Source organism: Haemorhous mexicanus, chromosome Z (assembly GCF_027477595.1).
Source record: "Haemorhous mexicanus isolate bHaeMex1 chromosome Z, bHaeMex1.pri, whole genome shotgun sequence".
In the NCBI taxonomy this organism is placed as follows: Eukaryota; Metazoa; Chordata; class Aves; order Passeriformes; family Fringillidae; genus Haemorhous; species Haemorhous mexicanus.
Genome location: NC_082381.1, coordinates 87,244,094 through 87,295,365, shown reverse-complemented (window position 1 = coordinate 87,295,365; position 51,272 = coordinate 87,244,094). Strand labels below are relative to the sequence as shown.

At 42.0% G+C, this 51,272-nt stretch overlaps 1 protein-coding gene across 3 annotated transcripts; it reads right to left on the bottom strand.

Annotated features, from left to right (window-relative positions):
- Positions 1 to 234: 234 nt before the first annotated feature.
- On the bottom strand, positions 235 to 45,004 carry ARK2N (arkadia (RNF111) N-terminal like PKA signaling regulator 2N). 3 transcript variants are annotated; one of them, XM_059873217.1, is made up of 5 exons: positions 44,872 to 45,004; positions 29,490 to 30,303; positions 10,999 to 11,181; positions 6,792 to 6,918; positions 235 to 3,193 (listed from the first exon to the last, which is right to left on the bottom strand). In XM_059873217.1, exons 2-5 carry the CDS (start codon positions 30,211 to 30,213, stop codon positions 3,010 to 3,012), a joined length of 1,218 nt encoding a protein of 405 aa, XP_059729200.1. In that variant the 5' UTR covers positions 30,214 to 30,303; positions 44,872 to 45,004; the 3' UTR covers positions 235 to 3,009. The 3 variants fall into 3 exon arrangements, with proteins under 3 accessions (XP_059729200.1, XP_059729203.1, XP_059729201.1); XM_059873220.1 differs by lacking the exon at positions 44,872 to 45,004 and adding an exon at positions 44,628 to 44,778; XM_059873218.1 differs by lacking the exons at positions 235 to 3,193; positions 6,792 to 6,918; positions 10,999 to 11,181 and adding an exon at positions 22,788 to 23,339.
- Between the last annotated feature and the right edge of the window lie 6,268 nt (positions 45,005 to 51,272).

Below are 51,272 nucleotides of genomic sequence, written 5' to 3'. Positions count from 1 at the left end.
CTGGCACCAAGGCTACAGGGAGAAGCGTCGGTCCTGCCCTGGTCAGGGATAAAAGGAAGGTTTTGCAGCCAGGAAATCATTTCAGCATTCTGGATGTGCAAAACTAAATGTGTTACAGCAAGAAACAGCGCTGAATTTCAGCAACTGTAACCCAGAATTTAAAGATTTAATTTGTAGATGTGACAAACAGCAGCATATTTGATGGAAATTGAAAGAAAAAACCCAACAAATCAATATTGTTTAAATAATACACTCTATTTTATTTTATCTTAAAATAGTTTAACCTTTATGCTACAGACTTGTTTCAAAAAACAGAAGGTCTCATCTTGCACCAAAAATATATATATTTTTATATATATATATATATATATAACACTCTGTTTTATTATTATTTCTCTCCAAAGACCATTAAATACTAGATGGAAAATGAGAACTAAATAGTGAGTGTCGAGAAGAATCAAATTTTATTTTTAACTAGAGCCGCACATTTAAAACATTTATATTCTGAGCAATGATTTGTCTTCACTACAGAAGATTCCAAGTTCACACTCCAGCAATTCAGGAAAACTGCTAAACCCTGAAGGGCTCGAGCCAATGCACACTGAGGTCGATGGGCAGCCCCACACCGACCCCAGTGGGTTCTGGTCCAGGCCCCAAGTGCATTGGTTCACAGCCATACAATGGCTAACTTTTCTCTTTCCTGCTGAGAAGAGCAAAAACCACCCAGGCACATTTTTGCTCTTTTTAAAAAAAAAACCCAGAAGTTTAAAAAAAAAAAAAAAAAAAAAACCAAACTATTTCCTACCTATATCCAGTGATTGCTTTTTTCAGATCACTAGCCTTGAAATTTGTTAAGAGAAAATACATAGTGTTTTAAATAAAAGAAAACCTGCATCAGACTACCATACATGAGCTGTTTAAACAAACACAGTGCACAATTGGAGGAAGTTTGGTTAGGTGGCAGTTGTTTTTATGTACACGTGGAAGTCACATCATATACAAACTGGAAAACAAGGAGAGATAGTTTGCATTTTTTCACGGAAGTACTGCAAAAAGGGTCTCTGCAGCTCAGCTTTCTTCACAACCACTCTTCAGGAGACTGTGAAATGGGAAGAAGCAGCCACAGGAGGTGGCTGTTCCAAAGTTACCTTTACAGCAGGAGTGTGAGCCCACAGCTGATGGAAAGATGAGGAGAAAGGATGGGCAGAGCAGCACGGGGCCTTTCCCTGCTGCAGGGCCAACAAGATCCATCCATGCTCCCCTCCCTCCCACAGAAAGGAATTGGTCACTAAAAACACCACAGCTATTTTTCTGGCCATGCAAGACACTTATGTTCAATGGTCTAGGAAGCTGGAAATGGGAATATCAATCCTTACCTAGGAGTTCTGTGAAGTGCAGCATGAGCTGTTCTGCTTATGGAAGAAACAGATGTTTGTCACTAAAGATACCCCCCTGCTGGGCTGTTTTGCCTTTATATGACAACACAGGTAACTCTATTTTAATTTTTTATTTTGCCAACAGATAAAATTAAGGGAAGCCAAATAAATTTTGAAAACCAGCCGACAAGAAAGGAAAGCAGAACTTCCCATGTCCTGACCACCATTGTTCATCTTTAAATAGTGAAAAATCTAATGGCAGAGCAGTACAAAATTCCCAATAGAAACATCTGGAATATGAAGGAATGTTTCAATTGCACAGTAGGCATTTAAAGTGAACTATATCATCTTGTTAAAGTCTAATCTTTGGTTTTTGCCTTGGGAAAGGCTCAAAAAGACAGATGTGGGGCAGGAATTTCCATGTGCACCACAGAAACTGCAGCCCGCTAAAGTGAGTCGTTCCACTGATTTTGGTAAATATTCTGGTAGAAAGTGTTCCCTAAATCTTGGCATTTCCAAAACTAGCATGAGAGGCATGATTGAAAGCCAGGAAAGTGGTGCAGACTACTAATTTAAGAAAAAACAATTTAAAACCACAACCTTCGTTTCTGATCCTGATCCTGCAACATCTTTCAGGACAGAGTTTTAAGCACTTGAGTGGCCCCACAAATTCCTGGAACAGGTCCCAGCTGAACACCCCTTTGCCAGGCTGGAGCTTTGGAATTTGCTTGGGATTTGTTTTTTGTTTTCTGAGGTGGTGAATGACGCAAACAAGAAGCAGTAGAGATGGGGACTGTGAGTAAAACATTTAATTCCTCTTCTTCATCTACTCCAGGCAAAACTCAGATAGAGGTAATAATAATAAACTATAATTAAAAAGGAGAGGGATGCTGGGCCTTTTTATTACTTTTTCCTGTGCTTTTGCAATGTTCAGCTGTTCCTAAGTCACTACTATTACTATTTTAGCCATTCCAAGCTGTGGGAATTGGCCAGTGAAACACAGTAGTCAAGTGGACAGAAGACAGCACTGAAGAGTATAAACTATAAATTACATTGAAAATAAAAAATGTTTTAATTAAAAGCTGTTCAGTGCATTTGTTATGGGCCATTTGCATTAAAGACAATCCCTCCTGCTGGTAACATAACCAAATCAGTTTGGGTAAAAATACTCCTGGCCCAAATTTTGGAAGTGTTGAATACCCCCCAGTTCCACTGAAATCAGTGAGGACACAGCATTTCTCAAAATCACTGATGCTCACACAGCAACACACTAACTTCTACTAACAAACTCAAGATACTGATAAATTGAAAAAGTCCTGGAGTTGGGAGGTGGGGAGCGTGGGGGTCGTAAGTTTGCACGCAGTTATTTCGTTAGATTTACACGCACACGTTAGTAACTGCAGATGTGTTCTAAATTTGGTGCTGTTAATTCTGGGCAGGAATCCTCCTCGGAGAAGGCAAAACCATTTGAAGTGACACTGAAATCAGACTACATTCCTGTTGAGGTGCAGAAACGCCGTGGGTTTGGGTTTCTTGGTGCCAAGGACGGGGCCTCTGGAGGTGATGGTTTCACCACGGAACCTCTGTGCCAGGGAGGGCGGGAGGGGAGGGGGCAGAGCACAGTGACACGGCCTTACAGGAGGTATTTGCGCCTGGTGTCCTCGTCCAGAGTGAGATCCACCACTTCTGGGGGCGAGGACCAGTTCTGCTGGGGAGCCACTGCTGTCCATGGCTGCGTGGGCTGGGCGCTCCCGAAGGGAGAGCCGCGCTTCCAGGAGGCCACGCTCTGGATCACCCCTCCCCTGGGATGCACACACCTGCAGCGAGAAGAGGGACACACACAGCATCAGGGACACTGTTCAGCTCAGCCACCACACCCCCTCCTCCAGTGTTTTATCATTATCTGGTTAGGACTTCCTCCTCCAAACTGGATTCTCCACTTGTAGAGTCCGTGGCATTTCAAATGCCCAGTGAACAAAGCTGTTTGGGGTTTTGGTGATTAAATAATTCCAAAGGAATAAATTTAGGGATTAAATTATTCCAAAGGAATGCTAGTGAGGGTAATATGATCCTCCTTAAAAAATGTGTGCATGGATCCCAAGGATCTTGAGGAAGCCTGCCCCACCATGTGTAGTACCATGCACAGTTTCCTGATGCAGCTTTACCCATTGGACTTTTTTCTAAAAAGAGAAGAATCTGAAGTGAGGCTGCCTAAGAAAAAATGAAAAGCTATACTGCAATATTAAATCAAAGCCATATTAAAACAAGGAGGTAATGATACTTTCATTACAATAATTGCAAAAGAGATCTTGCTAATTATGTTATTACAGTTGTTATGTCTGACTTTTTTTCTTTTGGTCTTTCTAACTGAAAATTACAAACACACTGGGAAATGCTCACTGACAACAGTTCAGCCCCACTTTAGCAAAACATTTAAGCTTTAAGTGGCTGCAGCCAACAAGACTAAAAGGTGTATTTGAAGATAAGGCTCCAGTGCCCTGCTGAAGCACGATACACAGGTACCTTTCACACAGCAGTTTTACCTATTATATCCATAGTAGATACGTGACAAATGAATCTTGGGTTAAGAGCAATTAGAAAAAAATAAATGCAAAATGAAAGGTAGAATAATTTTGTGTATGATGAAGTGATGACAGGAATTTATTAGAGGCTTTAGGATGATCACTCAATTTCCAGCTGTAAATCCTGCACAGGCACTAATAAAAATTGCTACCTAGTGCTCCAAAAATTGTTTTGTTCTTGTAAGCTACTGGTAGTGGCTTCAGCTCCTCCTGGCCACGTGGATAAACACGAGGTGCTCTGGCTGCTGGGGTAACCTTTTCCCATTTCTTTGTGAAGGCATGTGTATTTCAGGAACTCCAATTTCCTGCACTGATCAAATATCCCTGACATTTACATTTTATTTATTCCAATTTAAGTCTGTGCTATTTATTTTCTCCAAAACCGCTCAGCTCTGTTGGTTCTGGTTGGAGTTTCATGAAATAGAATGAAAAATCTCATTCTCTGAGCTGTAACTTCTCTGAATATAAATGTCTCATTGCCTTCTCAGATACACTGCTTAGGTTTAGATGTGATGTTCAGAATGGCTCTTTTATTACTTCTTCTGTCATAAAAACACATACTTAAAGTATATATCTACAAGGAATTAGCAATAAGAACCTGGAAGTCTAAAGAATGTATGGGATTTCTTTCTTTTAAAGCTTTATTTTAAAGAGAAGTATTTTTAAGCTTAACTGGCAAGAAAAGCTTGCAGGCAGAGCAAATTAAATATGATGTTTGGTCTCAGAGATGGTGGTGCACCATTCTGAGAACAGTTCTTAAGTGTTTGGGCAAAGCTAAGACTAACTTTTCTTCCTGAAGATTATGAAAACAAGCCATAAATTATCTCACAAAAAAAAAAGATACCTCTGAAAAATAAAAGTGTTTATCCCCACACTAGTCACACAAGCAGCCAACAGCAAAACGTTCAGTCAAACATGAGCTCAGAACATTCTTCCAATCTACAGCAAAGGGAAGATACCAAGTGAAGGCAATAAAAAACCCCAAAAACCTCCTAGGAAAAACTAGAGGAAAACTGGTTTATATGCATGCATGATTTTAAAAAATTCTAGTGGTGAAAAATTTAACAAACTGAAAAATATGACTCGGTGTCCTAAGCAGATGCCAAGGAATATCCCAATGATGAGAAACAGCACCAATTCACTCAGAATCTGAAGAACTACAAACAATGGACAAACTCCAGGGTGTCACAACTCACACCAGACATGGAATAGGGAGCATGATAAAAACCAGGATCCAAACACCACACTAACTAAGGATGCAGAAATTACTGATCAAAAACCTAACCCTTGTCCAAATGACAGCCCTGCCAGAAGCCCATCAATACTTCATAACTGCAAGCCTAGACCTGCAAGAGAAATAAAACTCAAAATAGGATTCAAACAAGTGAAATGTGTGAGTGAGTATTCCAGGGAGGCAGTAAACACAGGTCTGCAGGAGACAGGTACAGGAGCAAAAGAAAGCACAGGAGAGTGCTTTTAGACTGATTTGCTGAAATTATTTCAGTTCTTATCTACTAGAACTCATTTTAAACAGCAACTCTGCATTTAGCTGGTGTTTCCATTCCCACAGAGAGTGAGTATTATTGAGGCAGCAGCATGGAAAGCTTTCAAAGAGGGGACAGAAGCACAAGGGTCCTGTGTGCAGTGCTGCAGAGATTTACAGCAGCCAGTGCTGGAGGTGAATCCACACCCCTCACCATCAGCACAAAGACCCTCCAAGCCCTGGGCTCTGCTGCAAAAACAGCCAGGAGAGCTGCTTCCTAAGGAATTACCATCCTCCAAAAGAGCTGGCCATGCAAGGACTTTCTCACTGTTCCAAAAGCTAAGATTAAATCCCCTTTCTGGACCTGAAAATTTCCTTTTTTTTCACATCCAACAGCGCTGTGCCCACATAATCCATGAAGCCTCCTGCCTGGGAAATTGGGTCCTGAACTCTTTCTTTTCTTCCTTCTTTAAGAAAGATGCAATGAAGGGACAAGGAACTCTCTTCCATGTTTCTCACACCCTTTTCTGCCTCCAAGCACCCACTAGGCAGCAGAAAATTTTGGAAGCAGCTTGTCTATGTACTGCTTTAACTCGGTTTTATTCCACCAAATTCACACTCCACACTATTAGAAAATGTCAGTTTTGTTTAAATGTTTCATAATATTTTAAGCCAAGGAAAGACCATAGACTAAAAATTAAGAGTAACATAAAAAAAATACCTACCAGGAAGAACAGCTGCACAGGTTTCTGAGTGAGAGAGAAACCTCTGGCACCCTTACCCTCATCTACTTTGACCTCTCTTGAATCTTGACATAAACCCAAGATTCAAAATTATCTGATTTTTAACCTAAAGGGGATATCTTATGACATTAGCCATTGAAAAAATGATAGTATTTTTACCCCTAATGACTAATTAAATAAAGTGGAAGCTGTTAAAAAAACTTAGTATTTTGAAAGGAAGTAAGAACCTACATAAAGATTTTCACTTAGCTATTTGTATATTCATGTATTTCCTTAAAATCTGAATTTCTAATGTATGTACACTTAGTAGCTCAATATTTGGTATTTTTATACTGCATATCTTTAGCCAGTTAATATTTGATATTAAAACACAACTGTAATCTGAATAACTATCAAGTTGGTCACTTTCTAAAGAAAAACACATTCCAAAATCACCATGCCAGCAAAACAGAAAAAGAAAAGTGTAACATTTGCTGCCTTTTGGGCATCACTCAGGGATGGGCAACTAGAGAAATAAAGGTCAGCAGTTCTTTCTTTATTGATTTTGGTATCACAGACATTCTGATAAAATTAAATTCTTATTAGAGCAAGAAAAAATAATTCATACCTGGCATGTTCCTGAACTCCAACAATCTCTACTTCACTATCAGAAGAGGCAATGTTAATTTCTTCATTGGCCTGGGCATTGCCACAAGAGGTTTTGTCACCTGCAAGGAAGCCTGGATCCAAACGACCTAGAGAGGGGGAAAATGGGAATACAGACAGTGTTTAACAACTTACATGACCCAGAAACCAGCTAGAAAATTCATCACCTGGTACAGGAAAACCACTGGATTTAGCCAGTGTCAGCAGCTCCGGTGATGGTGCTGTCACACAAATGTGAACAAAGCCTGACTGTTGCACCAAGAACAACCAGAATTTCCAGTTGAAATGTTATGACAGTTAGAAAGACTCTTATAAGAGTCAGACTGTCTCTAAACCTCCTTGACATTAAGAAACAAAACAATCTAAGCGAACACAATGATATTATAGCAAAAAAAAAAAAAAAAAAAAAAACCAAAAAAAACAAACAATAGGCTGGACAGAAACATCCCACTCATCAAGGAAAATGGATTTAATTTCTTTAAATAAAAAACTAGGGGAAACTAGCCAGTGAAAAAACACAGCAAACCCATCAGTTTCTGGCAGTGCTGCTTCACACATCTGCTCTAACATTATCACAAATACTTGAAAAGAAAAAGTGGTTTACTTAAGTCCCATATGCAGCAGGGCTGTTTTTTCATTACAGTTCCTCAATGACATCCAGTTTGTCAGACAGTCAAACCACAAGCCCTCTCTAAATACTCACAGCAAGTGTGGCACATTTTTGCATTTTCTGCCAAGTGCTGCTAAGAAGGTTCTTCACCCCAATTAGTGAATGTGTTGAGTCATACAGGATAATACTTACATGGGAAATACAAAGCAGCTGAAATTATTATTTCTCCCACAGAAAAGAGATTCCTTGAAAAATCAGTTAATTAAAAGATATAACTTCTACTCTTTTTATTTTTTCCCCGGGAAAAAGAGAAAATTATTAATTCCACTGTCTTTCTTTATCATTAGCCTGAGGGATGCTGGGCAGCCTTGAAGTAGCTGATACTGCCTAGTACTGAAAACCTCTCGGTCAGCTGTACTACACAGGGGCAGAGTCATTTGTTGAGCAGGAAATTTGAGAGTAGGTAAATATTTTATGTGTATCTAGTTTGAGTGGACACCTCCTCAAAGATGAGAGGAGGAGGAGAAGCAATAACGATCCACAGGATTTCAAAGGTGTGTGAACAAGCAGAACTGATTACACCCCCAGGAACATTAAAAGGAAACAGAAAAAATTAAACTTGAAACAAGTGCTGGGGAAACTTTCTAATGACTGCTTTAAGCACTTGGGAAAGATGCAAGCAAATGGAATCACAGAATGGTTTGAGCTGAAAGGGGCCTTAACGCTCATCCAGTGCCACCCCCTGCCATGGGCAGGGACAGCTTCCACTGTCCCAGGCTGCTCCAAGCCCTGCCCAGCCTGGCCTTGGGCACTGCCAGGGATCCAGGGACAGCCCCAGCTGCTCTGGGCACCCTGGGCCAGGGCCTGCCCACCCTCCCAGCCAGCAATTCCTCATTCCCAATATCCCATCTGTGCCTGCCCTCTGGCCCTGGGAAGCCATTCCCTGGCTGCTGTCCCTCCATGCCCTGTGCCCAGCCCCTCTGAAGCTCTTGTGTAGGAGCAGAGACCATGCTGTAAGTGCCATTTTTGGACTGGATCAGTGTTAGTACGGAAGGAAACACATGTGCTACTAGATACCTGAAGGAGGAATTTCCACCTCACAAGACAAAAAAATATTGGTCAGCTGAACTTAAATTAATAGCCCAGACAGTCTCTTCCCAGCATTGCAGTTGAGCTGAACATTTATTGGCAAACATCACTGACTACCAGAAAGCCCAAAAATGGGTCATGGCTATTTCTTTACGTGGCTAGGCAGACTGTGAAACATGAAATGAAAGTGCTCAGAGGCTTTAATTCACTTGCCAGGGGCTTCACATTGCCAGAGGGCAGGTTTGGATTGGACGTTGGGGAGAAATTCCTCCCCACGAGGGTGGGGAGGCTGTGGCACAAGTTACCCAGAGCAGCTGTGGCTGCCCCTGGATCCCTGGAAGTGTCCAAGGCCAGGCAGGATGGAGCTTGGAGCAACCTGGGATAGTGGAAGGTGTCCCTGCCCATGGCAGAGGGTGGAATGGGATGGCCATAATATTATGTAATACTTAAAATACCTATTAATATAATATCTATTGTTTAACTGCCTAACCACCCTTCATTGTCTTGTCAGGGTAATGTCTGGCAAAGGAGCAAAGCAGACCAGCTCCTAAACTCCTAAACAGTCCCAAAAAGTATCCCCAGAGGTATAAACTGGAGTCCTAAAAGATCTTCCACATATTACCATAGTTTTAAATTCAGACAACAAAAAGACAATTAGCAGTAGCAAAACCATGATTAGCAGAGTAAATACTGCAAGAGTAGCTGAGTGTTAATCAGGATTATAGCACAGACAGACAGATTTACAGCCTCTGGCCATACAAATTTCATGCCTAATAACATGCCCACGCTGTTAATTTCTTCACACAAACATTAGGATGACGCCCAAAGTGATGTTTCATTTGCCCTACACCACCAGGGCTTGCAAAAGAGCCCCAAATATTTGCCCATGCACAAAGATGTGATAGTGTAGTAAGATTTTTCACTTTGATAGAGCTGCTGATGTGGCTCTTTTCCCATGGGAACACATTCTTTTAAGTCTGCTAAACAAGATGCTGGCTGAAGATTACGCTTGCGAACCAGATGAAAGATTTGAAAATTCTGCTTTCCCAATGTGCAATCCTAGACCTGGTAGGAAAAGGCCAGCACTGGCAAAGGTGCAGTCAGATGTGTACTGAGGCTGCAGGGTAAGGTGTATGCATGAGCAAACAGAGATTCATCCTTTCAGCTGCTGACATAGCCATAGAACTAGGACCAAATCCATGTGAACATTCCCAGGGATGAAGAAGTCTCTTGATGTTTCCAGTTTTCTTTTACCTGCAAGTCCCCTTGGATCTACGTAGAAGAAGGAAAAAAAAATTCCTACCTGAACTGCAGCATTTTAAGAAAAAAGTGGAAGAAAGCTTGGTAAGAAACATTACTTTTTATTTCCTTACATTCATTTGGTCCACTAGTGCTATGTAATACAGGTGATTTCAGCTATTCTAATTGTTTAATAAATCCCTTAATAAAGGACTGGGATTGCTAGGGGTCAAATAGCTATCAGTCAGCTGCTGTCCTGCAAAAAATAGCAGTGAGCTTGGAAAACAAAGGCAAGCTTCAAAAAGGCTGGAACAACATCCAGCCATGGACCACAGTGAAAATAATGCACAAAGATTCTCATACTCAATCTGTGGACTTGTAGACTCCATGGTAATGGAGCATCTCTTTACCAAGCACCACCTAATAGTGTTTCTTTAAGCCTTAGAGACAGTGAAAAGCAGCTCAGAGCCTCCACAACACTCCCCCATGTGGGTGCCCTGTGGCAGGAGACCTTAGGCAAACAGCATGAAACACAAACCTGTTGTGCTCCACCAGGCAAGACTTATGTGTGTAACGCAGCCTGAAATCCTAACATGGGAGTTAAGAAAAGGAGTGGAAGTAAAACATTGGCATAAAAAGCTGTGGGATGAAGCTGATAGAAGATGACCCCTGCTAACATCCAAAACACTGTCCAATTTCCTAAGGGGTATTGGAAATGCAGACAGAATATGGGAAGAATAAATGATTTTATTTATAGAGACAAAGAGACAAACCAAAACCCCCTCCACAAAAAAAGAACCAAAAAAAAACCAAAAAAACCCACAACCCATACACAGGCAATCCCAATCCTGAAAATGAGATTAGGACCAGTTGACTAGTTGGTGGCATGGGTTGTCATAATCAATCATTCAGTAACAAGATTAGGTCACTTTCATTTAAGAAAACCCACCACCAAAACCCCAGATCTAAGTTCCCTGTAGTAATTAGAAGGAAAAGAAGAAAAGTAGTTAAGAAAATTAGTGTAAAAAATATATTGCTGGAATATTTGTCAATTTTTGTTACTTGTATTTTGGAGTAAATGTCAGACATTTTAATAAGCACCTGTCCTCTTCTCTCACAAAATCCACATAGGGAGCTTTCACAGCTGTATAAACTATAAAAACACTGGAAGCAAGAAAGGGATACCCACCAACTGCAATGCAGGCACAAATGTCAGAGAATTTAAACAAACCTGTATCAGCACTCATTTCATTCAGCAGCCCTCTGGTTCTCCAGGCAGATCCTGAGTCTTGATTTCCTAAAGAATTATTGTGCTCTTGAACTACTGCAGCCGCCAACAGATTGTCCACATTTACCACTTCTGGGTCTGAGTTTGTGTCTGATATATCATAGTGAGCCACAACAGGAGGTCCATCTGCAGGGGAGAAAAGCAACATGGGTTAGAAACCAGCACAGACTGAAAGACACCTCAAAGAGTACAAATAATTTGTTTAAGGATTAATGCAACATCCTACATGAAGCTCTTGAAGTTACATAGTGGTAAATTGCATGAATTATTAAACTTCAGTTAATGAACACAGCCTGAGATTGCAGACACATTTTGACCATTGCATACACAGAAAACACAAGTGTCAGAAACACACATTTATCAGAGTATCAGTTATTTGTGTACTGTCTTTTACATTAACACATAAACATCTCCATATCTGACAAGGTTACATTTACAATCTTTAAAGGATAAAACCTCCAGTTTAAAATTAAAAAAAAAAAAAATTAATCACAGGACATTAAGTTGGGCAGACAAGATATTTATCTAGAGGATTTTACAGAAGTCAAGTGACAGCTTACATTATTATAGGGTTGATTGAATAAAACTAACTTTTTCATAAAACTGATCCGGTGACAATGAATTTAACATTAGGCAACTTTCTTTTCATAACATTCACCTGTCAAGAGTAGGGGGATTTTTCAAAATTGCAATGTTTTTTGATGGTGTTTGTTGGGGTTTTTTATAAGATCAAGAATAACAAGAAACAAAATTATATTTTGCAGTGATAAATATGCTTTTCATTCAACATGATTCTCATATGATTTTTTGGCCACCATAATGAAGGAGAAAGAGGGCGATAAAACTGCTTACATGATTCTGAAATCTGTCCTTGAGGAACAACAAAAATCTATTTTTGATCTGTTTTGTTAGGACCAACTAAATTCTTTGTGAGGAATGAAAATAACTTTTAACTGGAAAGCATGCTAGGAACAGAAGAGGCTCAGGGAAAAAACAGGCAAATTCAAGACAAAGATTGATGTGGAAGCAGAGAGAATGGGTAAATAATGCAATTGTGAGGATGTGACTGTTTTAGCTCAAATGCCTTGCCCCATCTGCAGCTCACTGACTCAGCATGGATTAAAGTGGTTGGAGGTCCCCCTCCCCAGATGAGAGGATCAAAACTTTCTTTGGACCAAGGCTTCATCCACACAAATGAGACACAAACACAGGCTGGGCCAAAGCTCAGCATCTTTGCAATTCTTAATCCCAAGGAGGTTCTTGGAGTTCTGCAGCTGGGCAGCTGCAGGACCTTTTGTTATGGGTGTGATACATGGAGGGTACAACTTGTATGGAATAATATAAAATAATCATAAACTAAGAATGTGTTCAGGAAGACAGGACTTTCAGAGTTACAAATTGACTAATGAAATATTTTAAAGTGATAAAGAATAAATGAAAAGCCTTAGGAAAAATGGGTTTCTTTTCAGAGTTTTGAGTAGCTGTTGAAGACAGAAAGAACATGATGAATGAGAAGTTTCAAATTTACTTCTCTGAAAAGTTGTTCTTCTGAGGTTTTTAGAATGGAATTTGGTTTTATGGGCTTTTTTGGAGGGGGTGCCTTTTAGTAACTTGGTGCCTGAAATAAAATTCAACTGACTATTTTCAGAAACCCCTACTTTGTGATTAGCAACACAGTTCATCAGAGAGTGACATTTTGCTTAAGTCGTACTAAAGATCAGTTTTGCAACAAGGTATGAAGAAATTCACAAAATATTTCAGCTCAGACCTGCCTCCAAAACAACAATTCCATGAAACAATGTTACATTACAAACTTAAAACAGACCCAACAAAAATAAATGAGTAGTTAAATGCCAATGTATTAAAGACCAAACTGTGCGCAACATGAAACACTGATGATTATGACTGGAACAGAATTCCTGATAATTAACTGGAAAGCAATCTTTGTCTTTTTAAAAGGCAATTACAAAATAATGGAATACCGAGTTCAGAATTAAGCTGGCTGATGTTCAGTTAATTATTTGTGACAGCTGATGATTAAATTACATGCAGAAGTTAGGGCTGGACTGAATCATGGGAGGCATGTTTTCTTTCAGTCTTATCATCAGAGTTCAGCGTGAACATATATAATGTGAGCTGTAAAAATAAACAGTCGAGTGCAGAAGATACGAGGGTCAAGTACAATATTGACTATTTGACCATTTTTTCAACAGGTTATCTAAGATTTCAGGAGCTTGGGACTGTTCCTTCAGGCCTTTGTTTCTCTCGCTTCTGACTCAGAGCTCCAAAAGCAGAAGCGAAATTTGATTTTTGGATAGACATGTCTACACGAGTAAAATTGTATTTGGACAAAAGGCACCAATAGTCTCAAGTCAAAATTGTACCACTCCTACATGTATAATCATGCAAAAATGTATTATAAATGTATATACATGCAGAGTGATATTCTCATCACCTACCCATAGAAATAACTTGTGTGAAAGTCTTCATCAGTAGGAAATACAAGCATAAACTTGTTATCTGTAGCTCCACTCTTGTATCTTCCACACTTCCAAAGAGCACACCTTATAACTTAGCTTAAATTCAGTATACATCAAACAGACAAAAATATTTTCAATATAATTTACATACTGTAATTATATTTGTCAGGGTAATAGCCACCAATTTAACAATCTGGAAAAAAGAACCCCAAACAAGATGCCTATTTACAAAGCAAGCACAGCAGAGATCTATTTTTGCATTTCTCAGCCTTGCCTTTCAGGATCAGATCTGGAAATTTGGAAAGGCCCCCAACACCAGGTTTATCCACACCTATCACCAGTAAATGACTGACAAAGCCAAGATAATGGCCACCAAACTGCAGCAAATCCTCAGATTCCCCAAATTTACAGAAAAAAATAAATAAGCATATATGCTCATGTGTTAAAAAAAAGTCAACAAAAACCACACAGAACCAAACAATGAAGAAGTTGCAGGCAACAACAACCAACCAGAAGTTGCAGTGAAGGCATATTAAAAAAATCTTATAAAAATCCTCTGTTCCCAAAAGCTGTTTCCTTTTCAGGGCTGCATGGAAGGGACAGAAGTGGTTAAATCTGGAAACAAATAATGCTTCCCTACCCAAGTACGTGATCATGCAGTGATGTGATGCAAAGTGAATGAATGGTACCAAGAAATAATGACAATTGGCTTCAGCTAGGAAATAAAGTGAAAAAAGGTTTTCAGGTTGAAAAGGTAAAAAGGGTTAACTATAACCATAGGTTGTAATTCATCATCTTTTCTTTATAATAGAGACACTACATGTAATTACTGACCCTAACAGGATTTCAAAAGATTAAAAAACAGACATCAAGACAAACCACGCCAGAACCAAACTTAATGTAGAAGAGTCAGGAGGTTCCTTGGTCAGTAATTTAAACGATCTACTTTAGAAAAATTACATCTTTTGAGAACCCGAGGTAGCTGGAAGAAGTACATTTCCCTGGTGACAAGCATTAATTCATTTCTAAAGCAATAAATGCTTGAAAAAGGCAAGGCTGAAAGTTAATAAGTACCAGCAGCAAAATACAGCTGTTGACATTTAATGCTATAAGGGGGGAGGGAAAGACTGCTTTCTTTTTCTCTTCCCCAAAGAATTCAGAGGCAGAGGTCATCATGGGGACAGCATTTCCAAGTGTCCAGCTCTCCCTTAATTTACACAGCTCATCACAATTAATTCCACTCTGAACAACTGAATCAGAAGTCACATGCACAAAAATCCAGGTCTACACATACCAATTCTCATTTTAAACTTGCAACACAGAAAATTAAATCACTTCTTATCTGCTACCTGCTCCCTTGCTTTTCTTAGAGCCACATCTCAACACTCAGCAGCCTAGCCCATGCTGTAAGATCCACACTCCTATCATCCATTACTTCATTATAACGGCAGCACACACAAAATGGGGAACTCAAGCGTAAAATTTCAGCTGTAGGTTAAAAGCAGCTTTTCCATAAGAAGCACTGTCCCTTTGCACTGCACGGGCTGTTTATCATTGCAAAGGAAACACAAGATATTAGCTGGCAGAACCTGAGTGGGGAAATAAGTCCTTGAAATTTGTGGAGACAGGCTGAGAGCTGCGAGTGTTCGGACTCCAGGGAGAGTTCAGAGCCCTGCCAGGGCCTCAAGGGGCTCCAGGAGAGCTGCACAGGCACTGGGCACAAGGCATGGAGGGACAGCAGCCAGGGAATGGCTTCCCAGGGCCAGAGGGCAGGCACAGATGGGCTATTGGGAATGAGGAATTGCTGGCTGGGAGGGTGGGCAGGCCCTGGCCCAGGGTGCCCAGAGCAGCTGTGGCTGTCCCTGGATCCCTGGGAGTGCCCAAGAACACGGCTTGGGGCCACCTGGGACAGTGGAGGGGATGGAGTGGGATGAGCCTTAAGGTCTCTTTCCACCCAAACCATTCTATGATTACAAGTCATTATTTCTCTTCACCTTTCTTACATTTAGGCATGCTGAGCAGAGCTCATCACCCAAACTCTTTCCCACTTCAGCCAGGGAGAGGAAGTTCAAATAACCTCAGCCTGGAAATTGCAGCTTGGAGCATCAAGGGCACCATCTCCCCTCCTCCCCCAGCAAACAGAAAAAGCTGAGACACCACCTTAGCCCAAGCACCTCAATTTAACAGTGCTCAAGTTCCACAAGACGAATTCCAGCCTCAGGGATAGGATTTAAAATTTGCAATGTTTCCTCTATAAGTAGAGGAAAAAAGACTGAAATCTCCAGAGGACTATCCCAATTAAAATAAATCCAAAATTAAACCCCTAATTTTGGTGGTCTGAGCTGCCCATCAGTGTCCCTGCAAGACAGAGACACGGAGCCATACTTAGGTATGAATATCACCCCAAGTTTTAAGACACACAGACCAGTACAGTAATAAAAGCAACAATAATCACAGCACTTTGTTCTTACAAAAGCTCTCCACTGGTGTATCCTGGAGAACTCCGAGGTGGTTATTAGCCTCCTTTGTCCACGAAGGAAACTGAGGCAGGCAGCAGCCTGCAGCTTGCTCAAGGCTAACAAGCAGAGGAGCTCAGCCTGGCTGAAAACAACATTCCCCTCCAATTACTGGGCTATTTTTAACTGCTGAATGTTTGAGGAGTTTAGAAGCAGTGCTTAGGAATGCTTTTGGGAAAGGTGCAAATGCAAAAAAGGCTACACACAGAGCCCTGGGAGACTCAGCCTCTGCCAGCCTCACCTCCATCTCTGGGCTGTGAATGTGGGCACTGATGGTCTCAGCCTCACTACTCAAATTGAATTTATTTCTATGGAACAAATGAGAATACTGAGATGTTTTAAAGTAATTAAAGACCTAAGAATGCCCTAATTCACACTGGATGCTTAGATTTAACAGGTAACTCCCATTTACTTCCAGATTAGACAAAACATAAAATGAACTTTATTACCTATACAAATTTTAAGATCAGATGACTACAATCAAAATAATATACTGATACAAAAACTACAGGGTTAAGTGACAGCTTTTTTGTTTCAGATAAGCAATAGAAATCTGATATTAATTAAAACATGACCCAGACCTGCCATTTCAAAAGTATGCGCAGCTCAAATGGCACAAACTACCCGAACCCTCAAACAATTCTCAAAGGGGAGTGCAGGCTGGAGATTTGTACTTTTCTGTGTTGTTTAGCAACATGAAACACTTCATTGCTATTTAGGCTTATTTATTTATTCCAGGTTACAGTAGTTACATTTCAAAATTTACAGGGTTAAGCAAATAATACATTGTAAATACAATAAAAAACAGTAGCAGTGTAGCAACATTCTCTCTAAAATCATAAAGTGAACTTTATCAGTGAATCCACTTTCCTGACATTTTCCTTTGTTTCACACAGTAAAGCTTTTCTGTTTGGTGTTTCTTTTAACCATAATAATAAAATAAAATCAAAACAACATGATCAAATTATTATCTGTTCTCAGACTGGACATTTTTTAATATAGCACAAGAAAAGAAATTCCTAAAAATTCAAGTCTTGCTGAATAACATTCATACTTTCAGGCTTTTTGATGACTGGATGGAAAATATCTTGGATTTAATTTAGCAAATTATGAATGAAGATAACAAAGCGTTTTGCTCTGTGCGTTAAGCAAAGGCACATGGAATATGGCTATGGATTGAAAATACTGGGAAGTGGAATTCACTTTGTATCTCATTACAGGAGTTATTTTCTGTGGTGCTGCCTGACAATGCAATAATTATGGTAGCAGGTATATCAACCAGATCTCTTTCCCAGTTTTACTTGGAGAAGTGTCTCAGGAGGGTTTTGGAAACTGTCACATCCTTACACAGCCATGATAGCCAAAGAAAGTAAATAATTCCCTGTGTTAACACAACTTCCATTAGGAAAAGGCAGAAAACATGCACCCCTGCAGAAAATATCACATTCTCCCCAGCACAAACTGCACCTTTCCATGGAAGGACTGATACACCCTCTGATGGTCCAGACTAATCCCCTGCTCCATTGCTCTGCACTTGAAATCCCTGCTAACTTAATAAGCCTATTTTTCCATGTGCCTTCATTTTGCTGACCTAACACCAAGAGACTAATGAAATTTGTGAAAAATACCAACTTCTGGCTTCGTCTTTTGCAAGGTACTGTCCATCTCTATCAATCAGCCTGATTATTTTGGCTTCTACAGTACAAATCACACAGTGCATTTGTTCTAACACATGTAACTGCAGTGGTCACAGTGCAGACCCCCATTATTTCATAAACATCTACTCAACAGGCCTGAATTACACACCCCCATCAGGCAAAGGCTCCCCTCAAGGTCAGCTGGAGGATTCTCTGGACAAAAAACTGCAGAATAAGTTCCATTTTTAATGAGATTAAATACCAGCCCCACTAAAACCAGTAAAAAAAATTTACTACTATCAATGGGACTAAAGTTTAATTTCTTAATGCCCCTGAAATATTATTTATAAATTTATCCACACACAGTATGTGGATACAGAAAGAGACAAAATACGTTAAAAAAGAAAACAGTGATAATAAATATGTTCCAATTTGTAATACAACTGCCAAATATAATCCCCTTTCATTGAAGTTAAGATTGGTTTTTCAGTCTTTACCCAAGCACCTCAGATAAAATAACCCAACAATCCTGCACAAACACTAAAAGACACTGAGCTTAAAAAAATAAATGTGTATTTCTGCCTGAATTATTTTGTCCTAGTACTATTAAAAATGACACTGAAAGTTTTAGATTTTGACTTTTTTTTTCCCTGCACTGTTATTTTTGCAATAGAAAATCTGAAAAAAGTTTCATTGCCTTGAGTTTGTTTTATGTTTTATGTTAATTTTTTTTCCTAAATAAAACCTCACCATTCAGATATTTATCTCTAAAGACCCTCTTCAGTAAACCCCACCGAAAGGAGCATGAATGCCTTGGGAAGAACCTACAGGCAAGCCTGCAAAAACACGGCACACTGAAGCCCCTGGACTTCCAGGAACTCCTAAAAAGGAACTGCTCCTAGAAGGAAGTCCTTTTACTGCAATGTCAGTTTGACATTTAGTGAACAGAGCCTTTATATAAAGGCTTACTTCTTGTGCACTTGCACAAAAAACATGAAACCAAAACCACTGTGTTTCACCTGCTGCTAAATTCCAACTCCGGGGTTGTACAGGTGCTCCACTGTTCCCAGGCTGGAACAGCTGCCATATTAAAAACACATAATTCGACATTTAAAGTGGTAATATAGGAGCTGAACCAGAGCAGCTGTGGCTGCCCCTGGATCCCTGGGAGTGTCCAAGGCCAGGCTGCATGGGGCTTGGAGCAGCCTGGGACAGTGGAAGGTGTCCCCGCCCATGGCAAGAGTGTGGGGCTGGATGAGCTTTAAGGTCCCTTCCAACCCAAACCATTCCATGATTCTGTGAACAGGCCAGTTAAGATTTAAACTGGCACAACCATCCCTGGAATTACACCAGTCTACACCAGCTCACCTGACTCGATGCATCTGACCTTTTCAAACCATAAGTAAAATTCCTTAAAGGAACTAAAATGTTTCTTCACACCATTCCGAAGTATAAATCCTGGGGCAATTAGAGAAACTCTAAATTAACTGTGGTTTTCCATGTCTGTGCAAAACTCCTATTGATTCCTCCCCTACTTGTTAGATGTGGTGGTTTTGAAGTAGTTTGATGAGATGTGAGCATAAACACACATTCAAAATGTAACTCAGGGTTGAAAAGTAGATGAGCTTTCTTCCAATACTCCTAAAGCAGTCTTAGATAAGTCAGACTGTTTCCATGAAATACAGAATGGGTAAGATAAAAATTTATGTTAAAATTTCATCTGAAGAAATTTTAACTCCCTGAGGGTTTCTAGTCGAAGCCCTTTGAAAATAAGAGCTTATAATGAAAATCATAACAAACTCAACTGCAGCCATGTCATAAAAATATAGTGAAAATATTCCCAGAAGGCAAAAAATATAAAATCTGAATCTATGTGTTGGGAACCTGTTTTCTCAAAGAGATGTCAAAGACTGTCACACACAGTTAAAACACAGACTCATCACTAGTACTGGTATCTGGAGGTTGGTACCTCCTGGATTCAGAATACAGAGCAAGAAGAGAAATGCTCCTGTTTATGGGCAACTTCTTCATCAGGCAGGCTATGGTACACCTGAACAACAGAAAGGTGGGGTTCCCCTCTCAGTTTCAGGCCAAACACACTTCCCCACGTGGAAAACCAGCTCATGGAGCAGTATCCAGCTGTGCACATCAGCACACACTTTTCTTTCAAAAGGAGGTTTGTGACAAAGCTGAAGATTTGGCTCTGGTTTTGAGCCATGTAGAAAGAGTGAGGAAAGGAAATATTATTTACCATTTCCAAATCAATTTACAGCCACTGATCTTGCACAAGTGTTTTTAGCATTCAACTAGGTAGCTTTTGTGGGGAAATTAAGTTAAAGTTATATCTAATAGGAACTATCCCCCCAGTCTTCTGAAAGCCTTGAGATAATTTTATCCTAGAAAGAGTACAGCTTTAAAGTTTATATGTTCAATTTCTGTCATCCTCTGCTTGTTCTTTTATGTTCACAGCTATTTGCATTGAAAATAACAGCAGCGATGGAAAAATTAAAATGTTTAAATTTTTGCCTCCAGTAACCAAACACAAATTTTTATCTATTCATACCCTGAATTATATCAATATTTTTTCCTTTTTTTTTCTTTATTAAGGACTACCTGACTAATACTTTGAAAATTTGCAGAAATTTCACTGGCTACATATGTAATTAAGTTATTATCCATTTATGAGATACATATGTAAAGGTGTTTCAGTCCGAGACATAAATAAGTTCAACTGAACTCCTCACACAATTTTTTCTGAAATACCTAATTGTTCCATTTATACTATTTTACAAAAAACACTACGGGCATGCTTACAGACATACACGTTAAAATAAACCAGTCACTGCAAAAAGCTGCTTCTGCATGCACGGGAAGATTTGTAAAGTTGTCATGCTTTAGAATATTCTGCTCTTATTATCATCATAAAGAGATTTTTATATATATATTATATTATATTGTATTTATATATATATATATATATATATATATATATATATATATATGTATGTATATATGTATATATATATATATATAATCTATGAACACCAGATGGATCCACTTTGGTGGGGGTTGCTTTATCCACAAATACTCTTCCCTGAAAGGTCTTTTTAAACAGATGAGGATAAGCTTTTAAATTGCAATCAAACATAGAACAACTCGTTTAACTTTTACCTGAAATGCACACAATTTCAGACAAGGGAGTTTTCTAACAAGTTCGTATCAAAATCTTTGTATCAAAATTATGCATGAAGGTGATCTGAAAAGATTTTATCCCAGTACTTAAAAATTATCTCCTGCATAGTCTTTCAAACAGATATTCTGAAAATAACACAGGTCTCTAACTTAATTTTTTTTTTTAATGAAGGCATCATATACTTTAAAAAAAAGTCAGTCTAGGGTAAGAATAATGTTAAAATACCAGTGTAGATGTTATACTGATAACAAAAAGTATTTCTTCAGTTCCTGTTACAGGTTTGATCCAAACTGTCACATAAATTGATGGAAAAACTCCCATTGACTTCAGGGAGGGTAAAAAAAGCCTGACCTACAGAAGATACTGTGGTTACTCCCAACAGGAGGAAAAGAAAGTAAACTAAAATAATTAGGGAAAAAGTGACTCTGGTTTAAAAAGCAGAGTAACTGAGCTAAAGGAGACCTAAGTGTTTTCTTTACTTAAACTGCGGGCTTTCATTTTCCATTGTAAAAATGTTTATTTCATTTGCATTAGAAACTTCTATCAAGTTCTACCTGATTAAAAATATACATTTTTTTGGTAGCTACAGAGAAGTTACTTCACATGAAGGAAGGCCTTATTGGAGAGGTGACCCAAAAATCCCTGTGTGTAGCAATAATAGTAAGAATTAAATATTTCTAATATATAGTTTAAATTAAACCTACTTTAAACATCACAGTTTCAAGCCTGCCTATTCAGGATAACTATTAGTACAAAAAAGGACTCACAAAACAGTAAATTCTTGCCTCACTTAAATGAACCTGATGCTGTGGCATTCCCCATCACAAGTAAAGAATGATTTCAGTGGTGTTCACACGTGGTCCAGTCTGACCCAGGCCAGCAGCTATCAGACCACCACCAGTGTTCACTTATCAAGCTTTCCTTTAAATTCCTGTGCCAAGGCTCAACCCATCCCCTGATGGCTGCTTATCTGAGGGCAGACAGGATTGTTTTTATTCCAGCATGAAGGATGTGGCTAGGCTGCATTTACAGGAGGAAGCAGCAGCATCTGTGTGCACAGGTTGGGGTGACTCATCTCACCCTGAAGTTATCTCTTAGGGACTGCTGATAAGCCAGGGTAGGGACAACTCATGGGAGAGAAAGACACTGCCCGGAGGCATCCTTGGTGAGGCTTATCTCTTCCCACTGAGATCCAGGGAAGAGCAGAGCAGGCACCTGGAATTGGTGGAGATGACCTGCACCCAAACCAAGCACACAGAGATGTGTGTGCGTGTGCCTGTGTGTGCACACAGGGTAAGGCAGCCACCTCCATAAATACACCATGTTCAACACATCAGTAACACTGATAAAAACCCTGGACAGAGACTGAGCTGCTGAATGGGAGACAGAAAGGAATTAAATCTGCTGTGCATGCTTGTTGTAGCCAGATAAATTTTTAGGGTAAGCTTATTTATTAGTTCTGCCTAAAAATGAAGAAGCTTATGTGTGGCATGGTCAAGCTGCAAAACTTGAGAGTAAACAGAGAATTAAGGAAATTTCATGGGTCTGTATCTAGTCTGGATCTCTAGGGTGCTTTATCTCTTTAAATATAAAACTTATTTCCTTATACAAATGTTTTAACATGCAAAAACAGCATCTGGATGAATACCCTGAATGCTTCTATTGTAGCAAACACAGCCCTACTGCTTTTGGGGTATCTGGACATTATATTGTCCCGAGTTTGGTGATGAAAGCTTAGGGCAGCTCCCCCCATACACCTTTAAAGGTGTTTGTTTATATGTGTGTAGTGGCACATGCAGGTGAGTATACTGTGATTTTTTTTTTAACTACATATATTCACTATAAATTAAGAAAAACAAACAATATCATGGTAATAAAACCCAAAAGAGAAAACAAAACAAACACATACAAAGAGAAAAGCAAACCTTGTTTTTAGCAGAATCCAAAATAACATCAAGATTGCAAAATCAGATTTATTTTCTTTTTAATTTTTTTTTTTAAGTTTATGATTTATTCAGATCAGGCTCTGCCATATTCCCATTCTCTGGAAAGACTGGTGTAAAATTGTTATTAAAAGTCACTGGAAACTCCAGCGCGGCATCGGCATTTTGATAGCCCACGTACGAATTAAAGGGCTGCTGAGGAAGCACTTGGCTATCAGGCATCTGCACGAAAGCCCCTGACTGTGTGGTAGGGGGGATTCTTTGGCCAACTAGTTGGATTTTAGGTTCCCTGGGCTCCAGTTGCTGCTTGCTTTCTTCGTCCGTGTCAAGATGGGTTAGCTTTTCTATCCACATGCGGAATTTCTCCTCTGTCTGCCTCTGCATCTCGGCAAAGCAGTTCATGGCCTCTTCCAGGACATTGCCTATGCAGTTCCTATCCCACACGGTGCCCCTGTCAAGCAATCCTGGAATTTCCCTGGTCGCTCCTCCAGATCCCCCAGCACGACTGAAGCCAGCTTTAAAGACATTGAGGCCATTTGATAAGACATCATTAAGTAAGAACATAATATTGTTTATTAAGGCATGTTAACTGAGGAAAACAACTTTTCTAATTCTGCCCCTTGGATACGACAACAGGAGAGGAATTAGCATATATTAACCAACAGTATTACTCTTATAATAAAATTTTACACCCATTGAGGTTATAATAGAAATTTTGGCATCATAATTATTTTACTCTCAAAGTCTCAGACAATTCTGTTACAAAGGTCTCTTTTTTTACCAAACTACTCCAGTTCCCTCGCAATTTGTTTTGAATTCAACTGAAGGTGTCAAAACCATAACATGTTTAGTTCTATTAAGCTGCAATCCAAAATGCTATTTTTTAACTGACAACCCTAAATAATTATGTGTATTTTGCTTTCACACTTGGACCCTTTTATAAATGAGCTGTTAAACACAGGTGGAATTGGCCCAAAGCCCTTGGCCTGATTTTGGGAAGCACACAGAATGAGGAGAACACAGGACACAAAACACAAAAACATGAGGGGGTTATGTGAGTGCTATGCTAACACAGGAGGGGAGAGCATCCTCTGCCAGGCATGATGGACACAGCTCCATCACAGGGACAACCTGCACACCATGGAGCCCTGACCAGCCTCATGCCAGCCAGGACCCTGCCTTGAGCCACCATTCCTACAGCCAGTCCCAGGCAAGGCAGAAAACAGGGAATGGCTGGAAGGAAACTGTTCTGCTTCCAGCTATCCATCAAAAGGATGGTGGAAGTGACTGGCTTTGGGATTATCAGGAAGAACTGCAGCAGCCAGAAGAGAAGGCCAATCCTCATGGCCTTACTCTACATATCAGTAACAAAAGGCAGTGGAAACTATATTTTAAAGTCTAGAGTTCACTCAGGAATCATCTAGGAAGCAATAAACCCCAAAGAAAATGAGGCTCTGTACCCGTTTGAGGAATAATAAACAGTATGTGCATGCCATACAAACACATAAATGTCACCTAAGGTAATACCAAAACAAGACAATCATCACTTTAAACTACATAAAGGTACAGAAGATGGTAATTTAATATCTAAATGTGAAACTTGTGGCACCCTCTAGCTTAATAATAATAAAAAATACCCTAAGAATGAGAGAAATCATTGCATGACCTAAGTAAATATTTACTAATAAAAACCTAAGGCACTAAGTCTTTATTGGGATTTCACCGAGTACACAAAATTACAGTATCACTTAAACATTACATTCTTTTTAGGAACTGTTTAAATGAGGTATACACAGATCCCAGAAGAACAGCTAAACAAAGCCCTAGGTTATTCTCTCATTTCTGAAGAGTAATTTTTAAGTCTTTCTTGCCCATCTGTTTACCTATGAGACATGCTGGAAATTCAGCATTCATGTCCTCTGCTACAAATATTTGCTTTATACTAATTTACATCCCTCCAACTGCATTTTAACCAAAATGAATTAGGTAAAATGGTATCTTTTTTCCTAAAACATGGCTCCTTTTGTATATTCAATAATTTTTTTTTCCTCCCTAAAAAAGTGCTTCTTCTGTTCATTTACTTCTAGTATTGAACATCCAATATGATTCTGTTTCTTTGTCTTTAGCCCAGATCTTAACTTAAACTCAAGGAACAAACTTACAATCTTTCTGATTTCCATAGACATACAAACAAGTAATGTTAATTTTTAATTGCAATTTTAATAAAAACTATTGATGTTGATAAGTGAGACAACCTTTTCAAGCTTTTGAAATTAGGAATGAACTAGGTATGGTCAAAGCTGACAAAACTGTTTTGTAAAGTGAATAAAGTATGTATTGAAATATATATAGCCCTGCAATACAAATTTTAAAAGGTATCCTTCATAGAGTATCTCAAATTTACAGCAGCAGCAAAAACAATGTTTTAAATGCTTCCTGTGCAGTTACTACAACAAGCTGTAGTCAATCTTTTCTTTATTTTAAAAAAATCCCCAAGCCTAAAAATGCATTTTTACATATTAAAAATGCTAGCATTTATTTAACTGGTCCCTCTTCTGTCTATAAACTTTAAACTATAGTTTTCTAATTATGCTAAGTTTAAAGAAGAAGAAATTTGAGGTCACAAAGGGGTCAGAATCAAAGATTCCTCTCTCATTTTCAAGACAACACCTCCTGCAAAACAGCACCCAAGAAATGCCCCAATGTTGTGATTTTATGGGATCTCTTAAGTACAATCTAAGTAATAACCAAATCCAAAGAAATTTAATTTACTAAGCCTGGCAACATAACAATGTAAAACATGCTTCATCTTCATTCTAACTAGCAATGGTTGGCTCCCCTGTGTTATTCTGCTGCAGACACTTCCAAATTAGTATCTTACAGCAAATCATTCTGATCAGACTAATTCTTTTTCCTATCTATTAACTATAATTGTCATTCTGAATTCATCCTTTGCAGATGCTTTATCCAAGAGCTATACACAGTTCTTAGGAGAACTGTGGAGGAAGGAACCTATGCCCATCTCTTTGGGTTAATTGCATATTTAAAAAGACTTGTCTTTTGTTTAACAAAGTGAGATGCAGCTTTTTCAACATTAAGACTCAAACTTTTTGACAGATTTTTGTGATAGCCTAAAATATAAGTCATCCCCATTTCAATTCAGATTTTTCTGAGCTGTAGAAACCACAAAGGTGGTAAAATGCTAAATATTTTTGTATATTATTTAAATTTTTAAAAATCCCTTGCTTCCTCCAAAAGAGAAGCTTACACAGCAACAGGTATTGATTCCCAGACTTGTTCTCATGCCAATTTCATTCAGAGTTAATTTACAGCATCGCATGGAAATTGTTTAAAGGAAAAACTTCCTACTACAGCAGGAAGCCCAGCAGAATCTATTTCAGGACTCCTATGCCATGTTTATGTGGTGTTGAAGAATGGCAAAATTTTAGATGCCAACAGAGAGGCTCAGTCATTAAAAGGCAAAAAGTTGTTCCTCATCTACAACAATCCAAAAATCACAGCATTCCCTGAAACAAAGAGCCAAAGATTATGACTGCTCACGCCAGTGAAAAGGCTCTCAGGAGCACCCCTGAAGTTTAGACAGAACCTGTATTTTCAGGTGTAAATTAACATCACAGGATGCATTCAGAATTCCATAACTTGCACTGTGCTGAGCTCCTGTGCAGATCACTTGTATTGAAGTATCACCAATAAAATCTCAACTCTGCAGTCTTCCTTGAGGAGAAAAACAAGCCTGGCACTAATTTAATCCATAGTACCTTTAAGCTCAGCAGAGAGACCTGACTGTCTATTGAACAACTGCACTGTTTGTAACTTAATGGCGTCATCATGATCATCATCACGTATTTCACTGAACATTTTCTTTACCTTACAAATTTAGCCAAACATATTTCAGAGCCAGCGATGTGGATGGTTTAAAAAAAGGTTTATTTAAATATTGCACTATTTAAATTGAATAGTTTTAGTGACACAACATGAAAGGTTACTGTATTCTCAAATGTGGCAATTTAATTTTTCAGACCACACACAAGCAAACTGCCTGCTGTTAACACTACCTGTGTTGTTGACAGCTTAAGAGTCTGTGTAATTTTTGTAACGAGGGCCAAATTACCTGTCACTAAAATTTTTAAAGCATCTCTGTTGGCAAAGCTGTTTTTTGGGCAACAGAAGGCTAAAAATGAAAATTATATGAAAATAAGTGATGTCGAGTAAGTAACCAAGACTGCAGCTGAATGTCTAGACACAGACTAAGGGGAACACAAGCTGCTTGTAAAAAACTCTTCTGCATCAATGTGTACAGGTAACTAACTCTCTCAAAAGTAAAGGCAAAAGTTTTTCATGCTTATGTCCTGACACTGAAGTCAAACCTTCCAACCTTCCACTGGCACACTGAAATTCCAGTAACGCTTTTTGATACCCTGTATTGTTTTCTATCTACACTCAATTCACTCCCTCAATTTTGAGGCTATTCGCAGTGTTTTGCTAAGTGCACTAAAATGGCTTTCTAGCCAGAAAAAGGAACTGAGTCCTTTGCCAGCTCCAGGCAGAGGGATGGCAGATGGCCTGGGAACCCACCGCTGCGACGGAGCGCTGGGAGTCCAACCGGACTCGCAGCTCCACCGCAGCTCTGACAACCACAACGTCTCCACCCAAAAACAGCACAGGATGCGTTTTTTGGACACAACGCAACCTCATCTCTACAGAGGGTACTTTTTCTCTTGCACTTGGAAGGCATTTCCCACAAAGCAAAGCCGTCTCTATTTAAAGGAAAACTGCAATGTGGCAGGTACACATCGCACCCCATTGCACCAAGGGGGCAGCTCAAACCTTTTACTGTCTTAAACAGAACTCAGCACAGAGCAGATGACACGTGCTGGGAAATCAGAATAAATGTTATTGTCCCTCCCTTGGGATGGTTTGGGCACTCTTGCACTACAGGTAAAGCTCAGCCTTGGTGTAATCATCACTAAAAGTCAAGCTGTTCATGTGATGGGATCATCCACCAAAAGCATCTCATTCATGGTCAGGACTGAGAGTCAAATACAGAGGCACCCAGGGATACACAAACAATAATCCTGGAATGGCATCAGGTCCCCACAATGGCCCTCAGAAACCTGAAAATACCATGTGGTGCCATTCTGGGTCACAAGGTACTTTAATGACTTAAAAAAAGAATGTGACCTGAGGGATTTATTCTGTGTGTTTTGGGGCTTTTTGAGAGGTGGGGAACAACCTGTCCCAAAAATCAGTGAAATAGTTATTCGTCAACAGGCTTTAAATTGGGATTAAATTGCCCAAAGTGTAAATACTATAAATAAAAAAGCAAAAAACTCTGAAAGATACAAGACTGACTACTAAATTGGTAAAAATAATTTTAGATCTCTATGAAAAGTTTACTACACAATAATTATAGGAGGATATTTTGCCTTTTCCAGACATTCTAATAATAAACATTTACTTCCTTTGTGCAACTTGCTTCCTAGCAGGTGTGGGAAAAATGCCAGTTTTCATGGTGACAACATCATCCACCACAATCAACTCAGTTAAGTCAGTTATTTGTAAAATCTGCTGCAGTATTTTAAATAATTCATCTAGAAAGCATTAGTTCAGCAACTTAATATTGCAGTTTTCCTTTAAATGTTCTTGCCCTATGTAATATGTTATTTTTCTCAAAAAGAAAAAACTTCTAGCACAACAGGCAAAAAGGCATGTAACCCAGTAAAAATTGGCAAGCAAAAAAAGTTTATTTTTATGTATTTTTATTTTTATGGATTTTATTTCTGATTGCCATATGATGATGGTTCTACGGTATAATATGCTGCAAGAATAATTCACACAAAATCCTGTCCACAGCACTTGGACTAATAAAATAACAAAGACTCAGCAGACAAAAACCTTGAAGAATTCAACTTTCTTTTGCTAATAAAATGACAAGAAGGCCCCTATAATTTGCTGCCTCCTATCTTAACATAGATGTGTCAGAAAGTCAAAAATGTAGAAATTACCGATCCTAACGACATAGGAAAATGGTAACAACTTTATCTAAAATGTTGAAAATTTAGGTGTGAATATGTCTTGGGCACCTGTGTAATCATATCTGTATCCTAAGATAGGTGACCAGCTGCAATCTGAAAGAACTTAGAATAAGGCTAAGCAGGTTTATCATGCACTGACGTGTTGAGCTGAAAGCACAGAATAAGTGCAATAATGGCCAGGGCCTTACTGTTACACAGGCAAGAGGTGTGCTATGCCATTTCTAACACAGCTGCCAAGCTGTGGCCTTTTTATGTTAAAGCAAAGCTGGCCACTTATCTTAAGAATTAGATTATCACCATCTAAGGGGATTTGACAGCACTGACATGAGTTCATATAGGCTTACAAAGATCTGAAAAATCCAGAATTCAAAGGTAGGCCTTCCTCCGATTTACCATATCTATGCTTTGTTGGTGTGTAAAAGTGCACAGGAACCTCACAGAACGGATTTTTTAAATTTGCCCACGTCTTGTTATTACACTGCAGTCTTCAAATTTACACAGAGCTGCAGTTCTCCTGGGTTTTTCTCAAGTGTCACTCATCTAACTTAGCATGACAGCTGAGAAACGATGCCAGGCGTGTTACAGTTCAGTTTAAAAAACATCCTCTACCTGGTATCTCTGCAGTGATTGTCTTGCTGCTCCCTGAAACCTCTTCGTCATCATCTGACGAGCTCGTGCTGGAGTCACAGGTCAGGTCACTGTCGCTGGTACTGCTGTCCTGCAGCAGGTTGTACTTCTTGCGAGCAGCTGCCTCCCGCTTCTGCCTCAGGAGCCGGATCCTCTCTTTGTGCTTTTGGCTCCGGTGACCCTTCACCTTGGCAACGCGGCCGTTCTGCTTATCGCTAGACTGTCGGTTTTTCTTGGCAGCCATTGTTGAAGTCTCACTTTCAGACCTGGATCTCCTGGATTTCCTCCCAACTGCAGCTCCGGACACCACAGAAGGGTCTCCCTCCGCGGTGGCTTCAGTTTGGCAGGGCTCATTCTCCTCTGCGGAAGACAACGTGTCTGAGTCAGCCAAATGCCCGCTGGAGGAAGGGGAAAGCATGCAGTGGTTAGAAGAGTCACTCTCATAAACTCGGCCACCCGCTGGCTTGTCACTCTCTGTAGACGCCAGCTGAGACTCCGAGGAGTCCCGCCTCAGTTCCATCAGCAAGCAAGGCATGGAAGAGAGCACCGCAGAGTCTGCTGCAGTGGGCACGCTGTCCTTCTGAGGTTGTGTCTCAAGTTCTATAGGCCTGTCTTCATCAGGAGCAGTCTCTTGCTTTTCAGAAGCCTTTGGTGGAATTTCTGAATCAATCAGTTCTTCTGCTTTTCCTACTGCCTCCATCTTCATTGCAGAGCAAGGTCCTTCCAGTCTCAAAGCATTGAGCACGTTGTCTAGGAGGCTGGGTGAGCTAGATGTGGTCTCCAGCAATGCAGCAGCCTGCACAGGAACAGAACGGTAGGAAGGAATTACACAACTAGCTCAGCCTGCTCTCTACAGTGTTACCATAAACTACTCACAGCTTTCGGTGAGAATGGCAGACAGAATGGGTTTACAGAGCCCAGAGTGATTTGGGTTGGAAGGGACCTTAAAGACCATTTTATTCCATCCCCTGCTATGGGCAGGGACACCTTCCACTGTCCCAGGCTGCTCCAAGCCCCATCCAGCCTGGCCTTGGGCACTCCCAGGGATCCAGGGGCAGCCACAGCTGCTCTGGGCACCCTGGGCAAGGGCCTGCCCACCCTCCCAGCCAGCAAAATTCCTCATTCCCAATATCCCATCTGTCCCTGCCCTCTGGCCCTGGGAAGCCATTCCCTGGCTGCTGTCCCTCCATGCCTTGTGCCCAGTGCCTGTGCAGCTCTCCTGGAGCCCCTTGAGGCCCTGGCAGGGGCTCTGAGGTGTCCCTGGAGCCTTCTCTTGTGCAGGTGAACACTCCCTGGCTCTCCCAGCCTGGCTCTACAGAAGAGCATATTATTGCTCAGCATCATGTTGGTTTTCTTAATTTACCTTTTCCTAATGAACTCATCCTGTTACACCAAATTATTCTTTTATTTACACATCCATGAAAAATGGTACTGGAGTCACACTGAACGGCGTTCCCAGTGGAACCATTCTACATGGGAACCTTATATATCAAAGATTAATTAAATAAAGAAGGGCTATGGAATTGTCAGAGGCAGAGCTACAGGCTCTGGCTCCAGAGGTGTCACACAGATTGCTCTCACCAGAGCACCACCACGCTGGTGAGTCACACAAAGATGTTTTAGGAATATCTAATACACCATTCAGGAAGTCCTTGATTGTCTCCCATGCAAGCTCTGGTTATATGAGAACCTCAAGGCTGATTTAGTTTCTCTCAAATCTGCCAGGAAAGAAGCATTAAATAGTAGGGGCTGCAAGCAAAAACATTACCTACCCCCACCAGTATCCTACATTTTACTTCAAGTTATAATTTAATAAATTCATTGCTTCAGTGCAAATAAAAAGACCAAGCTATTTATTTGATTGATAACTTGCACCACATTATCTACCCAAAACTACCTGAAGCAACTTCAAAGAAATTTTCTTGGAGAGATCAATAGTTACCATTCTGTTTCATTATTCACACTTTGCCTTTCACCTGAATTTTCTCTTGGAATACAACACGGAATAAAGATCTTTCAATTGCCACATTCACTTATAGATGAATGACATGGAACAAATCCTTTACAGCTTCAGAAGTACAGTAAATGATAAATTTATGGCACTTCAAAAACAAAGTGTAGGCAAGAAAATGCAGCAGTGAGATCTTATCTGAAAAACTACACTTCTGCGGCCAATGAGCACTTGAGCACCCTGAGGAAGCACAGATGGTTCAGAGAGATTTTTCTGTACCCTGAGAATCCTTCTTCGTTTTCCTTATCCATCCCAAGCTGCCTGCAAGCATGTAATTGTATACATGTAGGTAATACACAATATAAGGGTACTTCCCTGCTTCTAAAGGTGCTGTGCCAAGCTCAGCATTGCCCTGTGTGCCCTAACCCACTCTGAAACTTCATTTCTAGAGAATACTAAAATAGAGTTCATGCTTCTCTCACGCTAATGAATGAACTGCTGTAGGGTGCAAGGAAATGGTGAAAACACTCAGGAAAGAAGGGGTGGTTAGAATCAGACATCACAAGAAAGATGGAGATGGCAAGACCAAACCTGCTAAATAAGAGGGGAAAAAACCCCAGAAACCCAATGTCCTAAACAATAAACTCAGCATATCCCCTTGCAAAAACCAGACTAAAATGCATATTTTGGAAAAGAGGAAAAATATTTGTGCATACTTTCACCGAGTAACCCTCTCTTGAAAGCAACTTCAAAGAAGACTTTCTGGAGATAACAATTTCATGTAAGCAGTAAACATCATGTAGGAACAATTAATTTCCAAGGCTACAGCAGAGCACCAACAAACCCAAATGATGAATACACACTTTCTGAGACATAAATGCATGTCAGTAAAATCAATATTTGTACATAATTCACTCACAAATCTTTACAATCAAATAATTCTCCTATTATACTGGTAAATAAAACACAGACTTGATGATGGAACAACTGGAATTTGTATTGTACCTGCTAGTGCAGCTCCCAGCTTTCCTCTGGCCATGAACTTTAAAATGAAAAATATCTTCTCTGAGAGTTTTGAAATGTACACACAGGGAAAATATTGGTTGCTCAGACACAAACCAAAAGAGTATTAGCTTGGCCAAATGAAAACATACTTAAATATTCATACTAATAACTGCAGAACAATTTCTGCACTGTTCAACCTTTTAGCCTGGAAGCACAAAGAACAGAGCTTGACATGAAGCTAAAGGGCAGCCAAAGTCAGCTAGAGACCTTTTTCCACAAATGTCCTATTTGGAAACATCATTTACCTCACAGCTCCCAAAGGGGCTGTAACAACACCTGCACTTGCCTTTCCATCTCTCTGGTCTATCAACCAGAAAAAAACATGTTTCATCTGCACATTGCCACCTTGCTAGCACTCAATGGAAATTATTTTACTGGATTTTTTTAATATTAAGTGGGATCTTTAATTAGTCCAACCACACTGGTCTGATGCCTCACACAGTGACTTTCAGTGAGTTGGCAGTAGAGGAGGGCATAGTAATTTCATGACACTGATGTGTTTCTGAGTATATAGAAAGAAACCCACATGTCCTGGTAAGGTTTGTACTCTACAGGTCCATTGAACTGGCTCTTTAGACATCACTAATTCCTTTATATATATATATATATATATATATATATATATATATATAAAAAAACCAGAGCTTTGCCTTTCTCTCAGTGGGAAAAAATAACCCTACCATGACTCAAACAGATTTTGCTTGAGAGAGGAATGCAGTCCATTTGGCAAAAAACATCTATGCCAAGGAAATCCTTGTCTCAAAGAAAGAAAAAAATGTCTGTATTTAGTTCCCTCTGAAGAATGTACGGAACAGCAAGAAGAGACTTTATTGAAAAACTCCCACTCCTTTCTTGCCACTCACCTTTCTAGTAACAGTACTAGAAGAGGAAATCTCAAGGTGGTGCAAGCAAAAGACCATTTTTCTACTGAAATGAGAACACAGCACTGAAAATAAGTTGTGATGCTTACAGACACAGATGGATACTTAATTAGATGTTGATCAGAAATGGCATTCTCCTTTTACTGCTGAACAGATATTGCAACGAAAATTTTAAAAGGCAATTTTGTAAAAACTTCTGTGCTCTATTTTTCCAACAGAAAATGTTATTTTCCGAGTCACACATATAACACACCAGTGTGAGAAAGCCATTAAATTATCCTGGGAAATATTTTCAAATCATGGACTCATTTGTAAAGGCACACAATTTGTACGCTAAGGAATCTGCACTTCAGGGAAGAAATCCAGAAGGATTTTGAAGGTCAGATTTGCAGAGACAACCCAGCCTCTCTGGGTTTTGTCCCCACTCTTTCCCCACCCAACTGTGACTGCACCATCATATTCCCTCCTGTGCACAGAACTGGCCAACCCTTCTGTGTGTAGATTCCTTTCAATAAGCCAGCAGAAATCAAAATGAGAAAGTAAGTGACATTTTCTGCCAGAGCTCGCAGAAAGGAGAAAAGGGAGAGCAAGCACAAATCACCCCTGTAAAAAAAAAACAAATCTGATATAAAACTGATTGCTGTTTTGTATCATCACACCTTGAACTCACAGGTTCTGCCTAGAGACAGTAGAAGGTCCTGAGCATTCCCTCTCAGCACCATTTGCTCTGGGAAAAGACTTTTGTAAATTAAAAAAAAAAAAAGATTAAGAGCAAAAAGCCTGAGAGGTGTTAGTAGCTTCCTAAAGAACAATTTTCATGTAATATGTACTACAGCACAAAGACTTATATTAAAGACAGCAGGTTTGCCAGAGCAGAGTTTCAGGCATCAGATTATAAAAATAAATAATTTAACAGTGTTAGAGCCGCATGTAAGCTGTGTGTCTCTGCAGAGGGACCCTGAACAAAGAACTCCACAGGGAATTACAGAATTTAGGCACCTGCCCCTCACCTATCTTGCCTGCATCTCTTAGTTCACTGCTGATTTTTGGGGCATTACAGCACCTTATTTGGGTCCCTCTCCATGTCCAGGCAGGCCATTCAACTCATGTGGAACTGCAGCTTCTGCTGGTGGTTGCTGCCTGCTGATCTCTGGTTTGAGCTCCTGGTGCCTCTACTCTGTGGCAGAGCACAGGTAACTAACTACAAAAGCCCTCACCTAGGTAAGCAGTCCTCAGCAGCAATTAAAATACCCATTTGTTATCAATGTCCTTCCCACAACACAGATAAAACACAGCTCTGTATCAGCTATTAGGAAGATTAGCTGAGTTCACAGCTTAAGGCTGAAGGCTTCATCAAATCCAGCTAATCAGGCCAAGCAATCAACACACTAAATCACATATCATATATTAACTGCTAGAATGTTACTCATTCTACTTACAACTTACTTCAGCTAAACAAGGAGTACCTCTCAACAGCCTGAAATACTTAATAAACCCCATGACACCCTAACCTTAATTGTACATTGTCATTTTAGATGTTATTAAGCTGACTAATGATAAAGAATGCCTAGTCTGTATGCAGCAAACCAGCTCTTCTTTTTCTGAACTTATGGACGGGACAGATTCTCGTTTTGCAGGTACTAGTGTTTTCACAGCAGCTTGCTGAAAAACTCCCTTTAGCTTCTTACTAACATATTTCCTCTTAATCACAGTCCAACAGACCCCTTCTTTTCCCTGCTTATGGTCATATAACCTTCTTATGCCAATTCTAGCAATTGTTGAAATGAAAAAGAATTATCTAGCAGAACACTGCCTTTTAATGCCCTTTCAGTTAGTGCTGAAAGAAAACAATTTGAACAACCCACCTCCTCTCACCACTTACCATTCAACTGGAAGCCATATTTAAAAAAAAATGAGAAACTGTAGTTATATTATTGAAGCAAATAACATCATGTACATTCTTTAGACTCTTGTTACTACATAAATGAAAAGTTAAACTGCAGTGCTGCATGCAAGTTATTTGTTCAGAATACAAAGTTAACTAGAGATCCTTCCATATCCTTCCAACCTCACAGCTTCAGTGCCACAGAAGTCAGTTATTTTCATCTAAATATGAATGTTTTGATATTTATAAGGAACTAAATGCTATAATGGCTCATTTTTACACAAACAATTATTTCCATCTCCAGTGGATTACATTATCTCACATTTACCCAACAGAGATGGAATAAATCAGAGGTGTGAGAGAGGTAACGACAAATGCATAAAATAGAGGCTAATAAAATTATGCAAAATAGCTGACTATTTTTAAAAATGTAAACACACAGACAAGCTCATTATGAACTCTGACTCGAGCACTTGATAGACTATGTGTCTGAGGAGGGTGGGTTGGGAAAGGACAGAAGCTACAAATGGCCTGGGTACTGAAGAGTTGACTGTACTGCATGAATGCTTCAAAATATTGGATGAATTGTTGGCAAAAAGCAAAGTTAGGCCCTCTTTTGACAGAAGGATGTGTAGCTCTGAAGATGTGAAGTGCAAATGAACCTGTCCACTACTGAAGCTTGACCAAAACCCTCTGCCGCTGTAGGTGTCTCGATCATGCTTTCTTTCTTCTCAAACCACCTTCCTTTCCATCGAAAATGAGCAAATAATCCAGCGAACTCACCAGTGACATTTTAGTACAAAAACCACACAGAATTATCAGAGAATCACAGAATGGTTTGGGTTGGAAGGGACCTTAAAGATGATCCAGTTCCAATCCCCTGCCAATGGCAAGGACACTACCCACTGGATCAGGCTGTTCCAAGCCCCACCCACCCTTCCCTTGGACACTTCCTGGGACAGAGCATCCTGTGCCAGGGCCTCACCACCCTCACAGCCAAGAATTGCTTCCTAATACTTCATCTAAACCTACTTGCTGTCAGTTTAAAGCCATTCCTTACACCAGAGAGCAGAATACTTAATTAACTAAAAATGAATAAATTAAAAAAATCAGACATCTATCAGGAAAGACCAATCTGCACGCAGACAAAAGTAGAAATACCAACACTTTCTGGACTTCCCAGCTTGTTCAGCTCCTCCCGAAGATACCACACATTCCTCTTCATTTTCTTTTAAGTCTCACACAAACCGGTGCACTTAAAACAACAGAAGTGAGACCAGCACTCAGTCAATTTAAGTCAAGACAGTTGACTCAGCTCTGTGTGGATGTGTGTGCACGATGCTCCACCGCAGATTTTTCATAACACTGATCCACCCCCACAGGGATACTGTGTAATTTATATAGCGTTCCTTTGAAAATGCTGCCCTAAAGCTGACTCACTGGCATGCGATTCTACCTAAGGCACATTTCTGGGAGTGGAGCTGGATCTTTATCAGATGATTCACAAATCAGGCCTGGTAGCAACCTCAAAGAATAGGACCCTTTGGAACAGAGAGGGCAAGAGAATTGCAGTACAAAGCAAAAGAAGAAAGGATTAAACTAATTCTGTGTTTCAACTGGCTTTGCATAAATAAATGAAGGTTAAAAACAGGCTGCTCCTACTGAGTGCTCAACAGGCTGCATATACAAATTACCAAAGCCTGAATACAAATTACTAGTGTATGTGTTAATACAAAGCTTTGCAGAGCATCCTTTGCAGTCTTGAAAAGCAACATTTTTTTATCCTACATAAGAAGTAAAACTGCACACTTAAATACAGGGTTTTGCACTGTAATGCTTAATGCATATATTCTCCCTCTTTCAAAGAACAGGCAAGGGCCAGCTAAGGTTTATTTCACAACTCCGCACACAGGCTTCCATAAACATTCACCACCTGCACTTGGAACCCCACAAGGAAAAAGTCACAGTCCTTGCACACAGATAAAAGCACGCAGGGTTGGCTGCACTTAGCCTTCTAAGAATCTCCTTTCTTCCTCATAATGAAACCATTTTTCTCAAGGGCAAAACAATTTAAAGTCTACAAAGCTCTCTACTCTAAAAATTACAGGTGGCATATCTTTATTACTACCTGTTCCTAAAACTTTAAATTACTCACTTTTACATTTTTTCTTTCAATAAAACAAGTGGCAGAAGTCAACACAACAGAAGTTCCCTTTTCTCTCTGCTACACATTAGTTTGCAGGAGATCACCCTACAGAGGATCATCATAGGGATGGACCACCTTTTTCTAAGATACTCAGTTTAACAGGTTTTCCCACTTTACCTGTCCATTTCTGTTTCCTGACTGAAATGGGCTCTGTGCTTCCCCACTACATACAAACAGATGTCCTAAAGAAACACTTCTACCATGATAAGAGTAATGCTCACGTAAAAGCCACATTTTGAATTGCTTGAACACCACGTAACAAATTAATCCTAATTTTCAGAGCAGAAGTTAGGAACGTTTACCTGAGCTATACTGAAAGTAATCAACATTGTGTCATTTGCCAACAGCTCCAACTGGTAGATCAGGACAACTGCAATGTAACTTCAAAGCAATAAATACATCTCAGCAGTGCCATATTCACAGAATCAGGTAAAAGGTAAAAAAATACCTCTACAATCATCAAGTCCAACCTTCAACTCAGCACCACCACCATGTTCACCACTAAACCATGTCCTCAAGTTTAGTCCTCAAGTTCACCACTAAACCATGTCCTCAAGTGCCACATCCCACAGCAATTTTCCAGCATCTCCACATCTCCCCAAAAGCTCAAGGCACTGAACTAGACTTGCTGTGGGTTCAGGACAGCCCTTTAACACAGACAACTTATGAGATACTAAGTAACTCTACAGTTTGTAAATATTTTATGGTCAGATGTTTTTACACATCTTTGCCATGGGTAAACAAACAAAACCAACTCTCAGGTATTTTAAAGTTTCAAAGGCTTTAATTTAACACCAATGAATATTTTTGCCATAAGGTATAGGGCAATAAGATACTCATTCTATGGTCTGACCATCAGGTGGCACATCCAAATTCTACAGAAGGGCTGAAAAGGAGCTGCAAGCCCAACAAGCCCTGATCTCAAATAATTTTCTTATCCACATAGCTACTCATAGTATTCACTTGCTTCTTTAATTTCTGAGCTAGCAGTATCAAATCTAAATACTGCAACAGAGATTTAGAGAAGGTATACCACAGAAAAATAAATGGTATCAGTACACTAAAGTCCAGTCATGTGGCATTCAATTCAAATGATGAAATTTAACAGCTGTTGGGATGTTCTTGACACCAAGAAGTGCCAGCTGATTTCAGCACCCACCAGATTGCTAACAATCACAGTGCAGTCTTTACATGTCCAAAGTGCTCCTAAAAGAGGAAAGAATTCAGGTCCCAGGTCTCAGTATGAAGCAAATACAGGTTGGCTCAACAAATGAACAAAAACTACTTTGGGTATTTAAAAAAGAATGGACTAGGTCAAAAGCCAGTCACACGTGTGATAACCAAAAATGCCTCTAACATGAGCTTTACTATCTTTCTACAGAATTTACTTCCAATTGGCAGAGGAGAAGAAATTTGAGCTGTACTTCAAGAGAACAGACAGACCAGAACGCAGACATTTCTTTCCCACAACACACAAAAGACTTTGCATGTATTTGACTGCAGAAATTAAATAACAGTATGTAAGAAGATACCAAGTTACCAGCTACATAAAGAGAAAAAGAAAATGAAAAGGCAGTTTTCAGCAGAACCATGCAAGCAAGTACTGACAGGAGAAAAAAAAATTTAAAAATCAAACATGAACCCCCTCTTTTCAACCCCGCCCCCAAAAAAACACAAACCAAACAATCCTTAAAATGCATCTTTTACCCCAAAACTTCTTCCTACATTATTATTCCTGTTTAAGAAAAAGTGGCTCAGCTGGCAGAAAGAATGGTTAGCAACAGGAGACAAACTATATGAACAGCTTTCCCAGTAAAAGGGGAGATGGAACAAAAAAAAACAAAAGAACACGGAGCCTGGATTATCAATTCAACTTCATTCCATTAATTCAACACAGCCGTATTGCTGCTGGAGCTTGGAGAGCTCCAAACAGACAAACAACAATATCCACCACAGGTGCTAAACAGTAAAAAAGCCATTTTGATCTTGTGAAACAAACAAGGGAGATCAGGTGTCTGTTATCAAACTCACTTTAAGTGGAGGTGAGGTTTATAAGTAATTATTGAGGGCTTATGAAGGTAACCCTGGCAAGATATTCAATAAACTTCCTTAGCTTGGTTTTATTCAACAATCCCTGGATTTTCTTTATTACAGTGAGTGGATCCAAAGTCTGTATTTTGCATTTAAGATGACTTGCTGACAATGAAAAATAGAACTTCACCTTGAAGGCTTTCAAAACACAATAGTCAAAGAAATACATGGTTTTTTGTAAAAATCCTCACAGATTCTGCACAGTGCTACCAAAAGGTGTTACCTCATCTGGATGAACCTTGTTAATTGGCAACAGAAATTGCACTTACAGGCTCACGGGCACCTCTACCCAAAAGACCATTCTTTCCTACAAGGGCAACTTCATTTCCAAAAAACTTCTCACCAAACACGAGGAGGACCCCACAAGCATTTCACCCAACTTCCTTCATTAAGAGGCAGCCTTTAAATCATTGCATTTCCAACCACAAGCACACAGAATTAGTAGATAACTCTCCTGACCTATTCTTTACCAAGATTTTTTCCCAAAATTGCCAGATTACTCAGAAATCTTGTCTTTCTGGCAAGATCTGGCATTCCAAGAGAGCATGAACCAGGAGAGTGAGCTGATGAGCCAGAAGAATTACCAGCTGATGAGAAAGCCAAAATACAAGAGAAGGGCACTCCTGCACTTTTGCACAAGGGGTTTAGCCCCACCTTGCTATCAGGACAACCTGATTCTTTTTTTTTTCTTCAAGTGTTTGAGCACCAGCCTCACACTGAAACCACCAAAATGCAATAGTCCCAGTGGAAAACAAATTACTGAAATGGTAATTGTTTCATCATGCAGACAACTGATATTATAAAATCTGGCTTTTAGTTATTCCCAGTTCTGTTACTGTGAGTCACTTGGCCTCTACCCATGTTGGATGAATGGAACTGAAATCTGCCTTCTCTAAAATAAGTTGTGAAATGCTAACCATCAAGCATCATGAAACAAGACACTAAAGCAAAGAGGTAGCAAGAGGAACAATCAAGGTCTGGGTCTTCCTGCTCATTTTCAGGAAATTTTGAAGCATCACACAGAAGAGCATCTTGCAGGACACTGCAGAATCCTCACTGTAATGTCAAATCCACAATGCACAGACACTGAAACAAGAATGTTAGCTTGAAGGAATGTTCCAAAACTTGCATTTATTTAAAAAGTGACCACCTGTTCCACTTATGACTGAGTTGTCAGACTGAGTATTAACAGCTTTCAAGCTGTCTTCTTGGAGACCAAATATCACAAGGCACGGTAAGGCTGAAGCCTGTACACTATTCTGCTACTTAGATCATTTATGAGCATTGGAGAGACAGACTGAGTGGTCAAATTGATACAAAACCCCTGAATACCTTATTAAATAATAAGGTAAATAATTCTGAATATAAAGCTGACACACCTCATGACCATAGGCAAGTTACTCGAGCTCCTGGAGCAGTCAGTAATGCATCTGACACAGTGTCACTGCAACACCTCCGCTGCCGAGCTGCATCTCATTTCCAGCCCTGAGTGAGTAACCCGCATGTGCCCAGCTGCAGGGAGCCAGTCACATCCAGGAGAAACTGCTACAGGCTCCACTCACGCTGATCAGACACGGGGAGAGGCAACACTAACGAGTGTGAATGGGCAAGCACAGATTAAATTTGAATCCTTAACCAGTAACACCGAGTAACTGATGAGGCATCAGTCACTCAGCTTAGCTCAGAGAGGGACTACATCCATCAGACCAGGCAACAGCACAGGCTAATGTTTACACCATATGCACATTTTGATTTACAGTCCCTTCCATCCAGTTCTCTTTTTGCTCAAAATTGCACATTTGTGGACGTTGTGCTCTAAACCTCAAGTCGCAGACTTGGAACTGCATTATGCATTAAAAACCTGGAACAAAGATGTGACAGAAAGTACTATTTCTGTGGCGATTTGTGTTGTCCAAGTTCCCTGCAATTAACATCTGCTGCCACAGATTCCAGTATCAAAAGTTTGGCTGCTCCTGAGTTAGAGTGATAAAGGCTGAACTCTCATTCATGTGCTGAACATTTATTTTGGTTCTGGAAAACCAAAAGTTGTTTCCTTTCCACATAAGGTCATCTCAGAGCAGCGACACACACTGTACCACACTTTATCTCAGAGCTCTTTCCCAGCACTATGCCTGTTCCCCTCTCCCAGTGCTGCTTCATTTTCAGCTCCCATCACCACCAATACTGTTCAAGCCAGCAAAAAATATTCAAGTTTTAGTAATTTTTTTCCAGAGTACAAGTTACATGCTGGCAATTATGATATTTAAATCTCTTACTTTGATCCCGTAAATGTGTTATTAAATCTGCTGCTCAGTTTCTGTCAATGGTTGCAGTTTTCTAAGCCATCCTGTCAACTACAGATAAAAACACAGAAGCTGAGATTGACCAGAGACCCAATTCTGTCAAAAAGTACCATGAACACAAGAAGTTCAAAATGTTATAGACAAGTACATGTAAGTTGCTTGAAACTATTTAGTAATTTAAAAAACTTTCCAAAGCTTTCATACCGCTAGATAATTGGTGGTATTTTGGTCAGAGGGAAACCAGAGAGTTGGATCACTGAGTGTGCAGCCCCTTCCCCATGTGGTACGTAGAGACCCTTCATCTCATTAACAGATGTTTCAGTGAGATGTTGATGTACAGGCAGGTCAAAGATGGCACATACATCCTTGGTGGTGCAGGGAGTTGATATGATAATATACAAGGGAAAGGGAAGAAAGTGAACAGGATCCAGGCAAAGAATCCTGCATTTTAAAGGTAAATATACAGCAAGGAGAAGGAGGTCAGGACAGCCAAGGCAATTATTTCTTGTTGCCCTCATTGATTTACACCAACTTATCTCCTTAACGTTTCATGTTCAAAGCCCCTCATGATAATCCATATTTACTCTTTGCTCACTCAGCCTTAACTTACCTCATTAATCTAACCCCCTCCACAGTGCCCATTTGTCAAAGGCACCCAAACATCCTTCCTACCTCCTCTTTATCAGCTAGAGCAGGGCAACATTTTCTGTTTGCTGTGACTGTTCTCAACTGCCTTGTGGGTGGCTTCAGGTTCCTTCCCGTTTCCCCTCCCTCCACAGCACCCAGCTTAAGGCACCCACTCCTGGTTTGTGCTCTGTGATTCCCTCCAAGCAGGCAGAGATGGCCAGGCTGCACTGCCACACACCTCACACGTCTGGATGCACAAGGCCACAGCCCTTCCTCCTCCCTGCACCTCTTCACCACTCCAACCAGCAACTGGGCTGGAGAGCAAACAGAAATAGTTGACACAGTGTAATTAAAAAATTCAAGTGTTTCAAAATGAGTCAGAACTGTTGCCCTCATGTACTCCAGCAGAAATACCAGCTGCCCAGACTCACACACTGCCTTCCATAACCTGCTGCATCCCTGCCCTTGATTCCCCAGACAGAGCACCAGTGTCCCTGGTAAGCCAGAACCACAGAAAACTGCTTTTTATTGGCTTTCAGTAGCCACATAACCACCCTCTCTGGAGCCTGCCTGGACAGCACCAGCCTCCTCTAGATCACTAGAGGTGAGAATTTCTCAGAAAATTACTCTTAAGAACAACTGCTGCTGGACAGATGAGTTCCCCACACTTCCTCTCACTGCTTTCCAACCATATATCTATTTATATTTATCTATCTATATGTATGTATATATATATATATATATGGGGGGGGTGTCTGGGTTTAGCAAACACATGACAAGCACCTCACTGTTCTCCTGAGAGTTTACTACAGACCTGTTTCCTCCACAGAGGCCGGGTTTCCCTCCTCCAGGGCAGCAGGGAAAGCTGTGCTGCCCTGACTGCCTGGATCCCAGCACTCAAACCACAGGAACAGCAATTACAGGTGGCACTGGGGCAGGACAAACACACGGTGGGGAGCTCAAAAGAGCACCAAACTCAGTTCCCACCTCAAGGTCAAACACTATGTTTTCAATAGACTTAAGCAACTTAGCATGCTTTAAGAGAAACATTTTAAATGTAGCATTTGTTTCCTGTTCCAAGGGTAGAGGCATTACTGTTTGTACTTAAATTTTTAGCTTGAAGAGTGGAAATAGTACAGCCCTTGCCCGTATGTGAAACTATTATTTGGTCTGATGCTTGACAAGTACCAGAGAAGATCTAAAACCTAATAAAATCTCTGGGAGGGAGAATGAAAATAAATTTTACATTCTTAAAGGGATGCTCAAGGGTTCAAAGATTTACTTACTCATTCACTTTTAAAAGCAAGAATTACTTGTCAGGGGAAAAAAAGGTCAAACAGGACTGACTTCTGCCACCTTGACACACAAGTTTTTTTTCAGGTTTTGAAGTGTTGTTAGGTACTTTGTGCTGGTTTAAAGTGCACAACTAGTTACAACCACGACCTTGCTTAACTAAGTTATTACAGTTATAGATTCACCAAGGGACCTACAAACTTTAAGGCAAGCTGCCTTGTTACACGGTTAACAAATGAAGACACAAATACACTTTGATGCTACTTAACAAAGGTGGAAGCGATGTAACCCTAAAAATAAATTTTAAAACGTTTTAAAAACCAGACAAACAAAACAACAAGTCTTTCAGAAAGCGGCCTTTGTTGTTCAGTAGCCTCCAGGCAAATGAAGTTACAGTACTGGAACTGGGGAAACAGTTAAAATATTACAAGTCTGCTCAGCCCACCTTGTTTCGCTTTTAAAAAGGAACCAGTAGCACAGTTAACTTTTATATTCCCCTCGGACGGCTGTGCGGCTCGGAGCCACATCTGCAACCCATTAGATGTCAGGAGCCCAAGGGGAACCCGGGCTAGATACGCAACGAGCAACTCGAGCGTCCTTCCCATACAAAACACATTTTCCCACAGAAGAACACACCATCCAAGGTAAACAAAGACGCAAAGAAACCCCTGGAGAAGCACAGAAAGCAGCCCTTGCGCCCCTTGGAGAAACAAGGGCTACTCTCCAACAGCTCACACGACTTCAAAAGTCGTTGCAGGAAGAGCAGGGGGAAAAAAAAAAAAAAAAAAAAAAAAAAAAAAAAAAAAAAAAAGAGGCACCTTACAAAAAAGTCCCGGGAAAGACAAAGCGGCCCCCGAGCTGCTCCAGGGATCTGTGGGGAGTTTCGCCCCGGCGGGGTCAGGGCAGAGGAGGGCGGAGGGGCCGGGGCAGGAGAAGCAGCAGCGGCAGCAGCAGGACCACCCTGAGGGGCGCAGCCCCCGCCCCCGCCCCGCGGCGGCCGGGCCGGTACCGCCCCTCCCCGCAGCGCCGGGCCGCCCCCCGCCCGCACGGCACCGCGCTCACCTGTGCGAGGCTGGGCCCCTCGCGGCCTGCCCGGCGGGGGCAGCGGCCGGGGCATGGGCGGCCGGAGGAGCCGGAGCCGCGGGAGCAGCCGGAGCGGCCGGGAAGAGCCGGGAATGTCACCGCGGCCGCCGCGCCGTCACTTCCGCCCGCCGCGCCGCGAGCGCCCGCGCGGGCCGCCCGCGCCCCGCAGCGACCCCGCGCGGCCGGAGAGGGAACGGCGGGAGCGGCGCCAGCCCGCGGGGCTGCGGGAGCGCGCCGGGCCCGGCGGCGTGTGCCTGTGCGTCCGTGTGTCTGTGTGTCTGTGTGTGTGTCTGTGTGTCTGTGTGTGTCCGTGTGCCTGTGAGTCTGTGTGTCCGTGTGTCTGTGTGCCTGTGCGTCCGTGTGTCTGTGTGTGTGTCTGTGTGTGTCTGTGTGTGTCTGTGTGTCTGTGTGTGTCTGTGTGTGTCTGTGTGTCTGTGTGCCTGTGCGTCCGTGTGTCTGTGTGTGTCTGTGTATCTGTGTGTGTCTGTGTGTGTCTGTGTGCCTGTGTGCCTGTGTGTCTGTGTGTCTGTGCATCTGTGTGTCCGTGCATCCGTGTGTCTGTGTGCCTGTGAGTCTGTGTGTCCGTGTGTCTGTATGTCTGTGTGTGTCTGTGCATCTGTGTGTCTGTGCATCTGTGTGCCTGTGCGTCCATGTGCCTGTGTGTGTCTGTGTGTGCGTGTGTGCCTGTGTGTCTGTGTGTCTGTGCATCTGTGTGTCCGTGCGTCCGTGTGCCTGTGCGTCTGTCTGTGTGTCCGTGTGTCCGTGTGTGGTGTCCGTGCATCCGTGTGTCTGTGTCTGTGTGTGTCTGTGTGTCCGTGTACCTGTGAGTCTGTGTGTCCGTGCGTCCGTGTGTGTCTGTGTGTCCATCTGTCCGTGTGTCTGTGTCTGTGTGTGTCTGTGTGTCCGTGTGCCTGTGTGTCTGTGTGTCTGTGTGCCTGTGCGTCCGTGTGTGTCTGTATGTGTCTGTGTGTGTGTCTGTGTGTGTCTGTGTGCCTGTGCGTCTGTGTCTGTGCATTTGTGTGTCCGTGTGTCCATGTGTGTCTGTGTGTCCGTCTGTCCGTGCGTCCGTGTCTGTGTGTCTGTGCCTGTGTGTCCGTGTGTCCGTGTCCGTGTGCCTGTGTGCCTGTGTGTCTGTGTGTCTGTGCATCTGTATGTCCGTGTGTCCATGTGCGTCTGTGTCACTGTGTCTGTGTCCATGTGTCCGTGAGTCTGTGTCCATGTGTCCATATGTCTGTGTGTCCATGTGTCTGTGTCACTGTGTCACTGTGTGTCCGTGTGCCTGTGTGTCTGTGTGTCCATGTGTCTGTGTGTCCGTGTGTCTGTGTCACTGTGTCACTGTGTGCCTGTGTGTGTGCGTGTGCCTGTGTGTGTGTGTGTGTCTGTGTGCCTGTGTGTCTGTGTCCGTCTCTGTGTCACTGTGTCACTGTGTCACTGTGTGCCTGTGTGTCCGTGTGTCTGTGTGTCTGTGTCCGTCTCTGTGTCACTGTGTCACTGTGTCACTGTGTGCCTGTGTGTCCGTGTGTCTGTGTGTCCATGTGTCCATGTGCCCCTGTGCCCGTGTGTCCGTGTGTCCATGTGCCTGTGTGTCCATGTGCCTGTGTGCCTGTGTCTCTATGTCCCTGTATCCCGGTCCCATGTCCCTGTCCCCATGTCCCCGTGTCCCTGTGTGTCCGTGCCCCTGCTCCCATATCCGTGTCCCTCTGTCCCTGTGTCCCTGTACCCTTGTCCCCGTGTGCCTAAGTCCCTGTCCCCGTGTGCCTGTATTCCTGTGTCTCTATGTCCCTGTATCCCTGTTCCTATGTCCCTGTGTCCCCAGGTCCCCGTTTCCCTGTGCCCCTGTCCCCATGTGTCCCTGTCCCTCTGTCCCTGTGTGCCTGTGTCACTGTATCCCTGTGTTACTGTATCCCTGTCCCTGTGTGTGTCCCTGCCCCAATGTCTGTGTCCCTGTCCACCTGTGTCCCTGTGTCCTTCTGTCCCTGTGTCCCTGTCCCCTTGTCCCTGTCTCTGTGTCCCTGTATCCCTGTCCCTGTCTGTGTCCCTGTGTCCTTGTGTCTCTATGTCCCTGTATCCCGGTCCCGTGTCCCTGTGCCCATGTCCCCGTGACTCTGTCTACTTGTCCCTGTGTCCCTGGGTCCCTGTGTCTTTATGTCCCTTTGTCCCTATCTCCATATGCCTGTATCCCTGTGTCCCTGTGTCCCCGGGTCCCTGCCCCTATGTCCATGTCCATGTTCCTCTGTCCCTGTGTAACTGTCCCCTTGTCCCTGTCCCTGTGTCCTTGTCCCCGTGTGCCTGTACCCCTGTGTCTCTATGTCCCTGTATCCCTGTCCCCGTGTCCCTGTGTCTCTATTTCCTTGTGTCCCTGTCCCTGTGCTCCTGAGTCCCTGTCCCCGTGTGCCTGTATCCCTGTGTCCCTGTGTCCATATCCCTGTGTCCCTGTGTCCCTGAGTCCCCATGCCCGTCCACCTGTATCCCTGTGTCCCTGTGTCTCTATATCCCTGTATCCCTGTCCCCGTGTCCCTGTGTCTCTATGTCCCTGTGTCCCTAGTCCCCGTCCCTGTGTGCCTGTACCCCTGTGTCCCTGTGTCTCTATATCCCTACGTCTCCATGTCCCCGTTCCTGTGTCCCTGTCCCTGTGCAACTGTCTCTGCATCCCTGTGTCCTTGTGTCCCTATGTCCCCTTCCCCGTGTACCCGTGTCGCTGTGTCCCTATGCCATGTCCCTGTGTCCCCATGTCCCTGTGTGCCTGTATCCCCTTGCTACAGTGTCTCCATGTTCCTGTCTATATCTGTCTCACTGTGTCCCTCTTTGCCTGTGTCTCTGTGTCCCAGGGTCACTGTCACTGCGTGCCTGTGTCCCTGCCCCTGTCTCAGTGTCCCTGTGTCCCTGTCCACCTGTCTGTGTGCCTGTGTCCCTGTCCACCTGTGTCCTGCATCCCCAGTCGCTCTCCCTGTGTCCCTGTGTCACCAGCCCTGTGTCACCCTGTCTCTCTCAGCGTCCCTGTCACTATCACTGTCCCTGTCACTCTGTCACTGTCACTGTGTCCCTGTCCCTATCACTGTCCCTTGTCACTGACTCTGTCCCTGTCACACGCATCGCCCAGCACCGCTCACACACTCCAAGCACGTTCTCCCTTCGACACCGCTCCTGGCGATCCTGCGCTCCCTGAGACCACAGAATCCCGGGATCTTTGGGTTTGGGAGGCATCTCCGGAGACCCAGGCCCCGGGGGGTGCGTGGGGGGAAGCGTTCCGTGCAATCAGAGCGACGTTGTCATGCCCTCTTTAAACACTGTAATGCACATTTCAATCATTGTAATGCGCACTTTAATCACTGTAATGCACACTTTAAACATTGTCATGCCCTCGTTAAACACCGTCCGGGTGTTTCTGCACCCCGCGGGCTGTCCTGCACAGCTGCAGGTGTTTCCTGAGACTCGGAAACGTGGAAGGAAATAATTTCAGCCCGTTCCGTAGGTCCTGATCAGGGCTAGGAGCACCAGGGAAATTCAGGATTAAGCATTCACTGTAGAGCTGCTCGTGGCACGGACTCAGTGCCAGGGCTGGAAATGTGTGGGAAATCTACCTGCACCACCACTCAAATCGTGGGCATGGACTCGGGAAAAACATGCCATGCCACCCCAGAAGCATTTATCATATTAGGAGAGATGGAGAGATTCAGCTAGAAGCAGAACCACACATTCAGGCTCCCACAATTATTTTTTAAAACAGTTCACTTCTCACCACACGTGTGAAAAAATTGTTTCGTCAAGGAAGGTGAATGCATCATCTGTGATGTCTGCACGAAGGAAAGCGCTAACAAAACCTGTACTTGAGCAAAGACAAAACCTTCCCCGTGCTGGGCGGCCGGCAGAACCCGGAGCCCGCTCCTATTTCCTGCGCGGCTCAAATCATCAACCTTCACCACCCAGCTGGCTGATCTGGAGGGGGAAAACATCCAGAACCTGCATTTCCAGGCGGGAAATAACATCCAGAACCTGCATTTCGGGGGGGGGGGGGGGGGGGGGGTATCCAGAAGTTTCATTTCCAGGGGGGGAATAGCATCCAGAACCTGCATTTCCTGGGAAAAATAATACCCAGAACCTGCATTTCCAAGGTGGGAATAACATCCAGAACCTGTATTTCCAGGGAGGAAATAACATCCAGAACCTGCGTTTCCAAGCGGGGGGGGGGGGGGGGGGGACGGGGGGGGGGGACGTCCAGAAGCTGCATTTCCAAAGGGGGGAAACATTCAGAAGCTGCATTTCCAGGGGGGAATAACATCCAGAATCTGCTTTTCCAAGGGGGGATAAAATCCAGAACCTGGGAATAACATCAAAAACCTGCATTTCCAGGGTGGGGCGGGAAACGTCCAGAGCCTGCATTTCGGGGGCGGTGGGGAGGGAGATAACATCCAGAACCTGCATTTCCAGGGAACAATGTGCTTTGGCTCCTGAAAGACACGCGGAGGACACCACGGAGCTCACAGGCGCTGGGACACGGCAGTCGGGAACGGGCAGAGCAGTTTTGGATGGAGTACAGGAAAGCATAAGGACGCGGGCGAGGGCGGACAGCATCTGCCTTGGATTTGCAGGAAGAGTGATACACGGGAAGGAGCTCCAAGACTCCGCGGCTGAAGGAATCGGCAGGCTTTACAAAAAGAGAGGAAAAGGAATTCCGACTGCCTTAAGTACCGCGGAATTAGTAAACTGAGCAGGGAGACACCAGTCATGTGTAAATGTCTGGATGAAGCAAGCGGCATCAAGGGAGAAGGCTGGGGATACATTAATTATTTTAATGGGGTGAAATTACAGAAGGGCATGTCTAAGCTGAGAATCCCTGTGGAAAGCTTTTGAATGGAGAAGCCCAGGATGGAAAAATCGTCTCCCTGAGGGAAGTGGTGAAAGCTTTACTGCCTGAGATTTTAAATGACAGATTAGGGGAAATACCACGGGACTCATTCTGAAACATCAGGGAGATTGCACTGAAAGATTAGGAAGGGAAGAGGAAAGGGCTGGAGGTGGTGCTGGCACCAGGAATGTTGGGATTTCAGCCCAGCACATCTTCTAGGCTCCTCTGGCTCCATGTTATCGTTCTTTGACTGTGTCTGCCAAGAGTGCAATGAATTCAGCGTTAGTTACCCCGCAAGGACTTGATAAGAACTCCCCCGCCGGGAAGAAACGTGGCTGAGCAAAGGGAATCTCGGCGCTTCCCCAAGGACAATGGGAGGAAATCAGCTCAGTGCTGGAGCACAACCTTGAGCTACATTCTCTCGTCAAAGTAAAAGTTGGTTGTGAGAGCATTTTGGCTCATTAGGGCTCCCAGGCTGGCTTCTCTCAGCCAGCTCCTGGCAGGGGGACACTCCTCTGTCCCTGCTCCCTTCTCTTTCCCAGCCCCAGGCCAAAAGTTTCCCTCCAAATCCAGCCTGAAGAATGATTTTTTAAGAGCTCATCTCAGAGACATCCATGGGCATATTTCTAAGCATCCTCTGCAAAGGATGCTTCACCTTCCAAGCCACATTTAAACAACACCCATTTTCCAAGTCTGTGAAATCACAAATGTGCTGCTGAGACCCAGCCAAGCCATCCTCCTGCTGCTCTTGAGGTCACCCAGGCTCTCCTGCAGCCACAGCAGTGGCCAAACAGGGACCATGGAAAAGGTATCCAGAACACCACAGTGTTCATCCACCCCCGAGGTACAGCCAGAGTCTCCTTGGGAAGGAAAAGAAATAAAACATTTCCTTGCTGCTAGGTTTTATCAGCCAACATAATCTAATTAACCAGCACAGCTGCTTCGTTAGCATTAGAGGCATATTTATCAAAGGGCTAGAGGAAGCATTTATTAGATTAGCTTGTAATTTTGGAGTTGCTGGATGTGTTTTTACTAGAGTTTACACAGTTCAGGACAGTGCAATGCTGAAGGACTTCAAGGCAGAGGGAGGCAGCTCCGTGTTCTCCTCCCACATAGGTGGGACCTGGCAAAGACAGAAGGAATCACAAGTCTTACTTTAAACACACTCTCATTGGTAAAAGCAAAGACAGAAGGAATCACAAGTCTTCTTTAAAGACACTCTCATTGGTAAAACCCTCTGCTTATTCACATGTGGTGTTGTTCTGTAGGAGAAATATTTGTGAATTGGAGAAGCAGAAACACAGCCCAGTGCTGAAATTCTTTAGGGAAGTGAGCATTTAACAAAATAAGAAATGTTTCTAAAGTTGCTTGATTTTACTAACAGCGACTGCCAGCTTGCAGGCAAAGTGAAGGATTTCCTGCAAGGTCACAGAGACCAGGATCACTATTGTTTCACTGCTGACCCTGTACTTTAAAAATCCAAAGAACAGCTTAGAAATACAAAACATTTCCCAGACTTCTAAGACCCATTCAG

Bases quoted from the DNA above. Each gene is read 5' to 3' on its own strand.
- ARK2N (XM_059873217.1), bottom strand. From the start codon at position 30,213: ATGAAGATGGAGGCAGTAGGAAAAGCAGAAGAACTGATTGATTCAGAA. The intron at 6,919-10,998 runs GTTTGTTTAAAT...CCCCCTCTCTAG, and splicing joins TGAAATGAGTGCTGATACAG to GTCGTTTGGATCCAGGCTTC. The intron at 3,194-6,791 runs GTATGAATTATT...TTCTCGCTGCAG, and splicing joins GGAGTTCAGGAACATGCCAG to GTGTGTGCATCCCAGGGGAG.